Source organism: Manacus candei, unplaced genomic scaffold, assembly GCF_025592945.1.
Source record: "Manacus candei isolate 608988 ecotype Guabito, Panama unplaced genomic scaffold, ASM2559294v1 h1tg000014l, whole genome shotgun sequence".
NCBI classification, from domain to species: Eukaryota; Metazoa; Chordata; class Aves; order Passeriformes; family Pipridae; genus Manacus; species Manacus candei.
The window spans coordinates 69,739,431-69,805,407 of record NW_026138062.1 but is presented as its reverse complement, the minus strand read 5'-3'; the positions used below and the strand labels follow the sequence as shown (position 1 = coordinate 69,805,407).

The 65,977-nt window shown below is 41.6% G+C and overlaps 1 protein-coding gene across 3 annotated transcripts; it reads right to left on the bottom strand.

Moving 5' to 3' along the window:
- Positions 1-18,265: 18,265 nt before the first annotated feature.
- On the bottom strand, positions 18,266-37,961 carry CUNH21orf91 (chromosome unknown C21orf91 homolog). 3 transcript variants are annotated; one of them, XM_051779607.1, is made up of 5 exons: positions 37,709-37,777; positions 37,191-37,320; positions 23,592-24,107; positions 20,336-20,398; positions 18,266-19,297 (listed from the first exon to the last, which is right to left on the bottom strand). In XM_051779607.1, the coding sequence occupies exons 2-5, from the start codon at positions 37,312-37,314 to the stop codon at positions 19,137-19,139; spliced, it is 864 nt and encodes a 287-aa protein (XP_051635567.1). In that variant the 5' UTR covers positions 37,315-37,320; positions 37,709-37,777; the 3' UTR covers positions 18,266-19,136. The 3 variants fall into 3 exon arrangements, with proteins under 3 accessions (XP_051635567.1, XP_051635569.1, XP_051635570.1); XM_051779609.1 differs by lacking the exon at positions 37,709-37,777 and adding an exon at positions 37,675-37,697; XM_051779610.1 differs by lacking the exons at positions 20,336-20,398; positions 37,709-37,777 and adding an exon at positions 37,942-37,961.
- Positions 37,962-65,977: the final 28,016 nt, after the last annotated feature.

Below are 65,977 nucleotides of genomic sequence, written 5' to 3'. Positions count from 1 at the left end.
TTAATGAGTTTCCCTTTTGTGACAAACTGCCAACCTGTATATGTGTCCATGACAGAGACAGAACCGACACCAGATTTTTATCAAATATATTTGTTTGTCTTAAAATTCCTCTAAGACATGACAAGGTGCTAAAGGCACCTTAATCTTGGCATTTGTTATGAAGTAAATAAATTTACTTATAAAATCTTCCTGTCCCTGCACATCATTCCAAGATGTCTGGGTATCAGTATAACCCTTACCCTGACCTTAACCCTAACCAAGTGCCTAAGCAAATGTTTCACAGAATCACAGAATGTGTTGAGATGGAGGGGACCCACAGGGTCCAACCCTTAGCCCTGTGCAGGACCATCCCCAAGAGTCACACCCTGCACCTGAGAGTATCATCCAAATTCTTCTTGAACTCTGTTTCGTTTGTGCCTATGAACAGTTCTACTGAAGTCATGTGTCTGAAATTCTGCATGTGATTTTCCCAGTCATATGTTAGTTCATTATGCAGAAAGCAAAAATCCAGTCTATGTATACATATGTGTATGTACATATATATACATACATATATATATATATGTACAAAAGACAGTGATTTATATAACAACCTACTAGCAATCAGATGAACTTTTGAGCCTTATGTAGATATTTTTGGCTCCAGTCTCTCCTAGTGTGCACTAAAAGGTACAAAAAGGTCATTGGAATGCAAAGGCAATTCTGTGAAATCCCTCGGTCACACGATACGGTGAATGGCAAACCTGTGCTGAATACAGATAAATGCTAATGAGGAGACAGCCATAATGTGACTCTCTGTGTGACATCTGAATTTTTTCCCAGTGTTCAAATGTAACTGGGCTGTAGCTGGCAGGCAATTGAATATTATGTGCATGTGCAGAAACAACACAGTCAGTAGCTTAGCTTTTGACTTAAAGACTGAAGTATTCCTTGGTTTTGTGTATCTTTGGTCTTGTAGATTTTTTTAAAACATATTCCCTAAAAGAAGATGCATAATGATATTATGTAAAAGGACAGGAAAACATATTGTCTTATAATTTATTGCTAGCTGCACTAACACCATCCTTATTAAAGATAAATCTTCTACTGATGTGAACTGTACTCAAGGAAATCAGCTGCAGTTTGTACAGGCTGTGGCTATCTCTGTCCCCCTTACTTCCCAGGGCATTAACTTACTTGTTATGTTTACACTTTGGAAGTGGCAAGTGAATTTAGAGTGATAGCTGCTCAGCAGCCAGGGCAATGTATAGAAATTGGATTTGAACATAAGTATGTTTGTTCCAAGCTTTCCCCTGTGGCTCAAAAGGCAACCAGCTTATATTTTGCTGTGGTAAGAAATTGTTCCCGTGAGAACAAGTAAATCATTAAAACCTGGGGTAGTTTCTGTTTCCTAAGCTCCTGGATGTGTTTGGGCTTAGTGATATGTATGAAGCACTCATAAATGCCAATACATGGGAATTTTCTGACCTCACAGCTTTAGATACAGTTTCCTGTTCACCATCTACACTCTGTCTTATCCCAGGTGCGTGCTGGTTTGTTCAAACAGGACGATGCCTCATGCTCTTTTTCCTCCAGCTCTGTCACTAATGCTGGTGCACCTTGGGGTGGGTTCCTCAGGTAAGGGAGTGACAGCACTGGGCTGCTCAGCGAGCCTGGAAGGGGCGGAAAGGAAAAGCGCAACTACTGAAATGTACCACTAGAGAGAGCTTTTGTCCTGCTGACGTTCTTAGGGACACTGCATGCAGCTGTACTGCAGCTCTTGGCTCCCAGCGGAAGTTTTTCCAGGTGTTAAATTGTTCCTCTGTAGGTATCAGGAGGAGAGTAAGAATCGAGATTCGCAGCACTGTTAGGAAATGTAAATGCTCTGCGTGTGTGCACAAGTGCAAGTCATTTTAATAGTACACTTGGTCCTGTGACAGCAATCAGGACAGCTGGGGGAGCTGATGTCTGTCAGCCGGGGGAGAGCTGGTTTGAACTGAACGACTCACACCTACAGAGGTCCTGGTCTGACACTGGTTCCTCTGATTTTGGCTTGGTTTCACAATATATGGTCTAGAGAGCATGGGACACCTTGGGAAGGGTGGAACTGCCCTTGAAGTTGAGCTGGCTGAGTGGGGACCTGCACTGCACATCTCTCCTTTGCCATGAAATCATACAATCATTTAGGTTGGAAAAATCTTCCAAGATCATTGAGTCCAACCTTTGACCAAATAATCTCAGGCATAATTTTGCTCTATGAATATTGCTTTTGGTTTTCACCACTGACATGTCACACAATTGCAATATATTTCTCAAATGTGTGCAATCACATCTTCATTAAGATTTGAAATACTTTTTTGGATCATTCTGGATTTCTTAAGTGGAAAAAAACCAGCTTCCTTGAAATGGACACAACTTCACAGAAACTTTTGTTTTACTCTTCATTTGTCTGGGTGCTAGAGCTTGGAATGTATTTTATCTGACGTCTCATATTGTTTGTGGCAAAGCACTGGCATTGGCTCAGAAACAACATCAGGTGGGTCAAAGCTCTGAAGCTATTTCTGGGAAGTGTCATGACATGTTTGCAGACTTCTCAGCTTCTTTCCTGGGCATTCAGTGTTGCAGAGAGGATACCAGGACCATAACTGTGACCCAGCATTTATAGCAGCCTTGTGGTTACAGATGAAGCATCCCCCTCTCTGCCCTCCCCGCCTCCAATATCCCTTCTACACTTCTATTGCAGAAATGTATGTGCAGTTTCAAAGGTGAATGACACCATCATCACATGAGCCTCCTGTGAGTGAGACCTATGTGGAAATGGATGGAAACCTTCACTGAGACAATGATGTCCCTTGTTCTCATTAGGAAGACGATTGTTATCATTCGGTTCTTTCAGTTAATGGCTCACACTGGTCCTTCCCACACTAAAACTTCAGGGACTGCTGGGGAAGAGGCATGTTCAGGCCTGTGAATAAGCACTTCTCACTGCAGGGAGAATAATTACAGCTGCCTCTGTACTCTTCCAGAAACCATCTAGTCCTAGGAATGCCTGACCTAGGACTTTCTTAGTGCGTTTTAAATACTTCTCATTGCAATGTCCCAGTGTACTCAATATTTTTTTTTTGGTGGAAAGGGATCAAATAGCATTTTAATAGCCACCAAAGCAACACATATCCTCTAAGTGAGCCAAACATGTCAGAGCTCCACACAATCTAATTGTATGTATACGTAGACATCCAAGAAGCCCTGAAGAAAATGGCCGTACTACAGGTCCCTTGGATTATTCTGGCATGTTGCATCAAGCCAACTTAATTATAGGTTGTCTTTAATGCTGTGTTCTGGGGGTTTATTTTATGTGTGTGTCACTAAATAAATAACAACACTGGCAGCCAACAACTTTTGTGGAGTCCTTAAAAAAACTAAGTTATTAGTTTTGGTTTGGGATGCATATAAACAAGGCTTCAAACTTCAGCAGTTCTTCCTAGGAATGAGTGGCTATACTCAAGTATCCTAATACAGAAGCAGGCTAGTTGTTTTGTGTGTTCAAAAACACCATTGTGACAGTAGATGTACTCCAATGCAGCTTTCAAAAATTTTTTTTTAACAGAAATGGGCCTCCTAAATTTATTCCACTCTAATTTTCACCCCAGAGTGAGCTCTTTATTTGTGATCATTGCACTAGCTTCTTGCTATTTCCAGGTCTTGACATAAATGAGGACAAACACATTGCTGCACCACTTGATTGACCAGGTATGTAATCAGGGCTGATCATATTAAGAATTCATAAGCTCCAAGTGATGATTTTATAGTTGCTACAGTTCAAGACTGTGCTTTAGAGAAAACGTGAAAAGTTGTCATAAATAATACAGGATTTGACCCTGCAAGACATTGAGCACCTTTGATAATATGTGAAATTCTCCTCTTAGCCACCTTCATCCTTCAGAGTTAACAATGATAAAATAAATCTTTACTCCTCAGTCTGTTTCTGCAGTGTTCTGCACTCTTTATGAGGATTGCAAGAAGGGCTCAGCATAAGGGCAAAACACAGAAGCCTGGGAAGATAGAAAGCTATCGAGAACATTTGGGCCTGCTGGTTACAATGTGCAGTATGAACAACACTACAGCTTTTTATCTCCTATGGGGTAAGCAGGGTGTGAGCTGGCAGCACACCCCCCTCATCCTGCCTTATGCCCCGGGCAGACATGGAGCGTCGGCCGACCGGCTGCACCAACATGCCAGCTCACTCCTGCTGTCTGCCCGACCTCCCTCCGCCCTGCCCAGGCTTGGGTGCTTCTCTGTGAGCCAGGAGGACACAGCAAAGGCTACAGCTGGCTTTCTGCCTCTTTAAGGAGCAGCTCCCAGAAGGGTCTGGAAAAGGCCAGGGCTGGCTTGGTGGTAGCAGTGGGGAGACAGGGCACTCAAGTACTGAAGGAGGGGAGATGGGGTGGTGGGAATGACTTTGCTTGGCACAGCTGGCTGGGAAAGCACCATACCAGCACAAAGCAGCCCACTTCAAAAGCTGCTGCACCTGGAGGCTCTTGGTTTGCCAAGAGAGTGGATTTCGGTGGAGTTGCATCACTGCTGACTGAAGGCTTCTGGACCTGGATCAGAATCATAGAATGGCCTGCATTGGAAGAGACCTTAAAGATCATCTTCTTCCAACCCCCCTGCCATGGACTGGGACACCTTCCACTAGACCAGGTTGCTCAGAGCTCCGTTCAACCTGACCTTGGACACCTCCAGGAATGGGGCAGCCACTGCTCGTCTGGGAAACCTGTTCCAGTGCCTCACTACCCTCACAGGAAAGAATTTCCTCCTAATATCTAACCTAAACCTACTCTCTTTCAGTTTGAAGCCATTTCCCCTTGTCCTGTCACTACAGGTACTTGTAAAAAGTCTCTCTTCATATTTCCTGTTGGTTCCCTTCAGGTACTGGAAGGCCTCAATTAGATCACCCCAAAGATTCTCTTCTCCAGGCTGAACAACCCCAATTCTCTCAGCCTTTCCTCATAGGAGTGGGGCTCCATCCCTCTTGGGGTCCATGTCTTTCTTGTGCTGAGGACCCCAGAGCTTGATGCAGCACTGCAGGTGAGGTCAAGCATCCTCCACTTGATAATGGGGAAGAAAAGTCCTGAAAACAACAGGTACTCCAGTGTTCAGGATGTCTTTTTAATTACACTGTCATCTGCCAGTGTGCCTGATCTGTCTTGATAGATCTCAACTTTTCCCTGCAAATGACTCCTCTGTCCTTCCCAACTGTACCTTTCAGAGTTTATAAAGGGAAAGTGACACAACAGACAAGTTGCTCTGCACTGTTTTCATAAATGCCAGTGTTGGCTGAGAGTTTATACTGGATTTTTGAAGCAGGAGACTGAAATATTACTTTTCTTCCTCTTTTATCAGTGTTTTAGCCCAGGGCTTCCAATTTCAGTGTAGTTCTTAGCACAAGACATACTATGAGGTACAAACTGGTTCCAAGGAGCAGCAGTTCCAAATGGAGGTGGTGTACAGACTTGTGATATAAAACAGCTGACTCATATCAAAGGGAAAATAATAGGAATATTTACAACTAATTGCATGCAGCTGTTGTGGTGGAGGGAGAGGGTAGTTATCATCACCTTCGAGCTACAGAGCAACACAAGCAGATTTACCTCTCCGAGGCAGCGAAAAAGCCATCCTGTTATGGGTGACAAAGCACCACACTTACCACTCATGCTCTGTATTATCAGCTGTACCTGCTCTCAGACATAAACAGATCAAGCTTTGCAATCTAATTCAGTATTGCCACATTTTGTAGTTGAAGAAGCAAGTACAGATAGATTACTGGTAACGGATTTGCACATGGTCACCCCCCAAAAAATTCAGTAACATGGGTAGAAAGAGAGACTATAGGTGAAGACAACTTCACTGCCTTGCTCTGACTAGGTTTGGCTACAATGAGCCAAAGAACAATGAAAGGTGGTGCAACCATGACAGGAGGTGAAAACTTGAGTGTGTCCTTAGCCTGCTGGGGACTGATGAAGGTCAGTAGTCAGGAAGTGGCTTTATTACTTTGAAGGAGCTTTAGCCTGAGAATCCACTGCTGGGCTCCCCAGTACACGAGATGTTCTGGAGAGTCAATTGCCACAAAGGTGATTAAGGGACTGGAGCATCCATTTTATGAGGAGAGGCTGAGAGAGCTGGGACTGAGAAGGCCTAAGGGGATCTGAACCATGGGTACAAATCATAGAATCGTTTACCTGATGAGGAAAGTAAAGAGGCAGACAGGCTTTTGTCAGTGGTGCTCAGTGACAGGATGATGGGAGGCAGTGGGCAAATACTGAAATACAGGAAATTCCATTTAATGTAAGAAAACAATTGTCTTCTGTAATGGAAACTTCTGGAAGAGAATACTCAGAGAAGCTGTGGAGTCTCCAACCTTTGAGATATTAAAAACCCATTTGGACATGTCCCTGAGCAACTGCTCTAGCTGTTCCTGCTCTGGGCAGGGTTTGGACCAGGAGATCTCCAGAGATGCATTCCTGCCTCAGCTGATCCCTGATGGTGAGTGTGTGAGTGAGAGAACAACAAGTGAGAGAACAACAGTGAGTGCAAGAGCTGCTCAGTGACCCACAGTCAGTGCATGCTCCTCGTTTGAGGTTGTCATTTAGTCCCTGTTTACTGGAGGAGCTTCAAGAAAGGCTTGGGAATGAGGGCTCTGTCAGAGCACCATGAAATTACCGTTCCCACAAGTGTAAGCAAAGGTTTCAACATGCTACATGTTTCTGGATAGATCTGATCTTGCATCTGAATATGACGCAAGAAAGGAATATCTTTAGTTTTTCCTGGTTTAGCTCAAAATTTTGAAAGGTGTCTTAAAACTGGCAAAAAGGCACTGTAGAAAATACAGCATGTAGAACTAAGTTTGCAAAATGAAGCATTTTGGTTTGCCATGCCAGAGTTAAAGTTAGCAGCACAGTGTGGTTTGTGCCTTTGTGGTTAGTCATGATGAGATAGTCTTTGCTCAGACCATCACATATGGTTTTTTCCTATGCTTTCCTCCTCCTCCCCCTCATTCCCACAATAGATAGAACTAACTGAACGAGCTACCAGAGATACTGTCTTTTAACCTTACTCAGTGTTTGACTGGTCTGTCTGCTCCTGTATGAGAAACAACATGGACTACTCAGGGGGCCAGAATGCGCCAGCAGGCTCTGTTCATCCTGACCAGCTTCCAACCCTGTTTTGGGGTAATTCCCAACTGTGGTGTCTCCCTCTAGTCTGAGTTCAGTGTTCACCGCACTTGGCTGCTCAGGGGAAGGGTTTTTCCAGTGTGAGCATCTCATGGAAGCTGGAACTTTGGCTGTGTCCTCAGGAGAACCGTCTCCAAGGGCTCCCCCTACCCAGTGGTGTCAGCTGGTGGTCTACAAGTGCTTCAAAGATGGAAGCACAGTGACATGACAGCAGGTATGGGGGGGCTTTACCAGAGCAGCAAGAGGCAGCTGTTGGTCCCAGTCCATCTCCAGCACTGTAAGGCCCTTGCAGCCTCCTCGGGTTTGCAGGGCAGCAACTCACCTCAGCTGTCCTCTGACTCACTTTCTTTCTACATGAGCCAGGTTAATTTTGACTTCATTTAACACCATGAATTACGGTGGTGGTTGTTTCTGTTGTGGACAGCTGTGAATGGGATGGGAACAGATGTCCCTCACCTGCCCCCTTAGTGGCCAAAGGCCTGCGTGGGCAGAAGGTTCCTTTGCAGCAGGTGGAGCCAACCTCCACGGCCAGTTAAACCCCACAGTACACCTGGCTTGGGTTGGGGACTCAGCCTGGTACAGACAGCCCTGCCAGCCATGTTTAGAGGGGCAACCTCTTCAGTGCAGCACAAGCGGAATCTCAGAGCTATGTGGGTTGGACAGCTTTGGGCACAGACTCTCAGGAGTAGGAGAAGGCATCCTTCCAGGGATGGTTCCATGACTTTATGGCAACGTGCATATGCACAGGAGGTCATCAGAGCCGCAGCCACTGGCAGTGAGAAAGGAGAGCCTCTGAAGCAGACACCTCGTCTTGAGGAGTGTACACCAGAAGCAGACAAATTAGCACCTGAGGGAACATGCTGTGATCAGAGCAGTCTGGAAACTGCAGTGCTGGGCAGTGCTATTTCCCCTGCTTATATCAGCTATTAAAATGTGTATTTTTTTTCAAGAAAGAATATGCAGGTTTTAAATAAGATTAGTCTTGCTTCAGTCACACCTTAAAAAAAGTCTGTGACCAGCAAACAAAACCGAAATGTTCACAAAGCCCTATAGAAAATGACAGTGTGTGCTGAAGAATTGATGCACCAAAGTAGAAATAATATAAACGATGACTAAACTGTGTGCTTTTAGCAGGGTGAAAAGCTGCATTTCACATTTAGCTAGGCAGTGTGTAGGATCTGCCTCTCTGATAACAACACGAAGAATATAAAAGCTACATTGGCAAAGCTGACCTTCACCATGAAGTAACACATCCCCACGGTCACTTCCTTAGCAGGACCTGCTCAGGTCTTGTTGAAGATGACAAACTCTGGGGACAACCTTTAGCTGTGCCTGTTGCGATAGGACAATGAGAAATGGTTTTAAACTGAATAGAGGCTCTATTTAGATTTGATATAAGGAAGACATTTTTTACAGTGAGGGTGGTGAGGCATTGGAACTGGTTGTCCAGAGAGGTGGCAGATGCCCCATCCCTGGATACATTCAAAGTCAGGTCTGAATGGGGCCCTGAGTGACCTTGCCTAGTGGAAGCTGTCCCTGCCCAAGGCAGGAGCATTGGAACGAGATGAGCTTCAAGGTCCCTTGCAACTCAACCCATTTTGTGATTCCAGGACACTGAACTAGGTGCCTCACTGTCACTGCTGGAATTGTTTTAAAGCATTCTGGCCAGATAGAACAATGAATATACTTGTGATTAAGATTCACAGACATACAAGTGCTACCTATCACTGAGTATAAATTATCTGCCTTTAAGAGAATATTTTTGTCATATGACTTTTCCTATGTGGAAAAACTTCTCTGTTAAGCAACACGCAGTACAAAACCAGAGCCAGCAAGGAGATTACATTAATCATGATGCAGCACCGAACACTAAAATGATGATTTTAAACATTAGGCACTTAATTTTGATCAATGCAGTTAATTAACAGATTTGTTGTGGTTGAATAGGATGGTGCAGAAATAAGGGCATGGATTAAAGCATCTGGCTACTGGTTCTGTTTTTCTGACACTGAAGGACACTGTCACATTACTGGCAGCAATAGCTGGTCTGCTTTTCCCGTTGGATCCGTGTCTTTCTTTGACTCATATGCCAAAACTCGAATTCCTCTTTAAGTGCTGTGTTATTTTAACAAGTACAAAAACAAGCGCAAGCCAAGGACCTTGGCCATTTGTCACACTGAAAGAAAACAATGGCAATTGTTCACGAGCAACAGGGAGGGCTTGTCTCTGTGGCCGGGCTGAAGGCCTTCTGCCAGCTCTGCTGTGGGTCACTGTGACCCAGCAGACACACGCCCTCAGTACGGGCTGTTCTCCCCCCCCAGCCCCATCCCTGGCGAGCCCCAGGGCAGGCGGTGGGTGCTGTGGGACAGCACAAGAACAAGGCCACTGTCAGCCCTGCCCTGCTGGGAGCAGAGGCTGGAGGGAGCCAGTCCCACGCCTGCTGCTCACAAACCCAGCTCTTGTTTTCCTGATGGAGCTATCTAAACCCACAGAATTACAGCTTAGTTTGGAGGGGAGTGGGGCGACGCTGGAAAAGACTCGACTTCCTTCCACCCCTCCTCATCTCCCTCATCTCAGGATGAAGTGTTAGAGGTAGCTGATGTTTACAGAAGCTCATTGAAGGCCAGCCTAGCCAGACTATGCCTCATGGGGACGTATGCTGCTTGCCTCCTCCAGGGCCATGATCACTTGTTAGTTACTGCTGTGAGAAATCTTGTTATCTTTTGTACAAAGCGAAGCAAAAGAAAAAAAAGGCCATGCCTTTTCCTTCCTGTTCCTTTGCCTGTCAATATAAAGCATCAGCACTATAATGCCCTCAAAAATTAACCTCCTTCCCTTCTCAAGAGTTGATTATGAAGAAAAAATACAATTCTTGAGAAAGCAGTTTGGATGGAACTGCTGTAAAGGAAAGCTTCCTAAGTACATACAGTAATGAAAAAAAATAAGTGCTCATTTGCTGCTGGGAAAAAATATATACAGGAGGATTTCAGGCTAATGGAGATGAGTTTGACCTGTGTGCTTGTTAGGGGTGTAGGTGAGTGCATCTTTCCCATGCTTGGATTCAGCACTTTTTAAAGTTTTGTCCTCTCCCTCTCCCCAGAGCTCCATCCAACCTGGCCTTGAACACTGCCAGGGGCGGAACATCCACAATTTCTCTGAGAAACCTGTGCCAGTCCCTTACCACCCTCACAGGAAAGAATTTTTTCCTAATATCTAATCTAAGCCTACTCTCTTTCACTTTGAAGCCATTCCCCCTTGTCCTGTCATTATGTGCCCTTGTAAATAGTCTCTCTCCATCTTTCCTGTAGGCTCTGTTCAGGTACTAAAAGATGACATTTAGGTCAGCCTTCTCTTTTCCAGGCTGAACAATCCCAATTCTCTCAGCCTTTCCTCATAGGAGACATGCTCCATCCCTCTGATCATCTTGGTGGCCTCCTCTGGACTCGCTCCAACAGGTCCATGTCCTTCCTGTGCTGGGGACCCCAGAGCTGGAGGCAGCACTGCAGGTGGGGTCTCAGCAGAGCAGAGCAGAGGGGCAGAATCCCCTCCCTCCCCTGCTGCCCACACTGCTTTGGATGCAGTTATGGAGGGTGCTGTTGCTCATCCAACTCTTTGAAGCCTCTGTCGAGCTGAGGGAGCAGAAATATTGCATGTTCCAAAGCTATTTGCAAATTCACACTGTATTATCCCTTCTTCTATCTCCACCAACTATCCTTAAATACAGTCACCTGTACAAAGACCTTATTCAAGATTAACTACACAAAGAAGTTCAAGTGACAGCACTTCAAACAAACCTCTAGACAGGAGCAAAACTGATTTTCAAAAGTGCACCCTACATAAACATCTATTCAGAATCACCTTTTAAAGCTATCTTGGGAGAGATGACCATTTTTGTTTCTTTCAATGCACAGCTCTAAACAGAATAATTTGCACTCTATGATCTTTTCACTTTGAAGTCTGGCTGCCTTGGATTTTGAATTCTAATTACTTTACCTACTGGAAGCCACAAAACCACTACATCTCCTCCCCCAATCCCCTAAACTGACTTCCCACAGTATTTTTTTCTTCAGCAGATTAGCAAATATCATTGAAAAGGTGAAAACCTCAAAACTATTTTTTGATAATTTCATTTTTCTTTAGGCGGATTAAAGAAGTCCTGTCATTTAAAGCTGGCATTTGTGGCATTTAGCTTCACTGAGTAGTTATTTTTTCTGCTATATCAGGAAGAAAAAGTATTTTAAAAAGGAATTACTGGAACTGTTCTGCTCAGGACCCTGTACCAAACCGGTGTTATTAGACAAAAAAGAAGTTAGGCTACCCTTGGTTAAGAAATCCAGTCTTTAGCCATGTTTTTTCACTTATGGGATATAATAATCCATGCTTTTTAACACCCACTGTTATATATATATGCTATATACAGAGGTATTCTCTATCCTTAACAGCAGTCAACAAAGGCTGCTATGTGATTGACCAACACACTGACTTGTATGTATTCAAAATACACAGAAAAGCACAATAAATGTTCAAACAAGAAGCAGAATAAATTCTTACCCAAGTTGTCATTATAGATAGATATGAATGTATCTCATCAATTTTATGAATATAGGCACATAGATGCACCACACGACTTAGACTGCAAAGGCTACCTCTGTCCCATAACCTATTTCTGCTTAGTCTGTCAGCACTGCAATCTACTTTTGAAATAAAGATGAAGGTCTTGAAGTTGTTGTAATGAGGGTTCACATAATGAGTTGCTCCAGGACCAGTCTTGGGAGCCCTTTTATTACCACTGAGGATTTTGCTCAGAGGCATTTTGATGTACAGTCAATACAGTGCCTCAGGAAACAGGCTAGTTGCATTACTTATTTTGTTGTTGGGAGTAAAACTAGCTGCTGCAATGAGGACTTTTTTTTTTTTTAATGCTAGCCTAATACACAGATTACATTTTAAAGAACTGGAAAAGGCACCGTTTAGATTTTAGGCCTGCTGAAAGTTATGATTATACAAAAGGATTCCAAAGATTACTGGTGGGCTTGCATCAGATTTATTAAGCACTCTTCTTGTTAACCTTGTTTCTTGTGTGCAACATTAGTAATTTTAAGAAGCTTGCAGCTAAATGTAAATGCTGGTGAGCTGGCGTTTCTCTGTCATTCCATGCAGTTGGTCAAGTGCCCCTGTCCAAGTTCAACACTGACACGGCTGCTGCTCTGAGGTGAAGCACCACTAGTTGGTGTAATGCCTCCCTCTGATGGCATGGTGACCTATAGATCCAATGCTTTCTGAGAGGATGACATCATGGGGTTGCCCCAGTAACCCAGCAGGAGCTGCTCTGATGCCACCTCAACCCACAGCAAAAAATCAATCGGAAACCAGCGTGGTGATCTCAGCTGTTACCAGCACTGGACCACCTCAAAGCATCAGTACGGTTGCAGTGGTAGGAGAGTGAAGCCCTTTTTTAGCCTCTTGACTCCTCCTTATTCCTAAGCAAAGCTTTCCTTGTGGCTGGGGAATTCCCAAACACACCCAAACATTCCCAAACACACCTCCCCCCATCGCTCTCCCTCTGCCTCTGTTTTGACCCTTGTCCTGCAGGCGTTCTTTCCTCATAAGTGGAATACCTGTAGGGGGGTTCAGAAAATCTTGAGCCACATTATCTTCTAAAGGTTTTGAGATTTTATTTTAGCTTTCCATCAAATGTCTATTAAAGTCTGGGCAAAATTAGCAGATTTCTGAGTTACTGAGGTGGATGAAGAGAACAGCACAGAGGCACACAGATCTGCATAAGTGCTCCCTTGTTAGACATTGGGTGATTATTAGGAATCATGCACATTTTTCAACAGTGCTAAGTAATATCTTCCTCAAAATAACATATTTTGAACTTTTTTTTTAGTATGCAGGTAGGCCCTTTTTCTGCCAGCTCAGAGATAAGACTCATCACACTGAGCTGGGTGGGAGCTCACAGCTGCCCAGGCCTGAGGACCTGTAGTCACTGCTCCTGTTCTTACTGTTTTACTAACTCTAAATGCTCAAAAATTACGTTGCCAAATTGACACCCAGTTTCTTCCCAATTTCCTACCTTTTCACGTCCATGCTTTACTCTGGAATCCTTGAGCTACCAATAAATTGCTCTGCCAGCGATCCTACTTCAGCCTGTAGTTTTACCTCTTCTCATTTTCATGGTGCTGTCTCATGTTGCAGCACCTTTTCTGACACCCAACTAGGGGTTAAACACCTGTGGCCCGGGACCCGAGGAAGGTGAGGAGGTGAGTGGGGAAGGTACTGGTGGGTTACCAAGAGCGTAAACTGAATGTCAGAGGGGAAGAGAGCAAATTTTCAGGTATTAAAAGTACTGAGGAAGGAACTATGATTTCTTTTTGTTGTTAATACCAACAGAAGAGTGATGGCATTTCTCACACTGTTCCTGCTGAGTCGGGGTGGAGGTGACAGTGAGCAGAGGAAGATGCTCGTGCAGAGAAGGACTGGGAGGTGTCTGATATGGCTACCTTAGGAAGGGACAACAGAAAAGAATTAACTACATAACTACATGTTCAGTAGGCAAATTAATTTCTTCTCAGTAACGGAGGAAAACAGTCCTTTAAATAAACATTCAAGCAGATGGCAGATAAACCAGTGATTGTAAGACATTCCTGCAGGTTTAAGGGCTTTATGGCAATGGGAACCGTATGGGATACAAATTAAAGGGCGGTGAAAAACTCAATAAAGTTCTGTTTTTCATTTCACCACAGGATCCACCACTGACTTGTGTTATTATTACACTACCAAACAATAGTAATTTAGTAGCATCTTTGTTTTTTCCACTCTACTGCAGAATTTAATCTACTTTGAGAGCTATGGCCACTGGCATTCCTACTTCCTTCCAACACACTGTCTTAACATACCATCCTTATGAAACCATTTTTTTAAAACTTGAGGCCAAGAGAGGCTAACACATTTAATCATTGTGAAACAAAAGCTAACAGAGGGTTGCTTCACACAGCACAGTAAAAAAAGGACTTTTAAAAAAACAGACTTACTTGCAGACATTGTGAATTTAAACTCTGACTTTCTTTAGCTGGAAGCATCATGATTTTGAGATGTTTTAGAACCACAGCTATTTGTGTGGAAGTTTTCTTAACATAAAACTCAATCAACTTTAATAACCTCAATGCTATTTCTACAGACGCAGCTTCTTTAAAGTAGTTTCAGTTATATATCACCAATTTTATATCCAGTAAAAACCAGAAACAACATTTTATTCATTCTTAGAACCAAAGGGAAAAAATTAATCAAATAAGCAATCTGCTAATCTGAAAAAAAAAGAAAGTAACAGATTGCTTTATTACATTTCCTTCAAAATTAAATCCAGTATTTAAATATGTATAAGTCAATCTAAATCTCATAACTGCAAAACAAATTCAACTGCCTGTGCAATCTATTATATGTTTGTCACATGTAATTAGCATTTCTCATTTTGACAGAAACAGTTGCATTATCTAGACAGTGTTATAGAATCATGGAAAAATTTGTATTAGAAGGAACCTCAAAGATCACCTATTTCCAACCTCCATGCCATGGGCAGGGACACCTTTCACTTGGCCAGGTTGCTCGGAGCTCCATCCCACCTGGCCTTAAACACTTCCAAGGGTGGGACATCCACAACTTCTCTGGGCAACTCTCCAGTGCCTCACCACCCTCACAATAAAGAATTTTTTCCTAATATCTAATCTAAACCTGCTGTTTTATGTGTCAGAACTATTTGTAATAAAAACCCAAAGAAACCAACCAAAATCAATTCTGTTCCAAGGGTTTGATTAATTAAAAAGCAGCAACAAGCCCCAAGCCCCCTTCCCACTTTCTGAACATGGCTGGTTGGCATGGAAACCAGCACAGGCATTATCCATGGGTGGGGCTAACACATTACACCTGCCCAACATGAAATCCCAAATTAGAAAACAGGGAGAGCAATGTTTTTCTAATGCAGTTGCTCCTGAAAAAAGGAAGATTCTGCATGAAAATAATAGATTAAGCTCTTAAATGGATCTAACTGTGGTATGCTCTATCACGTGGATCTCATTTTGATCAAGATGCCTCTTTGTGAATTTAATTACTGCCTAATACAGTCTTAGATGCAGCTGCGTTCTCACTGTTGGGGTCTCCAGGCACTGCAATACAAATAAAGTAACAAAAGGTTTCAGGATTCAGTTTCAGTGAATGTTTTTATTTGTAATATATTCCTTTGTTAAAAGAAAATAATTCAGTTTCTACCCTTTACCACTAGCAATTGCAAAAAAACCCAGAACAAACAACTGCCAAACTGTAGCAATTCTACAGGTTTTCAGAGAGCATTTAATTAAGATCCTTCTGTTAAGTGTGCCAGTTTCTGGCCAGTTCTTGTTACTATTTTAAATAAGCAATAGCTTATAATGCATATGTAAACTGGTAAGCTCTAAGCTGTTAGTCTCTCAAACTGGATTTTATTTGAATCTTAGAATCATAGATCATCGAATGGTTTGTGTTGCAAGGGACCTTAAAGCTCATCTCGTTCCGACCTCCCCCTGCCATGGCCAGGGACAATTTGCACTAGACCAGGTTGCTCAGAGTTTCATCCAACCTGGCCTTGAACACTTCCAGGGATGAGGCAGCCACAACTTCTCTGGGAAACCTGTGCCAGAGCTTCACTACCCTCATAGGGAAGAATTTCTTCTGTATATCTAATCCAAACCTACTCTCAGTGTGAAGTCATTCCCCTTTGCCCTGTCACTACAGGCTCTTGTAAATAATCTCTCCATATTTCCTGTAGGCCTGTTTCAGGTACTGGAAGGCTGCAATAAGGTCACCCCAAAGCCTTCTCTTTTCCAGGATGAACAGTCCCAATTCTCTCAGCCTTTCCTCGCAGGAGAGGTGCTCCATCCCTCGAATCAACTTGGTGGCCTCCTCTGGACTCGCTCCAACAGGTCCATTTGATAGGTGTTCATGGCCTCAAATACCACTTTTGCAAATGCAAAGTGCCTGTTCAGCACTTACTCAAAACATGTGCAACTCAGATCTGAAGGCTTTAAGAACCAACACTTCCTATACAGAAACCACTCAAATTTAAGGCAAGACCTACAGAAACAGCTCAAATTCAACTCGATATTTACACCAAACACAGTGAAAGTCAGGAAAGGATCCCCGTGCATGTGATGGCAGGCTGTTTTCTGATAGCCATGTCTGTCCTCTTAAAAGCCTCTGGGCTGCAGAGACGTGCAGCAGGAACTCCAGTCCAGAGGTGCCAGACAGCTGGGGTACACGCCAATCCCCTCTGCAACTTGAGCTTGAAAAAAAGTTATATAATTAATTTTCTTTTAAGCAGATGTATTAGGTGTATGCTTTCCTTTCCCCCAAGTCACAATCATATTGATGGCAAAGCACAAAAAAATTGTTTTCACCATGGTTTACATGCTCCCAAAGTCATCATTCCTACTTATATAACAAAAATAAAACTTAAAAATGTAGTAGGAAGGACTTCAAAGTGTAGATGTTATGCTTTTAATTCACACAAAAGCAAACAGCAGAAGTGTTGAGTAGAACTCAATTCTCCTCACGATCCAGTTGAACTCAAATTGACCCTCATCAGTCTGATCAGGCACTTGGGGAATCCAGATCCAGCCTCCCTCAGATGGATGACGGCCACTTTCACAGGAGTAACAGAATCTCAGAGTGGCCAAGACTGGAAAGGACCAACATCCAATTGGAAGGGTCCAACCTCCCGGCTCAAGCAGGGTCATCCCAGAGCACATGGCACAGGATTGCATCTAGACAGTTCTGGAATATCTCCAGTGAGGGAGACTCCACACCCTCTCTGGGCAACCTGTTCACTGCAGAGTCACTGCACAGTAAAGTTCTTCCTCATGTTCAGGTAGAACTTCCTGCCCGTTGCCTCTTGTCCCATTGCTCGGCACCACCGAGCAGAGCCTGGGCCATGCCCTGACCCCTCCCTGCAGATAGCTGTATACCTTGATAAGTTCCCCTCTCAGTTGTCTCTTCTCGAGGCTGAACAGGCCCAGCTCCCTCAGCCTTCCCTTGTAAGAGATGCTCCAGTCCCTTAATCATCTTCACTGCCCTCCATTGGACCCAATCCAGGAGCTCCATGTGTCTCTTGTCCTGAGGAGCCCAGAATCAGACCCAGCACTCCAGATGTGCCTCACCAGGGCTGAGGAGCAGAATCACCTCCCTGATCGGCTGACAATGCTCTTCCTAATGCACCTCTTGGCCCCAAGGCACAGTGCTGGTTCATGGACAATTTGTTGTCTGCCAGAATCCCCAGGTCCTTCTCAACAGTATTTTTCTCACCTGACCCTGACCTTGGCACTGCCTCAGTAAGGTTCACAGACAGACTTGCACATGGACATGTGCAACATCTTCCAACAACTGGAATTAGGGATTTGCTAGTGCACATTACTCATAGACCCAACTGCATACACAAACAATGATGCTGCAGATTTTTTCCCCTCCTGAATCACAAAATACCCAGGCAAGTTCAAGTCCCTAACTCATGAACTTTTGGAGGGAGTTTGGAACAGCTCCAATAAAACAATAAAACCCTCCATAAAAACATAAATAGAAACAACCTGTTGTATGTTGCCCAGATATCACTATATATAGGGCAATCCATAAACCTACTCTGACCTTCTCAGCTTGATTTTAAAATCAGACCTACTCCTTCTTCATGCTAGTCACTCCTTCAGCTCAGCTATGTAAGTTACAACCTGTTTTCCCTTACGGAGCTAAAAGCATAAAGATTTTAACTTTTGTGTGTGTGTATATGTGTATTTTCCACCCTCCTCCCCTCCCCTTGACTTTTCCAGTGCAACTCAGACACGTTCAGTTACTCAAATGCAGCTCTGCACAATTTTTGGTAAAGAGTAAGATTTCCTGTCATAGCAGACTGATAGAAGTTAAAAAAAGTAGAGGCTGTTCTGTTTTATAATGTATCATTACTACTTGCATTTCAAAATTAAAACATTTTATCACAGTCTGATCCAACTTAATAAAGAAATCATAAGGCAGTGTAATATTACAAATTTATTGATTTTTGTCAAAGTAATTTTTCAGCATTGAAAATTTCACACATATAAAACAACTTCAATGCATTAAAACCAAAGTATGGGTTTTTTTTTTTAATTTAAAGGAAGTGCTGTGCTTTTTTTTTTAAAACATCTCATGAACCAAATTCTTCAGTTATAAAGCTGGTAAAAAATAAGTAATACACCACTAGAGTTTTTTTTAACACGTGAAATTCATCTCTTTGGGAAACAATACTTTTTAAAATTGTATCATGAAAGATACAGACCTGAAAAAGGATAAACAATCATACACAAGGCATAAACATTACACAGAGTAAGTCAGACATTTTATAAAGAGATCTGGAAAAGTACCTAAAATAGTGATATTTATTTAGTATAAAATTTCAATAATAAAATATTGCTCATAATAAATAAGAAAACATGAGTTTCATTAATACTGTTCTCCCCTTAAAGCTCTCTTAGATGTAACATGATCAGACCTGATCAAAACTCAAATTTTTATTTTTTCCTCTGTATGAAGGAGGCAGGTTTACAAGCTTCAGGTCATTCTTTGCTGGAAACAATTTTATTACGAACAAAACACAGAATTCATTTCAAGGCTCATGCGTAGTTATGGGAAAAAAAAATAATAATCCCCAAGTGTGAATAAACCTTATTACAGTGGATTTTAATACCTAAAATATTTGCCCTTTTTTGTTAAAAAACAAAGTGGAATAAGACTTCTCATGGATTATGAATGCAAAGAGAAGGCTGCCCAAGTCTGCTCAAAAGCTTCTAAATACCTGTGCAGCCGTACTTAATGGTTACCGAAGGTGGTAAGGGACAGTGGGCTCTGCAGGGGGATAGAAGCTACATCCCTTTATATGGGGACGTTGGATTTCATCCCCGCTCGGCCCATCTGCAGACACGGCAGCTTGGAGCAGTTCTTGAGCAGCTGCTCGATCGCGATGTGACGCACGTTGAGCTCAGAGGCCAGAGAGTCCTTCTCTTGGACTTGCTTCGTCAGCTCTTCGAACACATCTGCAAGAACATCATCATGTTAATGCACCTGGTCCCTCTACTGTCACAGAGGTAAGGAGTGACAGACAACACTAGGAAAGAGGCACAGACATTTTAGTGGGCTGATGAACAAGGACATTGCTTTTTCTGCTTCCAGCACAGCTTTGTATGGATTGGAAACCGAACAGGATCACTAGGTTCCAGTTTGAGGCAACCTCAGCCAAGGTGGATGAGTTTATAGCTCAAACCAAAGCTGACTCTGGCTGTATCAGCAATAGTGTGGCCAGCAGGACCAGGGCAATGAATGTCCCTCTGTACTCAGCACTGGTGAGGCTGCACCTCAAATCCTGTGTCCACTTTTGGGCCCTGCACTCCAAGAAAGACATTGAGGTGCTGGGGCATGTCCAGAGAAGGGCAACAGAGCTGGAGAGGATCTGGAGCTCCAAGTCCTATGAGGAGCAGCTGAGGGAGCTGTGGGTGTTTAGCCTGGAGAAAAGGAGGCTCAAGTGGGACCTTTTTTCTCTCTACAACCACCTGAAAGGAGGGTTTAGCCAGGTGAGAGTCAACCTCTTCTCCCAGGTAACAAGTGACAGGACAAGGGGAAACAACCTCATGTTACACGAGGGAAAGTTTAGACTGGATATTAAGAAACATTCCTCAATGGAAAGGTTGTCTAGCACTGGAACAGGCTGCCCAGGGCAGTGGTGGAGTCACCATCCCCAGACATATTTAAAAGACACAGATGTGGCACTGAGTGACACAGTTTAGTGGAGGACTTGGCAGTGCTGGGTTAATGGTTGGACTCGATGATCTTAAGGGTCTTTCCCAACTTTAATGATTCTGTGATTCCAGTCAAAATCTTAAAGAAAATACCATGCCAGTTTGCAACACCAAAGCAGGTTACAAACTAAAAGCACCTAGAGATCTCTATTTTTCACATTTCCACGTGAAACAAAGCTTAACTGATAGGAAAGCAAGCAGAATTTCTTTTTTTAAACCAGACTTTTTTTATTACAACGCATCACAAACTCAAACCAAAAAGTACTGAAAAATTCTCACCCTGGATTTGCTTGAGCAGTTTTTCATTAAGTTGCTTTAACTCTCCTGGAGTCATTGTAGTCACTGCAACAATAAAATCTGTTATTACAACTACCAGAGTCACATCAGCATTCCTAAGCAGCCTCCAAATTTCTCAGATTTTCTCCTATTGGCATCCTAATAATCATCAGATGTGTGGCAGTAAGTCAAGAGGCAACATTATTTATCTGTCATTTGTGGAAAGTCTGAAAATTCTCTTTTTAGTGTTGACATAGACAAGGATTTAATCCATAGGAAAGCCCCCTCTTCAATGTCAAAAAGGTGGCAATTCAAGCTCTCAGAAGAGTAGTGTCCACAATTGGACAGTACCAGAATTGCTTAACACATTTAAATGCTTCACCTTCCTCAGACCACAATACAGGATTTCCCCAGTGGAACCCCTGCAAACACATCTGTTTAACTGTGGGCAAGTGGACAATTCCAAGGTCACTCCTGCTATGCTTGCAAGCCTGCAGGAAGCAGCTCGCCGATAGAATTTTCAGCACATGGATATCTGTTTTAGTTGTCAAGTTTTGTGCTTTATGCACACAAGAATAACATATACAGTTTCCACTGAGTACCTCAGTGACAAATGAAGAAAAATCCTGGTTTGACATCAAAATAAAAATCATATAAAAACAGAGGTTTCCTTCTGTGCCCCTGGTGAGAACTAAAAGATCCTCTGCATCATTCAAAAGCTCTTCTGCATCTCAGGTTGTGTGCATTGATCATCCTCATAGAAAATACATACTAAGCCTCAAAGGAGGGAACTGTGAAAGTATTCTACACTGCCCTTGATCAACAGCAGCAAGCAGGGGAGCACTGGCCTATTTCCTAGAACTCCCTCAACCCTGCAGTGGTGGGCACACATGGTGCCACACCTGCTGCTGAGATGCCCTGGCAGCACAGTGGAAAGCAACAATCCTGAACACCACAGGGGTTTACAGGGCACTCAAACAGGCTTTAAGACCTTGTAATTTTAAAATACTGGTTTTATACTTCAGCTGAGCTGTTTCTGCTGCAGCTTAGCAAAGCTCTCACTGCGTACTTGAGAAAAACCTATACTGCAGCTTTTTTTTTCCCCAGAGATTTCCCAGTGCAAAAGGTTTCTATGTGGCAAATTTAAAGCTTAAAGTTCTGAAAAAGATGGGTTTTACCTACCCACAGGATTATTCGATTATCTTAAGCCTTCTTTTTCAAACTTTCTCACAGCTTGCAGCTGTAGGATGTTAACTTGCTGACAGTACTGCCAAACCAAAGAAGCTGGCAATAGAACAGCCTTGGTACTCAAGACATAATTCCAGCTCAGAGTGAAACAGATTCCCCTTTCCCCTCCATCAGCCAGGTACAGTGGTGCTCCTTCAGCTATCAATGCAACTGAAAAGTCCTTTCTCACATCTTACTACCCTTTCAACTCCATGAAAACCCTGACAGAATTTGCTATACTAATTGACAGCTAAAAATTTCACTGGTTTTTTCCCTCCTTTTTACACCCAGTAGTAGGATGTTACTTCCCATTTCTTCATTATTTTCATCAACACTTTATCAGCTAGCAGACAGGCTAGTTCACACATTTTATGTGTGTGTTTTGGGACACACACTGTTTCACGTCACATTATTCTGGCACATAAGGGAAAGGGAAAAGGAACAGAACACTGAATAATAAATAAAACTTTATTCTAGCCATAGCTTGGGCAAATCTAAGAAATACTGGCCAAGCTATTTACGGTTACATTAATCTTTTTTTTTTTTCCTAGTAGACAACTATGTCATTACAGTGGAAGTACTGCAGTAAGAAGGTACCTCATTCTGGCAGTATGACTAAGTTTTCCTTTAACATATAAATTTTATATAATCATAGAGTCTCCAAATGAACGTCTTTTGAAGGTAAAGTTCATTATGCAATCATAACAGAAGAAAAAAACCCTGTTATTGTGCTCAAAGCAGCTTTATATCCCCCATCCCGAAATGGAAAATCGGAGAGATAAATTCCAAGTCACTAACTTCAGTCAGACAACCCCATAAACCAGGTCAAGCTTTCATAATTCCTCTGTTAACTGCTGTCCTGATTTATGCAATCCCAATTTATGACTCCAGTGGACAGGTGGTCAAACAGCCCAGTGTATCTGCTTTGATTTATGGCTTTAAGGTTATTCATTCACTACAAATGCAACATGACACACCATACAGCAGTTAAGTAAGTTCCTTTTATAAAGAATGGGAAATGACTCAACTTTGCAAGGACAGATATGTCAGTTTGTTAAAAAGATGGGAGCCTAAAGAAGCTAATTCCAACTTTTTACAGTACCTGTTCTCATTCTGTCTTATGACATTCCAAATTCCATTATTATCTTGTTTTTCAACAGAATATTTTACTAGTGTTTCTGTTTTCATTCTCAGGTCTTTTGAAATTCAGAAACCCTCTCCAATTACTTTCCTCATCTACAAAAGTAAGAATGGATGCACTCCAGTTTAGGACCAAATACTGTTCTAAAATAAGGATGGTACCTGCAGATATGTGTAGGATTCTAGTCCTAACACATTTCATGCAGGCTGATTCCAGAAACACTAGAATATCCAAATTTTCCCATTTGGCTCATTTCTTCTAGTGATCTTCCTAACTAACAGGAAAACTTATTTTCTGTTATTTTAAATATCACCACAGTCATCAGAAGATTGCTCAGGTCTACTGCTACAGCCCTTAACAGGACATGGTGGCACGAGAACCTTCTCATTTTCTTGTGCTCAATAGATAGAAGAAAAAAAGATTCCAGTAAAATGCACAAGGAAAGTCTGCTACTATTAAGAATGCTTCACTTTTTATGTTGTTTCACAGGTTTGCTCTGCCACCTAATCTCTAATTTCCCTGTTGCTTAGGGCAGTTCTCTCTAAAATGTATCTCAGGGCACCACACATTTAATAAGAGAGAGATTTGTAGGAGCTGAGTAACCTCCACAGGCAGAGCTGTGCAACTCCCAGGAAAGACATACTGAAGTGACTTTTGTTTTTTTTTTTTTTTTTGCATAAATTAGACATGTCCTGCATGACAAGAAGAGCTAAGAGGGAAATTAAAACACCAACCAAACCCTCCACAGTATTCGCTTAGCCATATAGCCTTTTTCTTCACAGATTTTACCTCCTGGATTTCAGGATGAGAATCAATGCCCCGTGGGGACATTAAGTGGTCACAAAGAATGCCCTTGCTTGCCAGGCTGGGTGTAAATAGATAAATACTCACGTTCTTCCTTGCTGTATTGAGGATGCCTCCTACGAACACTGGCGAGTGAATCACCTTCAGCTTTTTCAGTTTTCTGGACTTGGTTGTGTTTAGACCACAAAACGCTGCTGCAGCAGAAGGTAGCACCGAGTCTGAAATCAGGGGATTCCCTTTGTTCCAGAAGAGTTTGTGAGCAGCTTGAGATGCCTCCAGATTTCCCATCTATCCATTTTGCAGAGTATCTAGGTACTGGGGAGTCAAACTGTGGCAGTAATTTTCTATCAGTCTGATGTCTGAAGCTAAAAAGCTGGTGTTGGGAGGTTTTTGAGCTTTCAGAATCAGAGTCTATATCCTTGTTTTGTGCATACTGTATGATCCAGTTAATCTTTTTGCTCAAGATATTTTTTACTTCTGCATATGGACTTTTAGAGAGCTTTGATCGTGGACAGTCCTGATTTGCTATTAAGTGGAATTTTTCAAAGCAGTCTCTGTGCCCCCTTAAAGATCTTGTATGCAGAAGATCCGACTTTGGTACTCCTGTAAAGACACAACAAAATACTGTGTACTCAGCTCACTTTTTAAAATCTTTACTCACAAGCAACCAAGAAAACAAAAACTTAAGTGATGCTTCCCTACTAACAGTCTTATCACTGAGGCAAACAAGGTTATCTCATAGTTTAAAATTTTTGAAGTTCCACTCAGTCTTGAGTCCCTGGCACACAAAGTGTTTTGCACACCATAATCTCCGGTGCAGGACTTCAGCATGTGCCTCTTGGGTGGTAACACAGATGAAGCAAACTGCTAACTCACATTGCATCACCCCTACCCACAAGTGTAGAAGCTGTAGAAGCAGAATAAACCCAACTGTGTATCAGCAAGTTCTACAGAATGATACTGAAGAGCATTTTGACAGCACTCATACAGGCTCCCATCCTCTATGCATAACGTTATGAGCCATCTGCTCAAATAATACTGCAGGGTGCAGGCTTGTCTCCATCCAAGTGGCCAAACATAATTCAGATTTCAGTTACAGTTTATTATTTTGCACTGGTACAAGCCTGCAGCCTGGCTAGAGAAGCAAGTTCTACTACTGTCGACACTTGCCAATGTTAAACTGTCCTCAAATTCATTTCATGTGTGCTGGTTTGGGCTGGGATAGAGTTAATTTTCATCACAGTCTAGTATGGGACTGTGCTTTGGATTTCTGCTGAAAATAATGTTTTCATTATTGCTGAGCAGGGCTTACACAGAGTCAAGGCCTTTTTTGCCTCTCACATCACCCTGAGTGGGATGGGGGTGCACAAGGAGTTGGGGAGGGACACAGCTGGGACAGCTGATCCCAACTGACCCAAGGGACAATCTACACCATATGGTGTCATGCTCAGCATATAAAGCAGGGGGAAGGAGGAGGAAGGGAGGACTGTTTGGAGTGATGGCATTTGTCTTCCCAAGTCACCGTCACGCGTGATGGGGCCCTGCTCTCCTGGGGATGGCTGAACACCTGCCTGCCCATGGGAAGCAGTGAATGAATTTCTATTTCTGCTTTGCTTGTGTGAGCAGCTTTTGTTTTCCCTATGAAACCGTCTTTACCTCAACCCACGACTTGAGATTCTCTCCCCCATCCCACCGGGGGGGAGGAAGTGAATGAGCAGCTGTGTGAGGCCGATTTGCTGGCTGGGGTTGAACCACATCATCTAAGATGGATGTTTATTCTCCTCTTTGCTTGTCCTCCTTCAAGGACTATTCAAATAGCTACAGCAGGTAACTTAAACCTCAAAGTAACTGATAATGATTGACACTTTTAAAAAGGAACACAATCTGTGAAGATGTACAGTTGGTGAGTGAACACAGATGGTATGAGAAATAACTATTTCAGAAAGTTAATAGTATCCCAGTACAAAATTACTTTCTGCAACTTCAGTGGATATTTATTTTTCTTCAGATTCACCTACACAGTAGATTCAGAATCCATGCCCAGAGTATTGAGCAGTTTGACATTTATCCCAATACCCAGTATGCTACTTGGGAGGTTCCCAATATAATGAAAACCAATTCTGTCAAAGAAGGATCTCATTGCAAATTACAATAATACACATGTGAACCACTGCTTGAAACTGTTCAATGCCAGAGTATTTAAACCAAAATATGATAATGTAATTTGATCGTTGAAATTAGGCAACATCAACTAAGCTGCAGCCATTTTACCTTTTAGCACATAAAAACTATTAAATTAAAAACCATGAAATGCAACAGGTAACAAAAGCTGATAACCGAGACACTAATGAGCAATTAACAGAAAGCTGCTTGTTACAATTCTTAGTTATATCTGACTTACCCTCTGAAATTCTCGAAGTACACTTTAAGCCTCTGATCCTAAATGACTAACAAATGACACACTGCCTTTTAAAGTTATCAAATGGCACAGAATCCCAAATTACTCTCAAAACTAAGCTACCAAGGTAAACATCTTAACACAAAACTAATGAAAACAAATCCAAGTACTTCATTTTGATCATTTCTCTGGTAACTGGTGCTTGAAGTTGGGGAGCTCAAACACTGGGATCAGCCATTATAAATTGCTGATTTTCCACTGCTTGGGCAGCTCTGAAACTCAAGTGCATTATTGTTCCGGTTGAGTTTCTAAGAGCATACACAGTTTATGGGGCAAAATGTCTAAAAGAGTGGAAAACGAAAGAGAACAGCAGTGAAATTTATTTTGTTCTTGGTAGCAGGGGAAAAAAGGTCATGAAAAAAGATGTTCCTTCAGTTCATGAGATAACTATTAGAAGAAAAAAACCCCATATATTAACCAGAGGCATCTTTTAAGGAGGAAGTTCTGAAGCAAAGTACAGAGACAGAGGATGCCTTCACCAGGCTCAGTCAAGATTCTCACTCTGTACCTCAAAATAGTCTTCAACCTCTTTCAGCAGACATTCACTAACTTTTCTCAAGCTCTGCATGATCTAGTGCCTACTTGCAATGCTATGTTCCCTCTCTATATTTACAGAGGCTTAAAAAACCCCAAATAAACATTTCTAGTGAAAACAAGGAAAGACAAGTAATTTGTTTTCATGACTTATCAGCACTATTTAAATAGAGTATGTCTGCTTAACCCAAGTAGCATGATGGAAACATTAAATCTTTAAGACATCAGGGGAGAGCAAACACTGCCAAGAGAAGTTATAAGGCAAATATATTCAGGACACTGCAAACCCTACAGATCCAGGGTGATTTGTTATTTGCTTTACCCAAGTGATTCTTCAACATTCTTCACTGCTGCTGCTGCTGCTCATAGTGTTTTCTTTTACTTACAGAAAAACATCAGATTGGCTGAAAAGCACATTTTGCACAAACTTTCTATTCAGTAATGCTCAGGAATCCACCCAAACATTTGACTGTAAGAAGAATGAATGAACCCAATGTCTTCTGATCACAGGACAGAGTAATCCTGCCTGAAGCAAGTATTTGAAGATTTGGGGAAGAAGAGGTAAGAGAACTGCAGACAGCACAGTTAGTAAATCACGGCCAAAGGCAGTTCTGCACAACCAGTTTCTAGTTCACAGATGCCAAGAGGTACCAACATCTTGGTCTGCTCTCGGGAAACCACCTTTCTCCCAACTCAAAAGTCAAACATACCCACCAAGTTTTTACTTCCTTATTTTCTCCTGCACCCCCTCCTTCCTTGAAACTAGGGAAAGGACCACTGCCCTGTTTCTATTAAAAACAGGAAAAAAAAATTAATTAAAAGTTTAATGAAGTGCTTCTAGAGCTGGTTCCAGAGGCCTAGGCTCTCACAGTCAGGAGCTCAGCCTGGAACACCTGAGGAAGCAGGTCAGGCCACACATCCATATGCACACAGCATTACTTCTGGGGCAATCACGAAAGAAACACCTGCACAACAAATGACAAAATACTGCAGTATCACTTAAACCCCAGAAATTCCTTTGAGGCTGCTTCATTATTTCAATGAGAACAAATGCTACATGTTCAATAGGACCAGAGGGTGAAACAACAAAAAACAGCCAACATACCATTTGTTACACAAAGAACAAGTGCAGAACGACTTTATGAAGCCCCATCTGAATTTTATGTCCAAGTCATAAGCTCAAGGTTACTCAAGTCTTTCCTTCTGACAAATTTATCTTTTAAGAGTTCTGAACATGGCTAACTTTCCCACTCTAGAGGCATGCTGCTCAAAGAAATCTATATTATCAGAACTTAGTAATACTGAGTGCCTGAGATTAGCAATTATTACAGAAGAAAAAGAACACGATACTTCAAGAGTCTAATCTTTGCATTTATATACCACATATTGGCCATAATGTCCCTATTTCTTAACACAGAGAAGGTTATTGCAAAACACTTCCAGTATACAAGAACACACACACAACCCTTCTGACCAGAATTTATGCCCTTCCCCTTCTCTTATTCCACCGAAAAAACCCCAGAAGGGTCTTATCTAAATACTCTTCAATACAGTAAGGAACTGAAAATGTGCAAAACCAAACCACTTTTGTAGAGAACTGTTAACAGATCTGCGTCATCTTTCACATAACTGGTTTGGATTTCTATTGTAACAAATACACAGAACCCCCCCCCCAAACCAACAGTCAATCTCTCTTTTGTCCTAAGGTGACAATTAGTGCTTTCCTACCCAGAGAACACAAATAACATCAGCCATAACGTTCTGGAAGAGCTGAGCATCAAGAGCAGCTGCTGTGCCAGCACAAACAGCAATCACGTACCAGTATTAAAGCAAGTAAGGGCAGGATCCTTCAAAACAAATCCTTCTGTTGTGGGCAATACCATCAGCTTTATGAGGCAGAAAAGATGCCCATTTCTTTTTGGTAAGATTTCATATTCCACTCAGATTACTTCATATCTTTCCCTTCATCACAACTGCAGAAAAAGCCTCCAGCTGGTAAAGTGGTGTGGATCAAGCGATGTATAAAGACCATGCAGTTTTAGAACACTCATTATTTTATTCAACACTATACACAGAGAGATGAATAAAGCACAGTAAGACTTCTGGTACAATACAAGAAGCAATACTATAATTTTGCTAAACAGCTACTGTCAGTTTCAGGCACTTTCAGAGGGTTTCAGTTCCATCTCAACATTCCTGTTTGACAATATCCACCTCAAACTTTCTTATTTTTTGTCTGGTTCTTCAAGTCCACAATCATACAAACAATAGCATTTCCCCCCCATATTTACATTTGCTCCTTGTCTTACTTTCCAAGAGCAGGATTGCAGACTATTATGTCCAAGTATGTCCTACCCTTCATACTTATTTTTTCAGAGAAGGAAAAAAAACCCCAACACTCAAAAAGCAACAAAAAGCCCACAACCGTCCACAGTAGAAAAGCTTAATCTACAGGGGAAAAAAAAAATCCAGCAAAATTCACTAACATCTAGAAGACCATATCTAACTAACCTAAGACAGCAAATGCTATTAGGAAACAATCTCATGCCAGATATCACTCCTCAAATGAACGAGATTCACAGGTTGATGCCAAACCTCCAGACAAATCATAAAACAATATAAGTGCTTACTATCCATTATTTCCTTCTGATTCTAGTAACCCATTTGTCCTAGATGAAATAAGAATATATCACTTCACTTATCAATATTTTTGTATGTTGACTTGTACAGAACAGCACTTCCTATTTAAGTACCTAATATTTAGAAAAAAAAAATAACAATTTCAATTTCTAAGCTTTGAAAGGTAGAAAGTCAACATGTGTCCTAATCCACTCCTGTGAAGCAATTTTGTAAATGAATGACCAGCAATCAGGCAATTTAGTACACATTTTTGTAAGTTCTAGTTATTCATAACTGTAAAGTAGCAGAGAGCAGGGAGAATATTTACCATATAACCAGCTGTGCAAAGACGTCTCAATAACTTCTACCCTGCTTTGAAGCATTTGTACTTGAAAGTAAATGAGTTTCCATCATAATAAAATTTTTTTGAGTTTTGGATTTTCTTTTTCTTGAGGGGAAGAAACCTACAAAGGCTTTCTTTCTGCCTATGCAACTGATTCACTAACAACCCTCTATAACTGTTCTTCACGATAAAGATATAGAGCTAAACTGAAATGTTTGCTCACATTTATATAAAACTGGTTAGAACAGTCATCTTATTTGGAGATTATAATAATAATCAAGTCCAATTCAAAAAGACTGTTCTTGAATACTAAGATTACTTCACATCCCTACACAAATGTTTCCATAGAAAAAATAAATCAGTGATCATTAGCGTGCTTGTTTATCTACAACACTGGGGTTTTTTTCATTTGTTTGCTATTCTCTTTTTAAAAAAAAAACCTTCTTATTTGGTCTTTCAGCTCCATCAGTTGGAAATAACATTAAAGAAGGCCTGCATTCCCTTCGTAGCAATTTCTAATGTAATGCTGGAAACTAATTGTTTTTGCAATGGTGAATAACCTTAGCTTGAGCAGCTGAAGTGGAAAAAAACCCCTGAATTTAAGATGGAGTGAACTAAAATTAAAAAGAACACTTCTAGACACATGAATAGTCAATTACAAGTTTGTACTACAATATTAATTAATTGCAGGCCCTTTAAAGAATTTACAAATACTTTATGGGTAAGATTTACACCTGACCATAGAGAAAGGAAAAGCAAAGCTGCCTTCTCAGTATAATGCTGGTGCCCACTATGCACACAGCTCCATAAATGTGTAAAGTACATGTGGTTAATAAGGACAGACAAAGGGGAGTGGCTGCACTTCATAACACAGCTTTGTACAGCACCAGCAACACGGGGGAAATTACCTGTTTAAGTCAGAACACTTAGAAAAGATACGCCTACAGTTTAGGCGTATCTCCTACTTGTGGAGACTTGCCCGTATAGCCAGTGAAGAAATGCTTCTCAGGCACAATTCTCCTCATCCTAAACAGTTAACTACAGAAAGATTTGTGACAGACACTGATGCTTTTTGCCTTTAATCCCATAAGTAGGGAAGAGCCCTTGTGAAGTGCTTGTCTGTGGCTGCCCGCTTTGAGCCCCAGCTTTCACTACATGTTGCGAAATGCTGCAGCTGCTGCTCCCCTCAGCTGTCCACCTCAGCGTCCCTCTGTAAACAGGGATGTTCAGCCAGCTCGTGGAACAGCTCCTGAACATCTGCTAGTGTCCACTAGAAACACAAAAATCAGATGAGCTCAAGTTTGGTTCACCTTGTGTGCGGGGCCAAGACGTGAAGCATTTCCCTGTCTGCTGCAGAAGACATTAAATGTTCACGTTTGTCTATCTTAAGCCACTGCTGCATATTAGTCTGCTCAGCAAGAGTGATGGAAGAGGGGGGTTCTTAGAAAAGCAGATTCCAAGACCTGTTCAAGATACATTAAACAAAAAGCAGCCCAAGATGACCTGAGACAGTAAGTCATCCACACATCTAAATGACAAGGAGTAGGGAAAACTGATACTCATCAGTTGTACAATTCTGCCAACATTGAAAAATAGCATCATTAGAGACATATCTCCAATACATCTGCTTGACAAGATTTAAAGCCAACTGCTATTTTTAAGTGTATATACACAATTTCATTTGAGAGTTAAATCTTATGACTTATTAGACTGGCTAGAAGGCAAATGCCAATGCCATTCATTAACTTCCAAAGCCAGACACCTTATAAAGACTAGATATTATCTCGTTCATAAATTAAAGTTCTCTCCTTGCTCTCACATGACAAAGCCAGTACATTTCATACATCAAGTGTGCACACAAATCTCCCACTTCATTTCTATCAGCTCATTTGTATTTTAGCACATAGCAAAGACATTCTATATAAGACAGAACAGAGAACCAGTTGGCCCTCTAAACGTGTTTTCAAAAATCATGTTCCTTATAAATTACTTTGCTATCTGAGAGTTTTCTTCCATATTAGAAAAAACAATACATTCTGATTACAGAACATGTTAAAGCTATCCCACACTTTGTAATAAAAATCAATTAAACTGACCTAGAAGAGAGTGTAATCGTGAGCCAGTATTTCTATATTCTGGATGATGCCAGGTAACTAACATAACTGCTCAATTATCTCATTTGCATGGACAAACCTCCCAGATTTACACATAAAAAAATGCAAAAATGTACTTTTAGAACTAGCCACACAGCTCCATATTACTCAGTGGTACTTGCACAGCACTTGAAAGACTAAGAATAGCATCTCCAACCATGTTTGGACTTGAATTCGTAGTTAAGAGCTTTACTGGAAACTGTAGCTAGCTTCACATGTCCATTCAAGTTTGTAGAAATGAGTCATATCCCTGGGCTGCAAACACTACCTTGAAACAAGTTCTCATCTGTCTAGTCTAAAGGACAACGCTGGAATTTTTCATGTTTTATTGCCAGGATAATCTACTTTACTGGTTATCATTTAATTAACACTGAAAAAATAAGGCTGTGTAATATTCTGGAACAGAAATGAAAATAGCATTTTCCAATTCTTTCAACTACACCTTGCAATCCATGTTATTTCAGTGAGATATTCTTCTGTAGGGTGTAAAGAGGAAAAAAGTGAAATTTGAGTGTTTACAGCTCTTAACAATTAAGCTCCCCCCTCCTAACCTTTTCTTTTTTTTCAGATGAACACAGAGAACACAGAATGAGGATATTACACAAGATTTTATATATCTCAAAAAAAAAAAAAGCCATGTCATAAGACAGATTTGTTTATAACATCTCTGGCTCAGCCTGGAGACTGGGATGCAACTGGGATGCAACCAGGCTGAATTTGCCTCAAATGCTGAGTCTATCAGAACTTTAAAGGACCATGGAAATGTGACTGTCTCAACATAAACCAGGGGAATAGACGCCCAGTACTAACACTACATGTTATATTACAAGACCTGTGAGAGGAACTGTCATTTGCTATTCAGCTGTTTAACTCTAAACAGAGATGGAAGCAAGCCAGTTTGCCTGTCAGCCAGCATTCCCCAAGATGTTATTGTAGTTAGCAGCACCAGATAAGCAAAAGAGCGAAAACCAGCTCAAACAATCATGTTTTCCACTTCTGTTACAGTCTGTCTCTGTTACAGCCCTCGAATGTGAGGAAACTCGGATTTTTAAGTAATTCTGGATTAAGAAATACCAGTATAAACCCAGTTTAGACAGACACATTATGACAGAAACCTGAACACCTCTAAGCAGCACCACGGGCAGCACAACTGCTGCCTCTGTGTGCGCCGTGAGACACAGGACAGACAGTCACGTAGAATCACGGAATGGTTTGGGTTGGAAGGGACCTTAAAGACCAACCCCCTTGGAAAACTGGAGTTTCATAGCAGCTTGTAGGGGCACCATATTGAGGCAGAGGATTTTGCTTTGTTGATATATCCATTTACAGACAGTTCTTATACATACACACGCATATTTTTTGAGTGTCCATGTATTCCCCCCCTACTCTCCAGATACAACTGCAGACCTGTTTTTAGTATTCTGTCTCTACCAGAGTTCAGTTAATAATTTTCTCATATTCTAATGAAATTAAAATGAAGAACTTTGTCCCACCTAACACACAACACATGATTTCCTGGCTTATGCAAACTAGTTACAAATGAATTCAAAACATTTCCTGTTTCAATCCACTGATTACTACTGTATTACTACACCTACTTGTAAAAACAAACAATACAGAATCTCTGGTGTTCACTTCACCTGCACAAGACAAGCAAAAGCCAACCTCAAACTCCAGCAGATCCACACCACCAGGATATTCTAAGCCCCCTCTGGAAATTTAAAGAAACCAGAATCAGCTCCACTTCTCAAAATGTTTAGAATTTCACATGTAAGTACTTTGCATATTTTAAACTTTAAGAAGCACATTCGTATTCTGCTGTGTTAAATCACCTGACAATGATCCTCCAGACACAAAAGCTACTTTGGCAATAGAAGTATTTATGTGTGGCTTAGTCCACTTGGCTTCCCTGAGCATGAATCCTCAAATTCAGTGAGCTGGATAAGCCAGTGCAACAGGTTAAAAATACTGTCCTTTCCAGAGAAAACACTTCCCCCACCTCTTTTAGACTGAAAATCAGCACTCCTGAACTCTCCTGAGAATGTTGCTCTTTCCTTGTTCAAGGAAGGTTGATGACATATAAAAGAGGAAAGTTTAAATCTGCATCTTGGCTTTACTTATTCCTTATGCCCACATTCCTTTTTCTTCTCCCTTTGCTACCACTCTTTCTGTCAGCTTTAGAGAAACAGATCCTATAATCCTTATACATCCCTCCTGAATAAATTCTGGGACAGACACCACAGCTTATCTCCAATTTGCTCTCAAACCAGCAGTTTCTGTGAATTACGTCAACTTAGTAGGAAGTATAATCACAGGTTAGGCTAAGCTATCATTTTAATTCAGTAAAAGACTAAAAATCTAATACTAAAAAACTCATGTTGAAGACCTGATATCTGATAAAAAATATAAAGGTTTTATTACACAGTAACTGACTTCCTCATTCAGAAACTCAGCAGTTACTCAGTTAAGACAGACCACAGATTAGGCTTCCTGTACAGCAGTATTCTCTATAAAGGACTAGAAGAGCAACTTGATTTTTTCCCCCCCAATTATATACCATTACAAAGCTAATAAACATAATAAAGGTTACAAACGAACACCCCAATGTCAGGAAGGTAAAGGCTGAGCCACGTCACAACACTAACACAGGAAGAAGTCTGTTGAGTCATTATTACAGATAGGGATGGTCTCCAAGTCACTCACTTCTAATTACTCCCCTTACTGACCCAAGACAATCAACAACATCACCACTGAGACACAAGCAAACCTGCACAGCTGTTGAACCCACGGATGCCAGAAGACACAAAGACCCACCAGCACTAAACGACACTGTAATTAAGTGCAGCTAAGTAAATAACATTTTTGTTGTGTTTTTTCACATAAATTTGTCAAAGACCGCTTCAGAGGGGGTTCAGCCCTGGGCTGGATCAGTTCTAAGCACATGGATTTGCTGTATCCAGCTTTAAGCAATCAGATGCTGACATGAAGGGAAACAGAACTGTTCTCATCACTTTTGCTAGAGCACTAGAATATGATGCCCTTCTAAAAAAGGAAATTGGGAAACCTTTATACGCAGACTCATGAATCAGAATTATTTAGGTTGGAGAAGACCTTTAGGATCACTGAGTCCAACTGGAAACCTAACACTGCCTAAGCCCACTGCTTGCCCTTGCATTACACACCTCTAGTGCTCCCTCCTATCCTGACCCACCTCCTAGTGCTGACTGCATGGTCAGGGAAGATGGAAGAGGTGCTATACATCCCCATTAAATCAGACAGCACTTAACACATGGAAGTTAACAGGGTGCTGCAAACAGTGGGAGTGCTCAAGCATCCTGCAAGATGCTGAGCTGTGACTAATAGCCTGCCTGCTCTGCTATTTCCTGCTTCTCCGAGGGAGCAGTTCCACATGGACCTCCACACCAAAAATGAGCAAGCCTGTCCTAGCTGCTGCACGAATATCTTTTTAGAATAGCCTATTTCGCTTCCTGAATTACTTAACTATATATGTACAGGTTTTAATTGCTTAGATTTTTAAATATGATGTTAAATAAAAAGGCAAGCTATTAGTGACAATGACATTTGTAAGTGTGGGATAACACATCTACAGAGCTGATGCAACATACAGCTGATTCTGTTCAACGGGAGCTATGTTATAATACATCTGAACTTCATTAAAACACAAGCAGGAGGTCACTATGAAAACATCCAGCACAGCATTCTGCATTAGTGAATTATCCATCTCATGCTGTACCCAGGGCTGTTAGTTAAAATGCCAAAAGACTGTTAGTTTAGATGTATCAAAATCAGCCTTTGTCACAAGAAAACACAGGAATGCAGAGATATGTCAAAAGTAGGAAAATGTGACCGTAGGTATGGTAAAGAGTGGGCTCATGCAGTAGTTCAGCTAAAAAGTCTTATAATGATTCTTCATAAAGTCACTGACACAGTCTCTGTCACCTTTAAGCCTCCTGTTCCTATAAGCAGTGACAGTACATCTTTTTAAAGTGGCACACAGGAGACAGATTATCAGAAATTGAGATATTTTGATGTTACAATGATCAAAAATACATATACTTTTCTTTCACTAAGCAAAATAAAAGATTAGGAATATAGTGGTCCAGGGGAGTAATTTCAGGGGAGCTTTCATCAACATTCTGTTCAAGTAGTGTCCTTTCAAAATTAACTGAAAATGTAGAAGATTATGTAAAGTAGTCTGCTGCACAGATTAATTCTTTCCTATTTCAAGGCTATTTAAAGGCGAAAAAAAAGAGCTGTTCCCCCTAAAACACATGATAATTTTGTAAAGTCACAGTCATAATAAGTAACTTCAACAAATCCACAGCTTATCTCAAACAACAGAGCACAGGAACCATCCAGCAATTTTTTTAATGTGTTCTGTTTTATCTCTTTCAGCACTTTTCAAAGCTTCAGAATGTAGTGGAAGTACCTAATTCTCATTGTGTCAATATGTTTTTAAAGCCTACAGAGAGAAACATCTTCACTCCATACTGAGCACTCTAAACCTAACATTTTAAAGCAGTAAGAAAACTCAGACTGACAGGTTGTGTTAGGTTAGGACAGCTGCTCTTGAGTTTTCACAGAAAGTGCAAATACACAAGCATGTCTCTTCTAAACAAAACCAGAAAGCATTGCAATTATTACTGAAGTACCAAAGTATTGTTCAGATTAAAATACACTGCCTCTTCTAGCAACAAAAATCTATTGTCATCAAGAAATGGGACTAATCACATGATACTGTTGAGATCTTCATATTCAATTGCCCCACACCCACATAAATCACTTTAGGTAGTCACATCCACATACAATTGGCAAAGATCACTCTATGTAACTGGAACCAATTACTTTGTTGCCCCAACATAAATCCTTATTTGATTTAAAAAAAGGGAAATAGGTAATCTACTGTTCATTCATGCATGAAGAGCAACAAAACGGGTAAATTCTTTAGCAAAACAAGGTTTCAAATTCTAAAAATACTAATCTAAAAGCAAAATGGTTTTATGATTAGTCTTTTAAAACACAGACAAAATTCCTACTTTACAATTTGCAGACTTGAAGAAGCTTTGACAATGAATCCAGTTCTATCATATTACACATATTATTACACATCTTACGAAAGCGAAAGGAAATAATACTCTGAGTACTTCTAATGAAAGTGAAACACTGATCTGCTTCCAAACTATTATGCTTTAAAATTTGCAGCTTAAGCTAGTTTTATAGGTAGACACCCTCTAACCACTGAACAACCCCCCTGAATAAAGGTCGGAAATTTAACATCTGAGATCTAATACCAGATGATGACACTAACACCAGGGCATTTCAGAGGCTCTGGGAAGGGGTGCTCATCTCCACATCAGGAGGAGCAGGTGCCAGAGAGCCGGCAGGGCACCCACCTTTAGAGGAGACGAGCGAGAAAACAAACTAGTTTGGCCAGCAGGAAAACTTTCTACAGGTACGCGTTTTCAGAGCTAAGACTCGACGAGAGCTTTCCTTTGAGCTCCGCCGGCGCTCAGCCCCGCGCCCGGGAATGGCACGGGGGACCCCCTTTAACTCCTCACCTTCGATGTTGAGTTCGAAGCAGACGTGGCAGAAGGAGAGCGTCTCCTTCTCGGTGCCCAGCTTGCACACACTGCACACGTTGTCATCGTCCAGGTCGATGCTCACGAACTGCTCCTCGTTCATAGTGCCCTGCGGAGGGGGCGGCAAGGGACGGCATCGTTATCCCGGGAGCTCCCCCCGGGGATCAGCCCCCGCCGGACCCCCCCGGGCGGAGCGAGGGCGGGAGCGTCCCGGGAAAGTTTTCCCTTCGGAGAAACTGAGGCCAGGCCGCACAGCACGGACCGAGACTTCTCCCCCCCTTCCCCCGGGGACTGCCCCGTCCCATCCCGTCCCGTCCCGCTCCCACGCAGTTCCACCATCAGCTCCACCATCGCTGCCCACTCCGTCCCTCCCTCCCGCGGCGCGGACGCCCCGTCACCGCCAGCCCCACAGCAGCCCTGGCTGTACCCTATCCCCTGTCCCGGGCCCTACCCCCCATCCTACCCCTCTCCCGACCCCCGGCTCCGTGCCCGCTCACCGCCCCCGCCCCGGCCGCGCTCCGCTTTGTCCGCCCGCGCCGCCGCCGCCGCCGCCGCTCCGGGCGCCGGGCACCGCCCGCCGCTTCCGGCCGCCACCACGGCCCCGGCGGCGCGGGGGGGGCCTCGCAGGTCCCGCGGCCGCGCCCCGCAGCCCCTTGGCGGCCGAGATCGCCCCGAAGCGGGCGGAGCAGGCGGCGAGGCGGAAGCAGCGAGGGGATCTGGCTTTGCTTACCCTCCGGGCGGGCACAACAGCACAAGGCGGCCGCGCTCCCCCTGCCCGCAGCACTTGGGCTCTCCCGCGTGGGCGGGGCGTGTGCGAGGGGAAGGTGGGCGGGCGGGCGCTGTCGCGGCGCTGCTCCTGTCGCGACAGTGGTTGTCTGCTGCGGGTTCCCCAGCGTATATGTACACTTAATTAGCTGGTCGTGTATAAGGCAGACGATCCCCGAGATCCCGATTGGTTAGGTTTTGTTCGGAGTGCCAAAAAAAACCCCAAAACGAAACAGCGCAGAGTGACGGAATATCGATTCCATTCGCGAATGGAAAGCCAAACCCAGCCAGGTCTCTGCTTGCGCCTCGCAGATAAAGCCACAGCTGGTCACAGAATCACAGAGTGGGTCTGGCTGGAACGAACCACAGTGGGTCACCTGTCCATCCTCCCTGCTCCAGCAGGGTCGTCCCAGAGCACACAGCACAGGGTTGTGTCCAGAGGGTTCTGGAAAATTTCCAGTGAGGGAGACTCCACACCCTATCTGGGCAATCGGTTCCAGTGCATAGTGACTGCACAGTAAAGTTCTTCCTCGTGTTTAGGTGGAACTTCCTGTGTATCAGTTTCTGCCCGTTGCCTTTTGTCCTGTTGGTTGGCACCACTGGGAAGAGACCGATTGTATCGTCTGGAGAATTTCTACAACTGACGGAAATTACGTGCAGCACATTCCAACATGTCAAAGTGGCGTTATTTATGGGAGACCTAAGTAATCTTCCAGAACCTCCTTGGTCAAAACGTGCCTCTGCTGTTTTGATTGTTTCTTTCGTTGTGTTTTCTTGGGGTGTTTTCTTGAATTTTGTCAAAAAGAAAAGGATGGAATGCCATCCAGAGGGACCTGGACAAGCTTGAGAAGTGGGACCATGGGAATCTCATGAGGTTTAAAAAGATCAAGTGCAAGGTGCTGCATCTGGGTCGGAGCAACCCAGGTACCAATCCAGGTGGGGGGGAGGGTGAACAGACTGAGAGCAGCTCTGCTGAGAAGGACTTGGGGGTGTTGGTGGGTGAGAGGCTGGACATGACCCAGCCATGTGCACTGGGAGCCCAGAAACCCCCCGTGTCCTGGGCTGCACCCAAAGCAGTGTGGGCAGCAGGGGAAGGAGGGGATTCTGCCCCTCTGCTCTGCTCTGCTGAGACCCCACCTGCAGTGCTGCCTCCAGCTCTGGGGTCCCCAGCACAGGAAGGACATGGACCTGTTGGAGCGAGTCCAGAGGAGGCCACCAAGATGATCAGAGGGGTGGAGCATCTTTGCTATGAGGAAAGGCTGAGAGAATTGGGATTGTTCAGCCTGGAAAAGAGAAGGCTTTGTGGTAACTTAATTGCAGCCTTCCAGTACCTGAAGGGAGCCTACAGAAAAGGTAGAGAGAAACTATTTACAAGAGCGTGTAGTGACAGGACAGGGGAAAATGGCTTCAAACTGACAGAGAGTAGATTTAGATTAGATCTTAGGAGGAAATTCTTTACTGTGACAGTGGTGAGGCACTGGAACAGGTTTCCCAGAGAAGCTGTGGATACCCCATCCCTGGCAGTGTTCAAGGTCAGGTTGGATGGAGCTCTGAGCAACCTGGTCTAGTGGAAGGTATCCCTGTCCATGGCAGGGGAGTTGGAATGAGATGATCTTTGAGATCCCCTCCAACCCAAACCATTCAACAATTCTAAGAAAAAAGAAATCCCAGACTGTACTAGAGAGCCATCCTTCACAGCTCTTCGGTAGTGAGTCGACTTTAGATTTGCTTCTGTTGGGGATGATGGAGTGTATTTAATCCCAGAGCTCCTTGAAATCTTCCTCAAACTGTTTCTACCACAGGGTGAGAATGGGATTTGTCAGAGGGGTTGCATGTCCTTGTCCCCTCATCATCTGCTCTTTTGATATATATGTAGGGTAGCAAAAGAGCAGCACCTTGACTTCATTGCAGATGCAGTATTAAAACAGAAAAAGAGATGTCAGCCTGGGGTGGAAGATTTAAAAACAGAAAGGAGAGACTGGACAAATGATGGTAGGGATTTATAAAATCTATAATTATTGAAGTATTTTCCCCTCCAGAATCTGATTTCTATTGAGTCTCAAGAGCCTATTGCCAAAGTGCAGCAGCAGATGCTGTGAAATCCAAGGGCAAAAAAGTCGTGAATCTTGTTAATAAATTACATGTGGGAGACAGTATGGCTCTCTGTAACTGAGCTTCTTTTCTTGTCAAATATTGCTCTAAAATATAGAAGTCATTGCAGTGAAAATAGTGAAAGAGAACTAACATCTCAGGCTCAAATTTATGAAAAATCCTGGCAAATACTGAGATAAAGATTTTAGAATCTTAACTGCTGCCTATGGTGTAGTTTATATTTAGACATACATAGACATTTCCTCCCAAGGCCCTTGGTTCATCAGTGCATGTTATTCTAGCTAACAGTTTACTTACACTGGAAAATTATTTTAGTAGCAAACAAATCTGTGTTTCTTTTTCCCTACTGAGTTTGCATTTTTTTTTTATAGGGAGGCTTTGGCAGTGGTCGTGTTTCAGTAATTCACACTGCTTCACCTTCCCCCAGCTGCTTGATCATGTTCCCACGCTGTTTTTTCTGTGTTTCAGTGTTTGTTAGGTGACACAAGGGACTGGATCACTGTTTTAAAGAAAGAGTGTTAATTCTACCTCAGATCAATTCACACTACTTCACACTGCAGCCCTATAGGCACTGGTGGGAAGGCAAGTGAAGGGGTAATGCATAGAGGAAAAATGAGTACTCTGGACCCTGTATCATAAAATCATGGCTGGAGCTTTATCAGGATCTTCACTCCAAATACCTAAATGTTAGAAATGAAAGCTTGTGGGAGTGTTTTATGGGCATACTTAATTCCAGTTTCCTGAGGAAAACATTTAGGGGTTCTAAAGGTAAAAGGCATTTTTTACTGACAAATACAGTGTTAAACAGGAGTGCAGGGAGAGGTGGGGTTTCTTGGGCATTTTCAAAAATACTGCAGTGGAGATCCCCAGTGGAGATCACAAACAGTATTGACGCTGCTGAAATCTGTGTAGGTTTTCATGCATGTGTTAAAGGAAACCCAGGAAATGAGAGAAGTTTGTAAAAATTTTGAATTTGAAACTCAGTCTAGATGAAGTAGGTCTGCCACCATGAAAACGTCTAAAAGGTAACATTGAAGCCTGGTTTCTTTCTCTTCCCTCTCTACTCTCTTCCTCTTTCTCTCTCCTGGGCTTGGGGATATTTTTCCCCTTGGTAGGTCAGATGACTGGGGCTTTTCTTGGCAGTCTGGCAGATCTTCATGTTCCTCTGTCTGCAGCCAATAAATACGTGTATTTTCTTCAACTCTTCTGTGTTTTTTTTTTTTTTTGTATTATGATGGTTTCTTTCCTAGTTTCTTTTACTTGTTGCTGTCTTTCTTTTTTAAACAGATTTTTTGCTCCTGCATTCTCTAACCTTTCCTGGTTTATTTTGTCTTTCATCCCTGAAATACAGGTATAGACAGGAATAATGTGCTGTATCCCCTATCCTATACCCCCTCCTCTTACTCTCTTCTTACTCTCCGAGTTGTCTTTCAGCTTCACTCAGTAGGCAGCATTTGCTATAATGTACTGTTTGAAATCTTTATTGAGTAGTCTTAGTGCCCTTAGCATGTGGTGTAAAACCTAATTGAAAAGAAGTAGTTCCACTTCCTCTCTCCCTGCCATTTCCTTTCTGTTGGATCTGGTGATCCTGTCGCTGCTGCAAGGTGAAATGAGTCACTGAGGTGATACAAAAGAAAAGAAAACAAAATTAAAAAGAAAAATCGAAACTTTTCTTAGTCAGCTTGTTGAAATGTCTGTATGTTCAGCTACATCATTGTTAGATTTGGTGCCAGGGTTTTTGGGGTGGGAGTGACCTTCCAGCAGTCTGAAATTGCATCAAACTTCACGTACCCACCAGTTTTATCTCTTGCTCCTAGTCCTGTTCCTTTATCCAGTCCCTTTGCTGTATCTTCCCTCCAGGCTCTGATCCAATGATTCTCTTTTTGGCAGCAATGCCAACTGGAGTATTCCCTGCTTCTATCCATTTTCCACCTTGCTTTTTAAATTTATTTTTGTTGGACTATGTGCTGAAAAGTAACCAGCATCAGTCAGATTTCTGTCCAGTTCACTGCACGATTGCCCACATCTTCAAGAGAGCACTGTCAAAAATCAGTTTAAGCCAACTGCATGAATACATGGGTAAAGACAGCCCTAGTCTTTCCTCTCCTGCCTTCTTCTGTTTTTCTCTTCTTCCTCTTGTGACTGTTTTTCTCCTGTCCCTGTCCTGTATGTCCCTCCTGTTGTACCATATGAAACCACACAGTTTCTCCACTGCACCTTTCTGAGCAGTCCTGTCTGTGCTGTGGCACACCACCAGACTTTAGCTCTTCTACCTTCTTTTTCTTCTCACACTCACTGAATTGTATGCCTTCATTAAACTGAGATCTTCTTCTGTGGAAGTTTAGTTTTGTTCATTTATCAGTGACAGGAGGTGTAGGGCTGTTCCTCACACTCAGTAAACTCAGCACCAGAGTTGAACAGACACTGCTAAGGAAAATTCTAAAAGCTAACCACTGGTCTAATTCACAGATGTAATTTCAGTAAAGCAGCTAGAAAAGGATGGGTTACTCATTGTTTTTTGGCTTCATGATTGGCCCCTGAAATTAAATACTGAGCTAGTGTGAAAAAATATTCTTTGCAAAGTCATGTCGTGTATTTTTTCAGGTTAGAAAAACAAATCTAATAGGCCACAAAATGAAGGAAGCTGAGCCAACCTAAAATTACTCCTGAATCACAGCATACAAGGGTGGAGCATCAACAATTTGTGTCTTATAAACAAAGGCTTATAGCAGGTTGCTGGCTACAGTGGATCAGAGACGTGATAGATCAGAATGTGGGTGTTCAAACAAGTCATGAATGGGAGACAGAGGAAGGCAGTGACTTCTCTGCCTTCATATTCTGGTGAAAGACTTTCTAGTAAGTGGTTTATCCTGATTTTCTATTCAGAAGAATGCACACAAGATTTCCTAATCCAAAACACACACAAGATTTCTTAATCCTACCAAGATCTCATTGATTAATTGTAATGATGAAATAACACTTAATTTCTAAGCAGTGTTTATGCATTCCTTTTTCATCCATAGATTTAAATATTCTTTACAATGCCTCTTGCTCCTTTAATGATCAACAATGCTCTTTAAAGCTCTTTACACTTCTTCTTTCAAGGCTAACAGAATGCGTTGTCTGCTGCCACAACCTTGTTTCTGGCACAGCCTCATTTTCTTTCTTGATCATCACAGCAAACTACAAAGTTGTGGATGCCTACGTGTCACACAAAGTGCTGTCCCAAGCTGAACATGCCTTCCTCCTGCCCAAATTTTAGCCCTCCTAATCCACTTAATCTCCCTTGACTTCTTCGTGTCGTCTGACAGTGCAAGTCATTCCATCATTTCCAAAATCAGGATTTCACACTGGCTTTTGTGTTTTGTCCAACATGCCTTCTAATTCTTGGCTATATTTCTTAAAGCAGCTGATTCTTGTTAATCAGCTTTTACTCAGGATCTGTAATAAGTCCCCCAAAGTCTTCATAGCTGTGAGCCCTGTCTCTAGTTCTCTTATCCATGTACTTGGCGTTGACTCATATCTTATTCTGGTGATTCACAACTCTCCATCTCTATTACTGGCCTGTCTTTTAACACCCAGTTAAAATCAGTACCTTTTCCCCACCTCCCTGAGGGCAGCTACCACAGCTTATACTTGGCACAGCCCATTCAGGTCCTGTTTTTTTCTGTCACAATCCTCTCTTTCTCCCTTTTTTTCCTGTAAATGCCGCACTGCCCCTCCAGTCATTTAGGTCTTTAAATTGAATACTTCTTGCAGTCTGTCTGGAGTTATATATGAAGAATGTGCCTATAGTATCTTGTTTCTTCCTACATGTCAATGGAGAAATCCAGCCTCGTTGCCTGTGTCAGCGCCCCTGTCACTTCACACCTCAGCTACTACCAACTTCTCTCTTCGTCTCCTGCGACTTCCATGGCGTTCTCCGAAAGCTCATTTAGAGCTGCACTGTGAGGATTATCTTCCTTGCTGACACAATGTCTATGCCTCCCTTCTGGCTTTCCGGTTCATCAGCATGAAAGGCAAACTCATTGTCCTCTTCAAAGGTTCTGATCAATTGGCTCTGCACTGACTCAGCTTTATTGTCGCGTTGGGCACCAGCCCCCATGTACTCTGTCGGTAACACTGGTCTTCACTGTCTCATTAGTGTATTTCTCACACAATCACCTTTGGCCTTTTTACAAAGGGCCTCCTCCTTTGCTGGAAGTTCCTCACAAACTTTAAAAGAATTAGTTTGTGCTGTTAACCTGCTGCGCTGTTAAGACTTATTTCTGCATTGTTGCCTGGAGCTGTTGCTCAGAGCTGAACATGTAAAGTGCAGTCATTGTGCTCTGTACCCTCCATTCTCTTCACCAACACTGTTTATCCAGTTGTTCTACTCCTTGTATTTTTGCAGCTTAAAAGCTCCAGTCTTCCTTTTATTATACAAATACTTATGGAGTTGTTAACAACCCTTATGGCTGCCAAACTGTATTCTTCTGTAAACCATCTCAAGGAGCTTGCAGTCTCATGTTGCTTGAGTAAAAGTTTTGTGAAAATTTTGGCCAATTGGTATATAATATTACGTGAGAAATTTTGGGAAGAGCTGCAGCGCTGCTGGCTCCTCAAATGTGAGGGCCATTGAGTGCCACAGAAAGTCCTGATTTTTGATAAGGAGAATCTTTGTGATAATATGTTGTAACAACATCAACACAGCATTATGAAACCTGCAGCATTATGAAAGTTCTATGATCTTTATTGGCTTTCTACATGTTGAAATATCAACTTGAATAGTACACAATGAGGTAGTTACCTGTCTGAGAGAGCAGAGAGATACACATCACTATCTACTTTATAGATTAAGGTGTACTTCTGAAGTACGTTGGTGTTTCAATATCTTAGCAAATGCTCTATACTTACCTAGAGAACCAATAGCATCAGTTGTGCTATCAGAATACAGAGTACACTGTTCTATTACTACAGTCTTCTGTAGCAGCAAATGCAAGGACAGCAGCATCCTCATACTACTGTCTTCCCAATTTTTTTAATTCTAAACTGTTCTTTAACACAGAAGGGGGCTGATCCATTAAGTGGTCCCTTTCCCCATTCATTACCTAGAGTAAAAATTCAATAGATTAAAAAAAAAAAAGTAAAAATCAACTGCCTGTGTAAAATTACACAAGCTAAAATCCTTTAGTGAAGTTTGTCAAAAATGAGTATCACCTTCTCCTTTGAATGACATTGTTTGAATGATGTCTTCTCTACCCTACTCTGTATTTGAATGACAATAATTCTCCAAGTGGTAGGAGTCCTCTGTGATGGTAATGCTTGCCTCAAGAAACACATACCCGCTTGAAGTGCCTGAATAGTGCACTGCAACACTAATTCCAATTATTGCTGCAGCAGAATCATCCCCTTTGGAAACTCATCTATCCAGTAACACTGCTGCTACTTATGCCTTTTGTTGCTGTCACTGTTTATGTGTTTATACACACACATATATTTAAAAGTGCTTCAATGAAAAAAATAGAGCATCAGAGGGAATGCCCTTGCAAAAACAAGCAGCACTGTGCAGCAGTATGAAGGCTTTTTGTCCATGTATATGAGACAGTTTTACTGCAGCATGGCTGTCAGGATCCCTTTGTCCAGGTTGTTGGCTTAGCCCTGCTTTCCAGCTCTGATGGGTATGTTTTAGTGTATTTGCACTAACTGCATTCAGAAACTGCCTACATCAGCAGGGAGAAGAGTTAGTGCCATACCTCGGTGTTAGAAAAGACCCTTACTAATTCAGCCTGGATGCCTGAACATTGGAATAAATGGAAAATGAGGGACCAAAACCCCGTTGTAGGATGTGGGCTGTCAATTTTAGAATCATCTGGGCATGGCACACTCTGCAACAGTTGTAATCACACACAGAGTCAGGGACTAGCCAAGTCAGGAAGTTACCTCAGGAGATTGCCTTGTCTAAAACCTGCCCAGAGCAGGTCAGCCAGTTGGTTCCATTATTGTACTGGTGCATGGGGTGATTCCTCCTGGGGTGCAGGACTTTGCACTTCTCAGTTGAACTTTGTGAGGTTCCCATCAGCTGGTTTCTCCAGCCTGTCAAGGGCCATCTGAAGGGCAGTACACCCCTCCCAGTTTTGTGCCAACAGCAAACTGGCTGAAGATACACTGTCCCATCATCCAGCTGAAGATGTTAAATGGTCTTGGCTCTGCATCAGCCCCCCCTGGGGTGCACCATTAGGGATTGGTTTCCAGATGAACAGCTGCTGATCACAATTTTTTGATCTCAGTTCCATCAGTTTTCAGTCCACCTCACATACTTTTATCTGGTCCATATTTCATTAGTTTCCCTATGGGGATGTTTTCAGAGACAGTGTTGAAAACCTTGTTGAAGTCAACATAAAGAAATCTCTACCTGTCCCTCATCCACTGAACTAGTTATTTTATTGAAGAAGGCTTGATTTTTCCTTCATAAATCCTTACTGGACCCAGTCACCTTCTTGTCCTTCATGTGTTTGGAAATGATTTCCAGGATCATTTATGCCATCATCTTCCCAGGGATCAAGGTGAGATTGACCAGCCTTTAGTTCTCTTCATGCTCCTTGTGGCCCTTCTTGAAGATAGGAGTGACATTTGCTGTCTTCCAGTTCTCAGAAGACCCTCCTGATTGTCACAGTCTTTCAAAGATGATTGAGAGTGGCCTCACAGTGACATTATCCAGCTCCATCAGCAGTCATGGATGGATCCCAGCAGGTTACAGGCCCTTGGGTATGTCCAGGTGGATCCTATCAGGTTATAGGGCTTTGGGTATGTCCAGGTTGTTTATATGCTCCCTAACTTGACACTCTCCTCCATGGAGGGTTAAGCCCTCCTTGCTCCAAACTTTCCCACTAGTCTCCTGGGCCTGGGATTCCTGCAGACTGGTTTTTACTGGTGATCAAAGGCATTACATACCACGGCCTTTTCCATGTCCTGGGTCACCAGATCCCTTTCCTCGTTAAGTAATGGACCCACATTTTCCCTGGTCTTCTTTTTGCTGATGATGTACCTGTAGGAGCTCTGCTTGTTGCCTTTCACATCCCTCACCATACTCAATTCCAGATGGTTGTTGGGTTTCCAAAATCCATCCCTGAACATGCTAGACTTCTGACTGTCTTATAGATTTGATTTATCAGCCTCTGAAAAATACAGGTGGTGCCCCATGCAGCTGCCCAAAATACATGTTGTCTGTAGTAAACTTAAGGGAAAGCAAAGGCTGTGTTTAGTTGTGTCTTTTTACTTAATTAAAATTAAAATGACACATCACTGTATGTGCTGGCTGACCCTTAATCTACAAAGAGTGTCAGTTAGTATTAGGTTCATTATTGACAGTGGCCTAGTTTCCATTGATGGAGTCATTAAAAGTTTTAGTCCACAAAGTCAGGAAAAAGTAGTGGCTGATAGTCCTGAACTGAAATGAGGGGAAAAGAAAAAAAGCTCAAACCCAACCTGTTTTGTTAATCCATCCATGTACATGAAAACAGCACAGCAGGATTGGGGAACTAATCCCATTTCAAATCAGATGCCTGCTGGTTCCATTTAATGAGCATTATGTCTGTTTCTTTTTTAACCCTAAAATATCTTCATACATGTAACAGCATTCTTTTTTTTTTTTTAATTATTATAGTTTTTATCTATTCTGATAAGGTGCTTGCTTCTGTAACAGTACCAAAAATGGATTGCTAACTACCATTTTTGCTGCCAAACCACATGCTGAACTTCATTAATACGGAAATATCCAGGAAATGGAATTAGCAGAGTTTTTGAGCATTGCTACTAATGAAATTTCCTACAGATTTGTACCTTGTGAGTAAACTCTGGTTTGTAGGAAGTAATAAAGTAATGGAAGATTGTCTTAGGGCTGAGACATTAAAAATATCTCTCTTCTTACACATTTCTAGTACTTAATAAATATTTTATACTTTCACATTGCACTTTTTTCCTGTGTAGAGGCACTGTCAAGGGCTCTTCACCCTAAATGCCCACTTTCATTAAATTTGCAAAAAAAAATGTTGGGACTTCTGTCTCCTGCCAAATAAGGCTGAAATTGGAGAAAGGTCTAAAAACTATTGACAGTGGTTGAGGTGGGGCATTTTTCATTACTCTCTGCCAAAGGCCATGTGAGCAGAATGAGTGAGTGTGTCATGTACCATTTTAATTTAGTAATGTTTACATCCCTTGATACCAATACTCTCACAGAGTCCAGGATAATGAAGAATTTGTTATCCAATTGTATTGATTATCGATATAGCTTGACACTGGTCTAGTAGCTATATAATAATATTAGGGGAAATAAAAATATATTTATGTAAATTGTATTATTCTATGTGGACATCAGCTATCATCCTAGTACTGCTTATTCTCTCAGCATCTACTATATTGTTATTAGTTTTCTGTCTGCTTCATAATTCCTGGGAAAAAAATATCCTTATTTTTCAAAATGTCTTTATCTTAGATGATGTCTAGAAATATGTTAAAATAAAATAGAATACGTTAAAATGGGTAGAGAATTAATTAAAAAATTGTTACCTACTTATACAGTTGTCTGTGTAAGGCAGTAATAATTTGTTCAACTTCCTCTTCAGCCCTAGACATCCTCATCATCCTCGCTTGGTTTATTTGTTTAGATTTCAAACCAGGGCAGCCTGTTCATGTTTACAAGCAACCAAAAGTGTCCCCTCAATAGCAAAATATTTGCAGTAGCGTATTTGCAAAATACATGATGTCCTAATAAGACCTGATGTCATGAATAGGAAACTTGTGACAGTAAATATCAGTTAAATAAGGCTGGTGCATTCAGCTGCTTCACCACATAATTGTCAGCAGACCCATTCTTACATTTTTTATGCATTTAAGACTTTGCATCTCGGGATCAGTGGCTTGCATAAAGATATTTATCATCATCCCAAATCCTTACTAGTTTTCCATGTAGTTTGATTCTTCCTTCTTTCATGCAACAGCTTAAAAGGCAAAGTGTGTCAGATGGAGGAATCAGAAACATAACAATCCTCCATGTCACTATGATATACATTATAGCATTGAGAAAAGACTAAAAGTTTGCAAATGCTGTGTTGTGATTATCAGAAGACTTAAAGGTGGCTGGAACTGTGGGAGATTTCTACCTGTAAATATATGTCACACCTAAAGTTGTATTTCAGTAAACAAAAGCTATGCTCCACGGAGCAGAGCAGCACAGTAGTGCTGACCTACTTGAGCAAGCTGTGCAGTGACTGGCATGCAGCTCTGACTCTATTTCAGTAAAACAGTATGTGACCTCCCAGATCAGAATGCAATTTAAAACATTAAATGACCAGGCATATCTTTTGGCAATGCAGTTATTAACTTCTGACTTTATCTGCAGCCCACAAGGCCACCTCTTACATCACAGTGATGCAATGCCTACTAATTGAAAGTCAATTTTGTGCCAGCCAAGGGCACTGGCTGCAAAAATCAGACACAAATGTGTGCAGAGGGGAAGATATTTTCATTATTTTTTCCTCTGACTCCCTGACTCTACCTGCCATTTCTCTTTGCTACTCTTTATCTCTCCCACCAGCCCACACAGAAAAAACCCTTAAGGTATAGCTTTATTGGGAAGTTAAAAAAAAAAAAGTGGAATGATATATTCTGGCCAAAAGGAATGGTCTTACTTTTAGAAACTATTTGAAGTTTATTCCTTAGGATGTTTCTTGGCAAAGTAAACTAGTGGTGTGTCAAATAGCACTGCTATTCGTTTTTTGAAGGGAGAGGTAATAACTGTCTTGATGAAATCTTGAGGACCGTGAAAAAAGTCTGAATGAAACTTCCCTTTCAGTGCAGGTTTACTTAGATCCTGTTTATATTCACAAGATATATAGGATTCAGATCTAACATTTCAGAAGTCTGCCAGATGCTCTGTCAGCTTTTAATATTTCTGGTTAGTGCTTTTTAAAAAAAATCTATTTCACTCATTCAACGATATATTTATCTAGGGCACATTTTTGTACCGGCTATAAAAATCCTAGCAGAAAAAGATTGTTGACCTTGAGATTTTCTGGATCTTAAGCATTTAGAAATCTATTTCATAAGTAGAATTAAATTATTGCTGAGCGTAGGAGAGGCCAAGGTAGCATGTTTTGCACGTAACAGGATCCTGAACGCAGCTATTCCTGACTGCTCACACTGGGAAAAGCACCCAAGAGAAAATAATGCCAAAATTTAGGGGGAGCTACCTGACTGAATGGAGGTAGGAGGAACCAAAATTATTAGAAAATAGTAGGAAGGACTAGTAAGATATAGCTGGAAGAAAGTGAAAATCACAGTCCACTACTGGGGATTGACTTCTATCATGAATATCCCAAATTTTGGTGCTACCATATAGTCATACATCCCACTCACATAAAACTTCATTAATTCAGTGGGAAGATTCCTACTAATTTCAGTGGGTTTTGACCCAAAGGATAGCAGTCCATTCGATTGTTACCTTTCTCAGTTTTCTGTATGCTCTCTCACATGCATGTGTGGAAACTTCCTGTTTTCCTACTGCAAATCGTCTGGCTGCTCAACCAGTGTGTTAATGCTCACCTGGCTGCTCAACCAGAAAATTGGAACAAATCCACAAAACTGAGATGGTTTATCGTACAAAACGCAATGAATAGTGGTATCCAAAGCTGCTTTATAGCTGTAGCAGACACAACACTGATTCATATGTCATCTAAGCTATGGAGAGTTCCAGATCTTCCACATCTCAGTAGTGTGACTTTGGCTTATCTTTACGTTTCAGAGCATGAGTGAGGCTTGTGAGTATTTTATTTTTTGTCACTTTCTCATCTCATAACTATGCTTTACCTCTTTACTTTCTTTAGGCTTGTTACAGAACTTGTCACCTGAGGATGAAGTTCAGCAAGGGAAGTGTTAACATCAAGGGTATCCTGCCTGACTAGCATGCTGATGTTAATGAAGCTGTGAATCGTGTCATATTAGCCTCATTTGCTTCCCATATGCTTACTCTCATTTCCCCCTCAGAAGCTGCAACTCCACTTTTCATCTTCATTTGTATGCCCAAAATGCAGCCAGCTTAATTACCAATTATAACCATACTCATTTAAAAGCTAAATCAACTGGAAACAATGCTAGAAAGTGTCTCCCTTGAGGAGAACTAAAGACTTTGTGTTAATTTTCTTCACATATTTTGATTAGTATAAAGCACTGTGTAACTTACAAGTTAATCTCCCCAAATGATGTTAATTTTAAATCGAGATGACACATGGGTACTCATGGGATGACAGTCAGAGCAACCTGTCTTCTCTTCCTCCTTCAACTCTGACCTGCTGTGCAAAATTATCTCTCCCTGGGAAACTGTCAATGAAGCACTATAGCACCCAACTCTGCCAGCAGCATTTTATTTATGGCCACCTTTTCCTGCTTTATTTCTTAACTGTCTGACTTGTGCTATTTCCTTGAGTTTGTAAGTCCCTTGTGGTTTTCTTCATAATGCATTTTCTTCCATTCTAGGAAATGAGAACTCCATAAACTTCCAGGTGGGTTTCATGGGGCTCATGGAAGGCATAATAGCTGTTTGGCTTGATATACTAGTGATTGCCACAGAACATGCCTCCAATCAATACTGCAAAACTCTCAGACACTCTTTAGCTCCTGAGTGAATTTACAGTTCCTAGTGACAATCTCCATTACTGCAATAAAGGCCAGAGGAACTGTAAGAAGTGAAAACTAGATTTGGAAAGCTGTCATTGTTATTTATGGAATATTTACATGCCATAATTTACTATTTGGAATGTGCCAACCTCTGCATATGAGAGACTCAAGATATGTTTTCAAGCTGTTCTTTTTTTCCAAATCAAAAAGTACAAGGTGCTGAAAATTCTGTGCTTCTAAAATAGAAAATACAGCAAATTTGCTCATACAGTGATGAATTTGGTGCATTTTACATTGTGTGAGCAGAACTTAAGACTGAAGTGGTTGTTGTGTGCCCCACACATGCACAGAATTCTCCATACAGTGCCACCTGTACCCATCCTTCATCTTCTTTTGAGAATGAAAGGTCCCAATCTTGCTTCCATCATGGGAAAAAACTAACAGAAAGCATTCACAGCTCCCTCATCTCGTATGGTTCATAAAAGTTTTAGCCTCTAACTTAGCAGAGAAGTCCTGGTTCCACTTCCCATTTCATACACCTGGAAATGACTAAACACAACTTCACAGTAAGGTTAACATGTTACTCTGCATTTAACAATCCTTCTGGTTTGTCCCTCTTTGATTATTTGACCTGTAAGTGTTTTATGGACCTCCTGTCTGGCTGTGATGGATAAATACACAATATTTTGGCAATTATTCCAGGCAGAACTAGGATTTTTCCCTTTATGTCTCTCTTCCTATTAATTATGCTGTCCTTTCTCTGAAAGCATGAAGGCAAGTTTTTGTTCTGTTCAGGTTGCAGCAGCAAGGCCTGAGGGGATATGATTGCCCATTTTTAGTACGCTGAACAGATGAATGCAAGGGAAAAACCTCAAACACTGAAGAACAGTGGCAATGTAAAAACAAAAGTCTATAAACTAGCACAGTACATTTCAGGTTGAAACCTAGTATAAAGTTCTAATAATCAGAAAAAAAAAGTTACTTAAAGCAGTGTGATGAGAAACCTAGACAGCTTTCAGATGAGAGTTTCTCAAGTTTATGGAAGACATGATGTAAATACCTGTTAGAGCAGAGTGTTGGATTCAGTGACTGAAGTTTTCCATTCTTGTCTTATTTCTGATGTCGTTTGTCCTTAACGTCACCATGGAAGGATATAAATCTATTGCAGTGAGTTCAAAGGAGGGCCACCAAGTTGATTTGAGGGAGGGAGCACCTCTCCTGTGAGGAAAGGCTGAGAGAATTGGGATTGTTCAGCCTGAAAAAGAGAACGCTTTGGGGTGACCTAACTGTGGCCTTTCCATACCTGAAAGGAACCTAACAGGAAAGAGGGAGAGAGACTTTTTACAAGAGCATGTGGTGACAGGACGAGGGGGAATGGCTTCAAACTGAGAGTAGGTTTAGATTTGATATTAGGAAAAAATTCTTCCCTGTGAGGGTGGTGAGGCACTGGCACAGGTTGCCCAGAGAAGTTGTGGATGTCCCACCCCTGGAAGCATTCAAGGCCAGGTTGGATGGGACTTTGAGCAACCTGGTCTGGTGGAAGGTGTCCTGGCCCATGGCAGGGGGGTTGGAATGAGATGATCTCTTAGGTCCCTTCCCAACCCAGGCCATTCTGTGAGTCTATGATCGTGTCATACATACATAAAACACACAAATGGAGATGAAGCTACAGTGCAGGCAATACATGTTTCCCTTTCACCAATTTTGCATTTTCACATTTCAGCCTCACTTTTCTCACACCACCTGACATTTTTATTTAATTCTCAGTTCCTGGGATGTATGTGACATTGTTTTTTCTTTCAGCCAAAGGGCAGACTCACAAAATCCTAATGAAGGGCATGAGTGCACTTCACTAGTTGGAAAACTGACAGGCAAGAAAAAAAAAAAAGAACTTTTGACCGTACCTAGATGGGGATTTTTCTCTGAAGATCTACGTAGTGGCTTAAAATATTGGTTTTGGGGGAATTTCTGCTCTGGCAGTTACCAAAAGGAGCTTACTCTGGGGAAGGGCTGGTGCTTTTGGAAACACTATGTGAGAAATTCACATTTATGCACCTCTCACATTGCACTGGAGGTGGTGGTGTGGTTCACTAGTCATCTTCTCCATTTTTTAGCATGGAGAAGGAAGCACTGTATTCCATGCATGGAGTTCGGCACACAATGTTTCAGTATGATTTGAAATAAAAAAATTTACAGGGGTTTTGCAGCAACACTGGCATTACCCTCACCCATTCCTCACCCTGCAATGGGGTTTGGATCATCTTACTGCTTAGTGATTTCTATAAGCTTTCTGCTTCACGGTACTCAGCACCTTGTATGAGGATTAAATTCTGAGAGCACAGCAGGTGTGTCCCTAAGTTTAGCTGCTCTATTTATAGTGTTTTCCTGTGAGCATAACACTGCAATTGTCACTCACACTGTCTTCCTCCAATTCTGCATGACACCAGGATGGGGGCATAATAAACATCCTTTTATGAGTATGGCCTTCTGGGTGAAATGAAAATTAATTGCCTAAACAGCATCACACGGAATTAAACAAACAAACAAACAAAAGCTTATTGTGAAGGAAAGTTAAAGTTAATGATTATGGCATCAGGAAACTTTCAGACAAATTTTAATATAGCATTATATTTTATTTATTAATTTATTTATTATTCTATTTTAAAGTGATAAATTTACATCAAATTGCATGAGAAAGTGATGTAAAAATTCAGCAGGGCAGATTTTCTACATGATGCAGTGAATGAAATTAAGAATACAGAAGCGATTGTTGCATTTCAGAATTGGTCACTAACTTCCAGTTAACTGTCCAGTTAATTGGTAGTGTAAGTTACAAGAGTAGATAGACCAACACAACTGTATTTTTTTCTGAAGCTAGTGAAGTGCAGACAGTGGTAAATGATTTTGGGGCAAAGAACTGCAGCAGGAGACAGGAACCTGCAAATCTTTTTTCAATTAACGTTTTGTGTACAGGAAACGTTAACACTGATGTGGTTGGTGATACCTATTTGCAAAAGAAATTCTTGTGGACCCCTTGGAAGCAGCTTTGTTGTTGTGCAACGTACTTTAGTTCTGCATCAGACACAGGTGATGGAGGGAAAGGCAGCAGAAAACAGTTAGCAGAGCTCAAAACAGGAAATCTTCTGTGCACGGGCCACTGTCCTTGCCCTCTGAGGAACCTTTACACCACCTCAGCAGTGTGAAAAAAAATCAGTAAAACTGAAAATTGGGTCTGCTTTTTCAAATCGTATTTGCTGCTTAAGAGGAGTGTTATTCTATTGGTTTAGACCAAGGTGACATTTTGACAACTTTCTTCACAGCAGAGGTGCAGAAACCTAATCTGTTTTAGATAAAAGCTTAGATTTTTGAGCACCCCTTTGTAAGAGGGAATTAAGTCTGCAGCTAATTTTACTGCAGCTAAATTAAAAAAAATGAGAGGCTCTGTCTTTTAAAACAGAGGTTCACTCAATTTTTTTGCCCTGTAGTGGTGACATAACATTTACATTTCCACAGATAATGAAATAGATCTTGCCATCAGAACAGCCCCACAGGGGGCTCATTCCCAAAGCTGAAGTATTATTTTTCTTTCCATCTGCTCCACACCAAGCTTGAGGTGAGCTATTCTTAATGTCTTACAGGGATCACCATTTCTTGAAATCAAATGTGCTTTTAATTTCCTTTTTTAAACAGGAAAGATCTTATTACTACCTGTCATGGCTTCTTTGCTGCAGCTGCCATTACTGCTTTTAATTGGTAATTCACTAGTTTTGGAGACGAAGTTTTAGAGCCCATAAAACCGCAGGGAGCTCACTCTTAGTCTAAATGGACCTTCTGAGGATATGGGAAGACTTAACATGTTACTCACATCTCACAAAAGGCCATGAAAAGAAGTGTCTATTACTTTTAAACAGTTTCACAGTCAGCTGCTCCTTCCCATAATTATGTTTATTTCCTCTTAGTCCTTAAGTACATTCCAGGTAGAAAATTAAATTCCAAGGAAACGCTCAGCTTTTTTTCTGCCAGGGATCTCTCCCAGACCAGTTCCTTTGCCCTCGTCTTCCTAAAGTGTTTGTACAGCTGCCTTAGTCTCTGCAAAGGATTAGCATAAAAATCCGTATTAAGGGACAACAGATCTGTCTTTCAATTATGGAAATGGGTTCAGTAGGATGCAGTTGCAACTCCCTCCTGATTCAGAGGTCTCTTGAAGGGCGGAGCCTTTTGTGAGCTTTTTGCTCATGGCTCTTCCCCAGGAGGCTGATGCTTGGTGGTGCCTCCCTTTGGAATACCCACCTGGCAGTACCCGAGGTGCTGTGCCATGACATGGAAAAGGACTTTTTACAAGGTCATGTAGAGACAGGACAAGGGGGAATGGCTTCAAACTGAAAGAGAGTGTTAGATTAGATACTAGGGAAAAATTCTTTACTGTGAGGCACTGGAATAGGTTATCCAGAGAAGTTGTGGATGTCCCATCCCTGGAAGTATTCAAGGCCGGGTTGGATGGAGTCCTGAGCAACCTGGTCTAGTGGAGGGTGTTCCTTTTACATGGCAGTGGGGTTGTAACTAGTTGAGCTTTAATGTGCCTTCCAACCCAGGCCATTCTAGGATTCTGTGTGTCAAAGAGAAGATCCCACTGCCTGATACGGAGCAGCAAACAACCAATGAGTGCAGTGAGTCAGCCATAGAACTGCTAAAAGCAGCTCAGGCAATGGGAGGTTGAGCTTATGGGAGGTGAGCCTTAGGTGTCTGGGTGTGAAAAAAAGACAGGCTTGCTGGCTGGGCTGGTGCAGAGGAGGTTACTGGTACAGGAGCACTGGGAGAGGAAGAACAGTTGCTGTTTCCATTAACTCCTTAGAGTGTGATCATATTGGATACACAAGCTCTTATATACTGGAATACTTCCCTGTGCTTCAAAGCACCTCTGGCCACACCTGAGCCTCCAGAGCCTTTTCTGGGCTTCAGTAGCCTGCCTGCAGTCCTAAAGCAGTCTGGGGACAGCTCAAGGCTTTTGCTGCTGTTTCTTCCCTGGGCATCTTACATCCCTTTGTGCTTTAGGCCCTTAGTCAGGCTCAGACCTGACCTGTGTGGTCTGGGATATAACCAAACATGTGAAAAAACAGAACCATGGAATCACAGAATATCCTGAGTTGGAAGGGACTCACAAGAGTCACTGAGTCCAACTCCCGGCCCTGCACGGGACCATCCCCAAGAGTCACCAGTGCCTGAGAGCATCATCCAAAGGCTTCTTGAACTCTGACACGCTTGGTGCTGTGATCACTTCCCTGGGGAGCCTGTTCCAGCAGCCAAACACCCTCTGGGTGAAGAACATCTTTCTGATATCCTACCTGAACCTCTCCTGACACAGCTTCAGGCCATTCCCTTGGGTTCTGTCACTGGTCACCAGAGAAAGAGATTGGTACCTGCCCTTCCACTTCCCTTCATGAGAAAGTTGTAACTGTGATGAGGTCTCCCCTCAGTCTCTGCTGGACTGAAGAGACCAAGTGCCCTCAGCTGCTCCTCCTGTGTATCTAGGAAGTCAGTCTGAGTGAAGTGAGTGCAGGTGGTCCAGTAAGTTCTGCAGTTCCCAGGGGAAATCTCTGATGTTGTGTGGCACCTCTGTGAAACCAGGGAGCAGCACCTGCAGGTGAAACAGAAGAGTGTGGCTGACTGGGAACCTGCAAACACTAAATGTAAGGAAATGTGAGGAGAAGGGCTGCAGTGACTTTTCTTGCTGTTCTATGTCTCATTTCCATGCCTCTGAGACCTCTGTTAGACTTTGCTTTCTGTTTGAAACTCAGGCTGGCTTCCTAATTGTGCCAGCCTTTTAAATGCCTTTTTTTTTTTTCTCCACAGAAATTCACTTACAGGCAACTCACAAAGGAAATGAAATTCTCTTTCTCCATGTTACCTTGTGTTCTAAAGACAAAAGATTTCAGTGACTATAACCCAGTGCATTAGCTTTGTAAAAACACTGTTACTAGTAACTGGCTGCAGCAACAGGATTTGTACTGATTTTGCAAGACTCAGGATGAAAGTTTGTCAGATTTTGATTAAACTTGTCTTGGCCTGCCTGGAACTTTGTCTTTACATGTTTTAAATGTAGCAGCAATCTTTCTCATGACCAGGCAGCTATGCCCATGCTTTTTGTCCTTGGTTATCTTTGTATGGTTTGACTGTAATTTTACTTAGATAGTAGTCAAAAGAAGTTATTCTGCACAAAACAAGGTATTTAAGACTAACAGAAAGAAATGATAGAACAGCGGAGGCCTTGAGAATTGGAGAAGAGGACACTGCTTGAAGCTGCACAAGCGTGGGATGGTAAGAGTTGTGGCACAGGGTGGCCGTGGAGACCCCAAGACTATGCACATCTCACCCAGCAGACCTGCAGCTAAACTAAACTGGTTTTAAGATATTAATAAGCACAAAGGAAAAACTATGTAAAGCACAGCATATATAGTAAATTGAAATGTGTCATGAGCTGCAGATCAATGAAGAAAAATCAAGTTTGAAAGTGTTAGCGAACATATAAAAATGACCCTCAGCTGATCCTAAGGGGAAGAAAAAGACACCATCAACATCAAACTCTTCCTGAGAAAGGAGTCAGAATACTGATGGCTCACTATACCCCTCCACTCAGACTGAAACCACTGACTTTGTGAATCAGAGGAGCAGTGGCAGGGGAAAAAAAAAGGTAGATTTTAAAAGTGTGTTTATAGCATTTTTAACTGTATTACATTATTATTATCATCATCAAGTAACTACTAACTGAGACTAAAATGAAGAACAGTGTTGAAGTCTCAAATACATGATGCTTGGTGAAAACCAGTGCTCAAGCAGAAGGGAGACCTTAATTCTCCCACTGAGGAAAATATAAGAGAACAGAGGTGTTATCTGTTTCTCTTGACAGCAATCAGTGCACTGCTGCAGCACACCTGGACTGGCACAGGGAACTGGAAAGAAATGGGGGAGACATCGGGGTTGCAATAGTAAGGAGGGATTACCCAAAGAAAAAAGACATATTTCTGTAGGAAACTTGGCTTGGAAGTTCTCTTGGTCATGGAAGCACTATTCTCATGAAACTTTTGGATATTACCTTACACCGCATTAAGTTATTTAACTTAAGAAAAATTTCCTGTAATTTCAGTGAAATTTCAGTTCAGGCCCTGGATTTGAAGGAAGCTCAAAGATACTTTATTTACATCAACTATATGGATTTTATTTTATGTAACCTTGCTGTTTTTTTCTTAAGATGAAGAACTTCTGAATATAACAGTCATTGACTTGTATCCTTTGATTTCAGTGACTTCATACTCATGCCATAATATTGTTTAGGATTCATTTTTTGAGAAGACTAATAATGGGAGGAGGGCATTTCCTTAGGAAACCTGAAAGTACATTTCAGCAAGGATGCTAAAAAAAAGGATATCCTTTGAAGTGTAGCTGAATGCCCCAATTACTGTAATTTTTGTAATTACTTTTTTTCTCTTTTGAAATTGAAGTAGATTAATTGCAATTTCTCCTCACTGAAACAGTGGGAAGAGAAAAAAATTTCATTTTGAGGATAAACTCTCTTCACACAGCCGCAGCATGATCCCATAACCCGAAAGTCCGAGGGCAGGATTTTGCTCTGGCATTGAAAATACCATTAGAAGTGTTTGCAATATTATGCCTGTGCAGAAATGAAAGTCACTTATCAGGAATTTAGGTCTTAGCGCCAATGAGAAGCCTTCTGCAGGACTGTAGGAGTAGTCCTTAATCTCCTACAAGGACAGGATAATGAGCCCTATCTATCCGATGAGTTCAACAGCAGCAGGCCTAGGCCCAGAGTCCCTTGGCAGAGAGAGATACTAAATTGATTTCTGTGCCTATGTCAAATAGCCTCGTTTGATTCCAGTGGGGATAATTTTTCATTCAAGCAAAGATCTTGGCTTGAATGCAAATGTTCCTTCGTAGGCATTCGATGAATGAAGGCACAGCGATGCACACACGGCCCTCATTAGTTTATTACTAATCATCTAGCAGAAGATACGTGAATCTGTTCTGACTTGTTCTCATGCAAGGATGTCACCATAGCAAAAATGATGCAAATGCAAGGAGAGCTTGATCCAAACTATCCATAGGATTGTTTTGGGCTGTGCAGTACATTTGGAGCATTACTGCTCTTGGGGCTGAACATTGCTCACTTGCTGTTGACATAACTAAATTACATTTTGGCCATTCAGGTACATTATTTCTGCACTGTGAGTTACCTTCCAGTATATTGCAGCTGTGATTAGTCTGGAGAGAAATGCAAGACCTCTGTAAAAAGGATTAACTGTGGTATAGCTGACAGCAAAAGCAAAGTGCTCTTTCCCCAGTATCATACCTCATAAGAGGGAATATGTTACAGCATCCAGGAATGGCCAAGAGCTGTGATAAAGCTACATGCTAAGGGAGAACCTGTCTGTGCCCAATTTGCTTAAAAAAGAATGATAAATCTCTTTTTTTAGATCCATTTGAAATATCCTGGTGAGAATGCACTATTCCAAGAGTATATTGGTCAAGATTTATAAGGAAAAGGAATACATTAGACTTGGAGAGCTTATAGGTGTGGGATTTAGGCCTTTTTTTTCCCTAGCCATATCAGTACATCTGATAAAACATGGCTTCTTCTTTGTGTCATTATTATTATTATTATTATTATTATTATTATTATTACTTCAAAGAAGTTAAAAAGTAGAAACATAAAAGGGCATCTGATTGTACAACATGTAGCACAACATGTAACCTTGAGAGCACCTGGTCTCTCCCAGAAAAATCACAATCCAGAGCTGGGATCTTAGGCTTCCTCTGTGATGCATGAGAAGAATTAGATACACAGGATGGTACCATTGTGTGCAGAGCAGGAAATGGACACAGAAAACACTGGAAAATAAGCAGGTCTGCTCTTGTCTTGGCCTTAAACCACTTATTCTGTGTTTCATGGGTCTGATTCTTCCTCTTTAAGCTCTCTCTAAGGTCTCTATGAAGAAGAGACTATTATATAAAGTGCATGTAAGGAGATCAATACAGTTAAGTTTCTTTTATTTAGTAGCTCAATATTTAAAGTTTTCATCAAGTTAACAAAAAAAAAAGAATAATTTTCTTCCTCTGCCTGAGAGGGTGTAGATTTGTAACTTTCACCTCTTGCAAACCATTTAACAATCAGATCAGTTTAGAATAGAGGACCCTTCCTGCCTCTCCTTGAAAAGGCTTCAATTTGCAGGAAAATAGAACAAATGTAGGAAATTATAACAAATGTATTTATCCCAATAGAAGGGGACAGTTTCAGAACACTTTTCTGCATGGAAGAAAATACCTGAATTTCTGTCCTTCGATATTCTGTGTGATGCCTCTTTGATATAAACCATATAAATTGTAAATGAACTGTGCCTGAAGCTGATGTGATCTGTATGCTGTGAGATCATCACTTTGCATTTGGTAGCTGAGGGGAGGAGTGGAAAACCACATCACAGTATCATAGAATTGTTAGAGTTGGAAGGGACCTCTGGAGATCATCCAGTCCAACCCCCTTGCCAAGGCAGGGTCACCTGGAGCAGGTGTCACAGGAATTGTCCAGGTGGGTTTGGAATGTCTCCAAAGAGGGAGACTCCACACCCTCCCTGGGCAGATCCAGGGCTCTGCCACCCTCAGTGTAAAGAAGTTCTTCCTCATGTTGAGGAGGAACTTCTTGTATTCTGGTTTATGGACATTACTCCTCATCCTGTCACTGGGCACCACTGAAAACAGTCTGACACCAACTCTTGGTACCCATCTTTGAGATATTTATGTGCATTACTGAGATTCCCTCTCAGTTTTCTCTTCTTGAGACTAAACAGGCCCAGCTCCTGCAGTGTCTGCTCATAAGAGAAATGCTCCAGACCCCTCATCATCTTTGTGGCTCTCAGCTGGTATGGTTTAGGCACCTTTGGAATCGAGTACCCTGGTGCTTCAAAAGGCTACTAAGCAGAGAATGTAAATTTTATTTGTATGTAATATTTCTCTTAGGTGTCAACATACCTGCTTGAGTCACAATTGATGTTCCACTTTCTTCAGCATCCTCAGCTGAAGTGTCAAATACTGGCTCTGCTGAATTGCAAAATTCCCTTGGTTTTAATAGGGTTGAGAATTTATCTCTAAAGCAGAAAGAATGAGGACTAGAGAGTAAGAAAGAATGGCAATCAATTTGAGGAACAAGAATAAGAGCAGCAGTGAAGACAGACTAGGCCTTTTCTTCTTTCAGAACAGCTAAATTATAAAATTTATCTCCATCTGCAGGTTAGCTCTATGTATAGATCCATGGGCTTTATAATTTCTGCTAAAGCCATCCCAAGTAGTCTTATGACTTCTAGTTGCATTTTCAAAATCCAAAGAAAAAGAGCAAATGAAATATTCAAAGTAAAAAATATAGAGAATTACAGCAAACTTGATCGAGACGCTTCATTACTTTTTTTCAGGGAGAGAATGATTAGGTCAGATGCTTTACACTGTACACCAAATGTGAGGAGGCTGGACAAAGGCATAATATATAGCAAAGAATGGCATATAGGATATACAAAGGATATAGAAGCTTCCTGTCCCCTAAAATAAAACATAATAGTTTAAAATTAGCAGGCTGATTACATTCACACGGTATTTTTTAAGGGAACTTTTTGCCAAAAGGTATAGTAGTCTGCAGGCATTTATACAACTTATTTAAAAATAAGAGAAAGATAGCAAAACATAGAGATCCATGAGTTGCATTAAAGAACATTAAAAGAACAATGCTCAAACTCCTTCTGTGCCTGGGACATATGGACTCATACACAAATAGTCACTCATGCACAAGTGGTCACTGACTGCCTGATGGTCAGAACAAGCCCTTACTGGACAGGTTACTGATGACTGAGGTTACAGAGACTCCTCTGAGGCCTCCAGTGCCAGGGACAGGCTGTTGGACCAGATGGACCCCATGTTTGATGTGTTATGGCAGCTCCTGCACACTTGGAGCTAAGCGCTGACACTATGATATGAAAGGCCCATGGGGACATTAGTTGGCTGTTTTGACAAAAGTCCCAGTTTTTGGATGTGTCAGAGTGTGCGCTTGGGAACTGGACAAACAATGTTTGACATCCTTGAGGGCTCATTAAAAGGGCTCAGTGCTTTTCAAGTTAAGCTTTTTGTATTTCCCACTGACATTGCAGCTCCAAGTGCTGCTGTCTAAACTGAGAAATATCAATCCAAGCATGGCAAATATGTGCTCTCTTGTTTCTTGGCAGTGATTTGGGGATCCAGGCTAAATCACTACCAATCAGAAAAAAAATTACAGTTTAACATGTGTATTGCTGCTTTTCTTCTAGTTTACAGGCAAACTTCTTAAAGGTCATCTTATGTATTTGTTTGGTTTAGAGAAAAGAGAAATCTAACACTACAGGGTGATGGAACCCAGAGGTGAGTAATGTAGTTGTTCAGATGTAAAACATCTAGCAGTGCTTGTCAGAGTGATATTTCTGTGCCAGCATCTGCAAAATTAATTCGAGCAATGTTCATGTTCCTAAGAAATAAACTGTGCCCCTTCAGTGCCTCTATGTCAATGTGGTAAAAATAACAAGGGAGGTGATCACAGAATCACAGAATGAGTTATGTTGGAAAAGACCTCTGAGATCATTGAGTCCAATCTTTGACTGATTGCCACCCTGTCAACTAGACCACAGCACTGAGTGCCATGTCCAGTCATTTCTTGAACACCTCCAGGGATGGGGACTCCACCACCTCCCTGTGTAGCCCGTTCTAATGCTTAACCACTGTTTCCATGAAGAAATTCTTCCTGATGTCCAGCCTGAACCTCCCCTGGCACAGCTTTAGGCCAAATCTTCTCGTCCTGTAACTTGTTACCTGGAAGAAGAGGCCAACCCCCACCTGGCTACAAACTCCTTTCAGGTAGTTGTAGAAAGCGAAAAGGTCTCCCCTGAGCCTCCTTTTGTCCAGGCCAAGCACTCCCAGCTCCCTCAGCTGCTCCTCATGACATGCTCTCCAGACCCTTCACCAGCTCTGTTGCCCCTCTCTGGACACGCTCCAGCACCTCAATGTCCTTCTCGAAGTGATGCTGCCGCACACCACAGCTTTTATTCTGATGGGTTCCCAAAGCCAAATCTTATCATTGAGTTTTTTAACTTTGATCCCAAATGCTAGAAGATGTTTTTCCTTCAAAGGGAGACGTGCAATGAAGCAGATGAGCAACTGGCATATTACTTCAGTGAAAACAAAACACACGGCCACTGTATTGTCCTGTAGGATGACCTCGGACACCACATGTTAAGCAATTCACAGTGACAAACTAACTCCTAAACGGTGTCATTTTATTTCAGAACCCCTCTACCAAGTCTGTGCTGTCAGCCCAAGCTGAAGGCCAAATCACAGCTTTCTGCTGGGAACAGAGAAGCTCATGAATAGATGGAAATGTTTTCCATATATTTTAGTAGAGCTGATGGGAGGCAGTTCAAAGTGTAGCTGAAATATTAAGAGACTAGACTCATATGAACACACTTGGACATGTAATATTTTGGAATACATGCTCAGGTCTCTGCTAGGTTGATCACACTCCAGAAGTGAACTGGTGAGGGCTTTAAGACACGTTATATGAAGGAAAGACCCATAGGAAACAAAAAAAGTCCCTCCTGTTCAAGCAGATGAATCAATAGAGTTTATGATTTTTCTGAAGCTCGGCAACCAAACAGAAAAGCAGATTTTTAAAGAGGTATAGCAAATGCAGCTCAGTTTCTATCACCCTTCTTTGAGAAGTGATCTCATTTCCATTGCAATTCACAGAGTATTTGTTTGCATAATATGGAAGACTATATAAGCCATAGCCCTTTCTAACTCTTGTACTTATTGACTGAATAAGTGATTTGATAGCACTCTGAAATATTTATGATGTGTATTTCAGTTCTGAAATCAGTGTTGCTTTAAGTTTAAGTTACTTTGCCTCAACTTACTGACAAAAATGAGAAACACCAATTGTAAGAAGCTGAACTAGACTGAGCAATGTCTTGACTGAACTATAGCAAGTTCTATAATTTCTGATTTACCAGAAGCAGTAAAGCAAATATTCTTTCATTAAAATACCACATAAACCCAAAGTAATTAGATAAAATAAAAATTGTAGTCTAAGCTATTTGCAGAATCCCCTGTCAGTTTAATTTTCCTTAAAAAGTATGTATGTATAACTGAGGATGTTTTATAATCCTGAGTGGATTAAACCTTTTATCTCAGTGTGCCATAATGTCTCAATTTCTTACTTTACATTAGTACAACAGTATGAATAGGAATTTTTAGTGCACATGTATTAAAATAAACCTGTACATTGGTGGTCGTGGTATCTCACAGCCTTTGCAAAGTGGAGTTAACTGAATTCTGGTGAAAATCATCTATATTGAATATTTTTAGGAATTTAATATAATTGTATTTTTCAATGGACAGGGGACTTTCGCTGATTGAAACCTTCTTTAAGGAACATTTTAATCTTTCTTCCATTTTTAAATTGGTTCTCCAGAAAGTATTTAATGATGGATTGGAGCAGATCGAGCTAAGGTATTTTTAATTTTCAGAGAGTTTTAAATGATCCATTCTGTGCTACCTGATTAAATGCCATGTCAAAAGTAGGCCTGGGCTCCTGTGCTTCTGTTGGCCTTTTCAGTCTAGGTGTGGGATGGTCTTAATTGCAATCTGTTTACATCTCTTTTCTTCTTAAAACGCCATGGAAGAAAAACTCAGAATATCTATTCTATATGGAAGGCTGACTCCAAGCATTTAATTTACACTGTGATGTGCTTGAGGAGAAACTGTTGGACCAAGGTGGAATGAAACATTTCAACATTTTAAAATTCAGTTTTCTCAAAAACATTATCATTTCAGGAAAAAGAAGAAGAGTGATGCTTTGATTCCTTGTGATGTTTTGGGATGAAAAGAAGACTTTTTAGTGGAATTTTCCTTGTACTGTATAATGAAAATTTGACTAGCTCCCTGCAATAGCACAAGTATATAAAACATGGGATTTTAAATTTCTTGCTGCCCTCCTGTGGGTGAAATGAACAATTACTTCAGCAACAATATGTGGAAAAAACAAATCAGGGAAATAACTTAGTGGAAGGTAAATTCGACATAAATTAATAAGATTGTTTGTCTTGGGACCCAAATGTGGATTCCCCTCCTCAAGAAAACTATTGAAATCGGGCAAATCATGT

Bases quoted from the DNA above. Each gene is read 5' to 3' on its own strand.
- CUNH21orf91 (XM_051779607.1), bottom strand. From the start codon at position 37,314: ATGAACGAGGAGCAGTTCGTGAGCATCGACCTGGACGATGACAACGTG. The intron at 20,399-23,591 runs GTGAGTATTTAT...TTATTGTTGCAG, and splicing joins TCAATACAGCAAGGAAGAAC to TGACTACAATGACTCCAGGA. The intron at 19,298-20,335 runs GTGAGAATTTTT...ATGTTCTTGCAG, and splicing joins ACTGCTCAAGCAAATCCAGG to ATGTGTTCGAAGAGCTGACG.